The 69,729-nt window shown below is 32.9% G+C and overlaps 7 protein-coding genes and 1 long non-coding RNA gene across 12 annotated transcripts; 5 read left to right on the forward strand and 3 right to left on the reverse strand.

Moving 5' to 3' along the window:
- Positions 1 to 2,514: 2,514 nt before the first annotated feature.
- Positions 2,515 to 5,829, reverse strand: LOC148211205 (uncharacterized). Of its 2 annotated transcripts, none has more exons than XR_015791023.1 (3): positions 5,251 to 5,829; positions 3,937 to 4,073; positions 2,515 to 2,988 (listed from the first exon to the last, which is right to left on the reverse strand). It is a non-coding gene; the product is annotated as an uncharacterized LOC148211205 (long non-coding RNA). The 2 variants fall into 2 exon arrangements; XR_015791022.1 differs by having other exon boundaries at positions 2,515 to 3,015.
- Positions 5,830 to 8,182: 2,353 nt separating this feature from the next.
- Positions 8,183 to 10,733, forward strand: LOC111014721 (small ribosomal subunit protein eS8). Its single transcript, XM_022289526.2, has 6 exons — positions 8,183 to 8,323; positions 9,016 to 9,065; positions 9,157 to 9,229; positions 9,635 to 9,965; positions 10,147 to 10,316; positions 10,437 to 10,733. Exons 2-6 carry the CDS (start codon positions 9,062 to 9,064, stop codon positions 10,516 to 10,518), a joined length of 660 nt encoding a protein of 219 aa, XP_022145218.1. The 5' UTR covers positions 8,183 to 8,323; positions 9,016 to 9,061; the 3' UTR covers positions 10,519 to 10,733.
- Positions 10,734 to 12,020: 1,287 nt separating this feature from the next.
- LOC111014705 (eukaryotic translation initiation factor 1A) lies at positions 12,021 to 14,788 on the forward strand. Its single transcript, XM_022289507.2, has 2 exons — positions 12,021 to 12,179; positions 14,164 to 14,788. The coding sequence occupies exon 2, from the start codon at positions 14,174 to 14,176 to the stop codon at positions 14,609 to 14,611; it is 438 nt and encodes a 145-aa protein (XP_022145199.1). The 5' UTR covers positions 12,021 to 12,179; positions 14,164 to 14,173; the 3' UTR covers positions 14,612 to 14,788.
- A 1,800-nt stretch (positions 14,789 to 16,588) lies between these two features.
- LOC111014631 (Polynucleotidyl transferase, ribonuclease H-like superfamily protein) lies at positions 16,589 to 20,758 on the forward strand. The gene is made up of 8 exons (XM_022289422.2): positions 16,589 to 16,836; positions 16,955 to 17,026; positions 17,100 to 17,223; positions 17,954 to 18,041; positions 18,674 to 18,811; positions 18,889 to 18,976; positions 19,075 to 19,195; positions 20,388 to 20,758. Exons 1-8 carry the CDS (start codon positions 16,752 to 16,754, stop codon positions 20,563 to 20,565), a joined length of 894 nt encoding a protein of 297 aa, XP_022145114.1. The 5' UTR covers positions 16,589 to 16,751; the 3' UTR covers positions 20,566 to 20,758.
- Positions 20,759 to 22,972: 2,214 nt separating this feature from the next.
- Positions 22,973 to 33,497, forward strand: LOC111014633 (glycosyltransferase family protein). The gene is made up of 12 exons (XM_022289424.2): positions 22,973 to 23,210; positions 23,713 to 23,789; positions 25,867 to 25,942; positions 26,038 to 26,110; positions 26,213 to 26,264; positions 27,303 to 27,364; positions 27,973 to 28,036; positions 30,356 to 30,413; positions 30,932 to 31,018; positions 31,358 to 31,451; positions 32,354 to 32,458; positions 33,120 to 33,497. Exons 1-11 carry the CDS (start codon positions 23,128 to 23,130, stop codon positions 32,444 to 32,446), a joined length of 819 nt encoding a protein of 272 aa, XP_022145116.1. The 5' UTR covers positions 22,973 to 23,127; the 3' UTR covers positions 32,447 to 32,458; positions 33,120 to 33,497.
- Positions 33,498 to 36,788: 3,291 nt separating this feature from the next.
- Positions 36,789 to 40,891, reverse strand: CR4 (crinkly4). The gene has a single exon (XM_022289468.2). It carries the CDS (start codon positions 40,001 to 40,003, stop codon positions 37,241 to 37,243), a length of 2,763 nt encoding a protein of 920 aa, XP_022145160.1. The 5' UTR covers positions 40,004 to 40,891; the 3' UTR covers positions 36,789 to 37,240.
- A 10,735-nt stretch (positions 40,892 to 51,626) lies between these two features.
- On the reverse strand, positions 51,627 to 58,056 carry LOC111014638 (uncharacterized). Of its 4 annotated transcripts, none has more exons than XR_015790696.1 (7): positions 57,860 to 58,052; positions 54,712 to 54,945; positions 53,589 to 54,496; positions 53,137 to 53,174; positions 52,846 to 53,056; positions 52,424 to 52,522; positions 51,735 to 51,976 (listed from the first exon to the last, which is right to left on the reverse strand). XR_015790696.1 is itself a non-coding variant. In XM_088123643.1 (6 exons), exons 2-6 carry the CDS (start codon positions 54,824 to 54,826, stop codon positions 51,815 to 51,817), a joined length of 1,434 nt encoding a protein of 477 aa, XP_087979769.1. In that variant the 5' UTR covers positions 54,827 to 54,945; positions 57,860 to 58,056; the 3' UTR covers positions 51,627 to 51,814. The 4 variants fall into 4 exon arrangements, 2 of the variants coding, with proteins under 2 accessions (XP_087979769.1, XP_087979770.1); XR_015790695.1 differs by having other exon boundaries at positions 52,428 to 52,522; positions 57,860 to 58,051; XM_088123643.1 differs by lacking the exon at positions 52,424 to 52,522 and having other exon boundaries at positions 51,627 to 51,976; positions 57,860 to 58,056.
- An 8,953-nt stretch (positions 58,057 to 67,009) lies between these two features.
- Positions 67,010 to 68,494, forward strand: LOC111014628 (Calcium-binding EF-hand family protein). Its single transcript, XM_022289419.2, has one exon. It carries the CDS (start codon positions 67,405 to 67,407, stop codon positions 67,855 to 67,857), a length of 453 nt encoding a protein of 150 aa, XP_022145111.1. The 5' UTR covers positions 67,010 to 67,404; the 3' UTR covers positions 67,858 to 68,494.
- The last annotated feature ends 1,235 nt before the right edge of the window (positions 68,495 to 69,729 follow it).

The following is a 69,729-nucleotide window of genomic DNA, read 5'->3' on the forward strand; positions in this document are numbered from 1 at the left end:
TTATTTTTCCCTCCCCTCCCTCCCCCCACTTCTTCTTCCCTTTTTTCTCCGCCAGATTGGTTGTGTTGCAGGGTTTCCCTAGACCTAGCATCCGCATAAGTCCGCATAAGTCCGTTGGCAGCGACTCCGCCATTGGAATCGTCGTCATCGTCTTCTTCATTTGCTTCCCATTCAACCGATTGCCTTTGCCATTGTTCACGCTTGTTTTTTTGGCGGATGTTAGATTTTTCTGAGAATCTGTACTTGAGGGTTTTGGAAGTGGATGAAATTGATGAACCCAGTTGGGGGAATTAGTGTTTAGAGCAAGGTAGGTCAAAAGAATTGGAAATGGGGCACAGAGAAAGGTGGGATTTGGAATCTGGTACGAAGAAATTCGGTTGGATTTGGATTTGGAATTTCAACGGCTAGATCTGTTCCATACCTAGAGGAGTCGCGGCAACAAGAGAAAAAAGGGGGGGTTGGATGAGGGGAGGGGAAAAATTAATTAAAAAAATAATAATAAAGCTAACTAAACCTAAATCACTATAAAATTAATAAAAATTCCCACCTCATCTAAACGTTTAATCTCAAATGCCACGTCATTTTTTTGGTTAGTCAAACTAATAGTAAAATTGATTGAGGGACTATTCAGAACTATTTCTTAAACTTCGGAAATTGAGATGTTGTTTTTTGAATTTCAGGACCAAATTGAAACTTAACTCAAAATTCAGGAACTACAAGCTTAATAACGGCATCAAAATTTGAGAGATAAATTTTTAACATAATTAAAATGAAAAAAAAAAAGGAAAAATGGCTGTGTTTTTATTAATTCCTCTTAGAATGATTGGAGAATTTTTTTTCCTTTTGACATTAGAAAATGAATGGAAAGTGATTTAGTTTATTTTATTCAAGGAGCAAACTATGAGCCGATATAAAGATATTAAAATACGTGTTAATATTTTCATTTAAATTTTCATATATTTAAGTTTCCAATGTCAAAATAAATTTTCAAAAATAATTTACAACTAACTGTCACATTTATTTGAGGAGAAATCACCTCAGCCTCGAGTACTATCTCGACGTTGAGTGTTTCCTCGACCTCGAGTGTTATCTTGACCTCGAGAATTGTCTTGACCTCGAGAATTACCTCGACTATTACTTCGACTGTTTCTTTAATCAGCTATAACGTTGGGACGTAAGCTGTATTCTCGAAGGTAAAGCTTAGCAATGGTTAGGAATTGATCAGTCTAGCAAAAAACGCTACTTCAGAAGATTATGCTACTCTCCACCTCATGTAAATGATGACGAATTGATCCACCCAACTCGAAAGTGGGTGTCACTTTTGAGGGTGAATTTACCCAGCAAGCACGAGCTCAAGTAAGACCCATTTCGGGCATAGGTTGGAGAAAAATCCAGCTAAAACAAGCCCAATCAAGGTAAAATTTGACAGCTTGTAGGTGCGTAACCACCTTCGTCCCATAATCACACCTTCGCATCATATTTGGGCGGCTTATAGGTGTGTAGACACCGCCACATTGGGTGGTTTTATAGGTGTGTGACTACCTTCACACATTGGGTGGTTTATAGGTGTGTGACTACCTTCGCTTCATATCGGGTGGCTTATAGGTGTGTAGACACCTCCACACCATATTGGATGGTTTATAGGTGTTCGACCACCTTCGCTTCATATTGGCAAAGCTCAAAGGTGTACAACCACCTTTGTTCTATATTAGGTGATTTATAGTCCAAATTTTAAAAAAAAAAAACAGAGTCCAAATTGGAGTAAACCAATTTTTAGTCTTATTCATATATATAATATTTTTCATGATATATGAGATTCCCTTGGATTGGGGATATATATATGAATAGAAATATCTATCTTATTTAGTTATATTTTTAAACTTCAAAACCAAATTTAATAATATTTTCCAAGGACTAGTGCGGAGACGAATTTCACTCACACATCGGCCAGAATCGGAACTCAATCGTTGACAAATTGGCGAGACGTGCAGTGGGAGGAGGATTCTAGCGACTTAGGGGTGCACAACGGCCGGTCGGCTCGATTTTCAAGTCTAAATCGACGCGGACCGATGCATGGTCGATTTGTGGAAATAGAAACCAACCGATCATTTTTGCTGCTTCTCCATCGAGTCGGTCGGTCGATCGGTTTTCGACAAATTAACTATTGGGTTAGAGCTGTTGCGATGGCGAGTGTGACCGGTCAAGACGAGTGACAGTGTGTCGTTGTTGTTGTTGAGAGGTGAGAAAAACTTCGAAAAATTCCATCAATGAGAATAAAGAAGCATTGGAGATTGATGATGAGACAAAAGGAAAGAAGGCAAGGTAAAGAAAAAACGATGTGAAATGGTAATGGAAGTTTAAAAGGAAGAAAGGAAGAAGATGTAAGGGAGAAGAAACATGATATCTGAGGAGTGAGAAGATGAGAGACAGCAAAGTAAGATAGAGTGTATCAATTTTATCTTTAAATACGCGGGTCCCACATAAAGATTAAAAATATTTTTATTTAGATAATGATAGAACTTCTTTACACATGGAACAATTTAAGTCGGAGTAGTATGGAAGTTCTCCCTACCACGGGAGGACTAGAAATTTTCCCATAAATGAGAAAACAAATAAGGAGTGATTTGGGGAACATAGAGGACAGAGGAAAGAGAAGTAATTAAAATGAGATAAAAAAGTTGGTGGTTTCCAGAAACCATGAGCACCCATGGTTTTTCTCAAACCCACGAAATATGCACAATTTCTCAATCTAATGAAAAAGTCGGTCGGTCCGACCGAGTTTCCTTATTTGGAACCACCGATAGATTGGTCTGTAAAACCGATACTGACCGAACTCTTGCTGAACCGACCGAATTGACTTGGTTCGATCGGTTTTGGTCGATCGGGGCGGTTTTTCGAGTATGTTGTGCACCCGTACCTCGCGTAGTGTTGGTCACTTGTGGAAAATTTACCCTTTTGTGGCTCCTGTGTGATTCGATAAGAAATTACCTAATAACAGCATTTATATGTGAGAACCTACGCCAAAACGAACATAGTCTAATGTTAGTTGACATATAATTCAAATTAAGAGGTTATAAATTTGGATTTTTTTGGAAGTCAAGGTTTCACCCGAGGCATTTTGATCTTTACATGGAAACAAAAGAGAGAGAAATTTCAGGATTTTGGGAGCAAAATTTTGGAGAGCACGTGAGAAACGGATGGCAAGAGAAAGAAAGAAGGAAGAAAAGATTAGAGAAAGGGGAATTTTGTGTTTGTGATGCTGAGTTCGTAAAGAGAAGGAAATGGGCAGCGAATTGAGAGAAGGAGATTTAAGATTTCTAAACTTTGTTGACATCACTCAGATAGCAAAAGACCATTATTATACATCTCCTAATTTTTTAGATTTTCTTCATTTTTTTAAAACAATTCATTTTCTCTTTCTTACCATTTGAAAAGTTTATTCCTCTCTCTTTCCAACATAACTCCCAAAAAAATCTATCTCTCTTCTTTTTCTACCAATTTTTCCTTTTCTTCTCTCTCATTCACTCCCCCATTTTTGTTTGATGTTGTTCATGAAAACGTTCAAATCTTGACAAAAAATAGTTTTTAAGTTTTCTTCCAACTTCTGCAGAACTGTGGGTACTACCGAGTCTTCCATTTTGAGCGAAAGAAATTAAACGAAAACTAAAATGATCCAAGATAGCGAGCGAGAGTGAGATATGAGCAAGAACGAGAAGGATAACAAAACGTGAGAGATTTGAGTGAGAGTGGGAGTGATATAACAAGTCATTATATCACTTTGTTTGATCACAAACCTAATTGTCACGCGAAGCTTGAACGAAAGAGGCTGATCTACGCACAAAACTTTCACAAACAGAAAAATAGGCTCCAGCGCTCAAGTAAGTCTAAGAGTTTGATTTATCACTTAGAGTAAGTGGAACATATTAATTAGCGTACCATATAATATATTCGTCGGCTCGGGCAAGGAAGATGGGTCAAGCTACTTCATCGTCTTCCCGAACTTATTTAACGTGGCACTTTCTAACGGCGTGTAGTTCATTGGCATGTTGCAAACGCTAAATCGCCTCCAACACCTTTCATAAAATTTAAAATTATATAATTGGCATGAGAGATGGGCTTCCATGAGAGAGAGTAGCGAGATGGAATCATTTGTTTAGGATAACATGTGGGATCGGAGTTCAAACACACAACCTTTTAATTGTAAATAGGTATCTTAACCAGTTGATCTAGAGTGGGCAAAAACTACCCAAGATAAACTGATAATAAATGAAACTAAAATATGGTTCATCCTATTAAGAGAATTAATTTCTCTTTCATTTTTCTATTTTTTTAATTTAATCATATAATTAATTGCCACACTTTCGTCAGATGTGTCGAGAAAATAATGTTTTGTCGATCGCTATTCATTTTACATGCTACACACCCATAATCTTTTGCTAAAAATTTCATTTTACATGCTCCGTGTGTATATAATCTTTAGCTAAAAATTTAAAGGAGAAACAGAAGAAGCAAAAAAAAAAAAAAACTATAAAATCTGAAGTATTATATATACACTTTAAAATTATGACAAAGTAAGAGATGTTTCTTTGCTCTACCATGCCCTATTAAAAAAAAACAAATAATGTTCTAAAAATCAAAGTTTAGCTAGATTTAGAAGTCTTTTGTGGATAAGAAAAGTATTATATTGACACCTGGATTAACTTAACTATATTTATTCAAGGAAATTTTGATCCAAGAAGACATCTATTGATAAAAGATGTCTAAAACAATGGAAAACGAAATTATGATTTGATATATATTAATTCTAGCTAAAGAAAATTGACTAATTGAATAAAATAAGAGCAGCGTATATTTCATTCAATTTTAACCTCGAACTTCCTATTTCCTCCCCTTAAACCTTAAAAAAAATCCTGATATCTTCTATTACTTTTCTAAGCTAATCATTAAGATAATTTTCAATGGTTCAAACTTCAACGTAATAATATATGATAATATATCATTGAAACAAAAATTACTTAGAGATTCTAAATTTCAACCAATTAACTAATAAAAGAAAAATATTTAAAAATCGTAAGGAATAATCTTGTCCTGATTGACAACTCACTAATTTTTATAAAAGTCCTCTTAGTGGGTGGTATCACGGTTAAAAGAGTTAAATATTTTTACTAAAAAACATATTTTTTTAAGGAAAATTTTGATAAAATTAAAAAAATGAAATAAATGAAGAGTTTGTTTGCGAGTGTTACGTACTTGTGCTCGTGTACAGTCCAAACTTTCCGGGCAGCTCCACCTCCATTTGGCGGTGCCGATTCTCTCTCCACCGCCGTTGGATTTTCAACAAAAGAGATCATCGGAGCCGGCGCCGGCGCCGCAGAATAAAACTGCGCCTTCTCGTTCTCGCAATGGCCTTCAACAAAAAGATCGTCGGCGTTGAATGACTCGCCCGTCGATTCGATGGAAGCCGGAGCAGATAGATTATTATTATTATTATTACAATGAGCCGTATTTTCAAGATCCAGAAGATCGGAATCGTTGAAGAAGGAATAATCGAGCTCCGGAAACTCAAAAGAATCAAACGGCGGCAAATATTGATGATGAAATTGCGGCATGTCTTTGATCGCCGGACTCGGAGTGAAATAAGGGACGAAGAAGTTGGTCCAGTTTTCCATGGCGGTCACTTTTTGTTACAGAGAGTTTTGGGATTTTTGGTGTTCTTCAAATTTAAACAAGATGAAATTTTTGTTGAAAGTTATAGAGTCACTAAGTCAGAAACCGAAACTAGTTTTAATTTGGAATTCTAGAGGGAGTAGGATTTTGCGTTCAACTCTAATATTGGCGGACCTAAATTCTAGTGAATTCAGAAAAATTAATAATATCATTATTTTTTCTTAATATCATGAAAATAGTGTTTTTAATAGCATCTTTTACTAACTCGGAATCCTAATGGAATAAATAAAATTGATCGGAATCAGAATGTTCATTTGATTTTGTTTATTAAAATTGTCTAAAATCCGAATAATACATAACAATAATAACTAGTATATCACTTTCTCCTTTTTAATTACAATAATAATAAATTTTAATTTAATTTATTACTATATTAATTGTACTAAATATTTTTTATTAAACAATTTATTTAATATTAACAAATAATGAATAATTAAAATAAAATTACATCAAATAAAATATTTTTCATTTGAACAACCATAATTTAATATAATATATTATTAAATTTTATTATTCTAATATTTAAAATAATAATTTCTATTTTAAAAAATCTATTGATATTAATTAATATGAATTTATAATATTATATAGTAAATCACATCAATTAATAAAAATTGAAATATAAATGAAGAAAAAAATTATAAAAGTATAAAAACACTTAATTAAAAATCATACGGGTATAGTTAAGAAATGATAAAAATTGTAAATTAATTATAATATATAGGTGGACCCACGGAATAAAAAATGAAAATGTAATTATGAATTGTACGAGTAGTGTAATGAAATTACAAAGTTTGAGGTGGTTCCACCATTGCTTGCTTCGTCACGGAAACCCAAAATTCTAATAGTGTGCCATAAATTTTTCCTCCCAAACCACTCTATTCTCTAAAGTCGGGTTTGAGATTAAAATAAGAGCATTACTCCCATTTGACACATGAATGTTCAATATTTATTTAAAAAATCTATGACATAAAATTTTAATAAAAATGCTAAAAATATTAACATAAATTATGTGTCAAATAGTCATTGAGCTACACGCAGTAGCAAATCTAGGATTTGATGTCGGGGCACAAATGTATATAACATAATGGAGAAATATTAATTTTAAACCTACACGTAGCAATGGTATATCAATTTATACCTTACGGTTAGATAAATATTGTAATTTTCACGTGTATTGGTTTTTTAAAAATATATTTGAAAAACTAAAATAAAGATTATAATAATAATATATTAAAAACGACTCGCTGCAAGAGTTTGAAAAAATAGCTTTATAAAATAAAATTCGGCCGAATATGAGATTTGATCGTAGGGGTATGGACATAAAACTTGTTGGACAGTATACAACGTTGAAAAGGCAGAGAGATGAGAATTGAACCGACCAAGGTGTTGGTCTCGATCTCGCTTGGTGGTGCCCCTCTCGATGATTGTTGACTCAACATTGATTTCCTGCTTGAGTTGGGGGCCCTCTCTCCAGGAGAGTACGTTCACAAAAATGAAACTCAAAGGAATTAACGAGGCCCGCACAAGCGGTGGAGTATGGGCACGGCCAAACATCATCTCAGAAGCCGATCAGCTTACCATTGCCCAACCAAAGTCTAACCCAAGTTCAGCTGGAAAGTCTCTCTGTACCAAATAATACCTCGAATCTTATTTCCTCTTCTTCTTTCGGTGGAGCTTCCTCTCGTTGTTCTTCTTGCAACCTTATCCCTTTCATTCTTCTCTTCCCTTAGGATCGCCTTTGGAAGTCGGACGATTCACATGGCATCATCAAATGATACAAGTCTTGGATAAGAATCTACAACGCACTAGAACACCCTTGTTGACGATATTTTACTCCGACATCATCTAGGGTCCGGGATAAAGGTCTACTTCTTCACATTCACCGTGCAATGCATGTCGTTGTTGATAGACAGAAGAATCATGGTATGCACTTCCATGTACTAGCTAAAGCGTTACGTCTGTTTGGGGGTGGGGGCACGTTTATTGAAAACAATTGTAGATTAAGATTGAACCTTCGGAAGTCGGACAATAGACAACGTTGAAAAGGTATAGAGATAAAAGACATGGCGATATAGAAGGCACGGTAGGTGAAGGAGAAGGCGGTAGATCAAATGGTAGGAACTACCAAGGAGAAGACAATCGAAGCAGTGGAGAAAGCATAAGAAGAAGCATACTAGAAGAGGGAAAAGGAAAAAAAGGTTAAAAGTACTATGACATTAATAAATATTACACTCACCACTGTCACATGGACATTCCGTTATTAACATAGACGAAAGTTTAGCTAGATTTTTTAGAACTATTCCAAATCTCTTGATCAATGATATATGTTAATTAATATTAGATCATGGAGCTATGTTAATTAATATTAGATCATGTAGCTAGCGATTTAAGGAACTTAATTATGGTATATAATATGAGTCTGTTTTCCAAAAAGAAATAAAAAAGCAGTGTCAGTTTTGTAATTTTCCCTAAAGTTTTCAGTTTTAAGGATAAAAACCCTTGTGCCCTCGCAATTATCCTTCTTTGTTTGAGGGGCTAGGGTTTTTCCCTCATCCTTTCGACCGTCTCTCTCACTTGGTTCTCGGCTTGGCAGGTTCGTATACACTGTTTTGTAACTTGCTTCTGCTTTAGGATTTTTACATCTGCTTTTTTATTTCCTTTCTTTTCTCCTTCTGAATCTCATAGACAGAGGGCTCCATGATTTTGGGTTTTTTATTTTGATTGAAACGATCTGAGTTTTACCCACCAAGGGACTTGTCAAGTAATTGAAATCTGTACCATCATGGAGAGTTGCTTTCTAATTTCCAGGATCTGATCCTTTATAGTGCAATGGGGGCCTCTGCAATTAGAGCGTCTCTTATCTTATATGATTTAGATTAGAGAAATTTGTGCTACTGGGAGAGGAAGAAGAGTAAAAAACGCATATGCTATATCAGGCAGTAACGGGAATCTTCCTATTTTGATGATACTTGTGTAGTTTGCCGAAATGTGGCTTGTGGAAAGTGAAAGTCGAGTAATTTCGAGAAGTGTATTTCCCTAGTAAAAGCTAAACGAAGACTACTTATGCTATAGAACTGAAAGTAAATGGGATCTGGAAAATGCTAGGCCCAAGCAGACAGATTCTAGAAGAAGATAGTAGTTGGGAAATCTGCTTTAGTATTCAAACTTGGTCTCCCCATCTTAAATAGATTTTCCTACTTCTTTTGTACTTACACGTTTGCTTTCGGCGGTTAATGTTTCAAGGTTTAAATCGCCATTTGCTGTTTCTCTCCTTTTTTAAAACAGGAACCCCAGAAATTCTCTGCGCACCTAGAGCTCTCGTCTTGCCAAGATGGGTATGTCAGATACGAATTCTCACATGTTCTGAATATCTTCATTTGTAATGTTGGTTTTCCTCTTGTTAATCTGGGAGGATTTTGTGAATAGGTATCTCTCGTGATTCTATGCACAAGAGGCGTGCCACTGGAGGCAAGAAGAAGGCTTGGAGGAAGAAGAGAAAGTAACTATCTCTACTCATATTTAGATGAGTGTAATTTGATTCCTCTGTTTTGCTCCCATTGCCCCAAATTAGTTGCCAATATATCCACGAAAATTTTAATGTTCTTTTCTTTGCTTGGCTTTTATTGCACGGTCTTTTTGTAGTTTTTGCTAAAATATAATTCTTTTTGTGGATAAATGGTGGTCTTATTGGCATGGATATGTCATTCATTTTCTTTTCCGACAAAAAAATCAATATGCTTAATTAATTTTCTCGAGTTATCTCATCTCCTTGGGTAGATTGAATGTTGATTTTTGTTTCAACTATCATCACAATCACCTTTTTCTTAATTCAAGTTGCAACTTTCATTTTGTGGTTTTGTTAAGTCTTCCTGATATAGTATCTTCCCTTCCTTTGTTTATAAAGGTATGAGCTCGGAAGGCAACCAGCCAATACTAAGTTATCCAGCGACAAGTCAATCAGGAGGATCAGAGTTCGTGGGGGTAATGTGAAGTGGCGTGCTTTTAGGCTTGATACTGGAAACTACTCTTGGGGTAGTGAGGCTGTGACGAGAAAGACCCGTATTCTTGATGTGGTGTACAATGCATCTAACAATGAGCTTGTTCGTACTCAAACTTTGGTGAAGAGTGCCATTGTTCAGGTTGATGCAGCTCCATTCAAACAGTGGTATCTTCAGCATTATGGAGTGGATATTGGACGGAAGAAGAAGACCTCAGCATCTGCTAAGAAGGAAGAGGTAGAGCAAGTTTTGTAGTCTTGAGTCCTTTATTGTGTTAATTCAAATTTCAAGGACAAGTTTTTAATGTGTTAAAAAGAAGTGTGATAGATAATGTTAAATGGCATTTGTAATAGGTACAAACAATTTAATATGATAGGATGCATGATCCATAACACGACATGATTTTTATGGTTGATAGGAAGGTGATGCTCCCTCTGAGGAGGCAAAGAAGAGCAACCATGTCCAGCGCAAGCTGGAGAAACGTCAGCAGGAACGTAAACTTGATGCACATATTGAAGAACAATTCAGCAGTGGTCGTTTGATGGCTTGCATCTCATCAAGACCTGGTCAATGTGGCAGAGCAGATGGGTAAGCAATGAGAACCCTTTATGATTCTGCTTATTTTTCTTGTGTTCTTACAACTTGTATGAGCACAATCATTGAAGGATTTTTGGATAGTTTTTCTGAGGTTGAGTGAATGTGTGGCAGATATATCTTGGAGGGCAAAGAGCTTGAATTCTATATGAAGAAACTCCAAAGGAAGAAGGGAAAGGGAGCTGGTGCTGCATAAACTTTGTCGTTAAGATGTTTTCTGCCCGTGTTTCTAGTTCCATCTGCCTTTTCTTCTTATGAAGACGATAAGCTATTGCAACTAAGATGAAAAAGTTATTTAGGAACTTCAATTTTGCTGGTATTAGTTGTTGAATTACAATACTGTAGTCTTTTTCAACATTACCATGAATTTCTGAACTTGCCAGTTATTTAGCAATTACTTGATTCATAATACGATCCACTCCAGGGTAAATTCTCCACCACCCTCCCCAACTTTTGTTATGCATGGATCATGTTGCTTAACTTTCGCAGCCCTCCAAAACTAGTAACCGACTTTTCATTTCACACTAAGCACTGAAAAACTATTATTTCCTGCGACATTTTGCTGTTTCAGGTTTTATTTCACTAAGTCAGATTCAATCTCAAGCTTCTCTTATTTCTGTAAGTTTTGTTTTGAAGCTTTCTGAATGCTTTGAAACTTATGTACTTCTTTTTGGCATGCTGGTTACTAACTTTTTTATTTTGTGTGATTAGTTCTTGTTTTCTGTTTCCTCTGGTCTAGAGGGAGCTGAGGGTAAAATAAAACACAGAGTGGGCCACTTAATTTGTTTGTGGATCATTGAAACATTTTTTTTACTCTGTGCAACCATTGACCTTAGAGAAGGTAATTGGTAATTGGTGATTTATCCATTTATCTGCCTGGATTAGCGGATGTGGTTTTTGTTTTAGTTTAGTAACATGTGGGGTCGAGGATTTGAACTTTCAATCTTTGGTCGAGAATATGCACCAATATAGTAGTAGCTAGTAGTTTATTGTTTTGTTTGAGACGTTTTGGATTAATTTTTTGAAACATCCAGGATGTTAATATTTTGAATGACTTTGTGGTGGTAATCTTTGCATTGAAATATTTAGAAAATACAGTTTAATTTTCAAAAATAAAAAGTAAAAAATGAATACTTACCGAATGGTGTTTTTAGTTTATTCTTTAAGCAGAAAAACAAATTTTAATTTTAATATATTTATTTGTTCATTTAGTGACACTATAAACATAAGTATTAAAAAAAAAAAATGTTTCCCCAACTTCAATCATAATTATTGTACTAAGAAGGAAAACACTTCGAATAATTATTCAAATTACTTGGTGATCTAATTACATGGAAGAAAATATAGTAACACAAAAAAAACAAAATTACATATTGTTTTTAATGATCTAAGTTTTGGTTTACTATCATCTCCAAATTTTATTTTGAAGCTGCTTGGCAGTAGCTTATTAATCTATATTTCTTACGCTGTTTAGGTGACAAAAATATTTGATTAAAATCACATTTAATTTTGATATCAAATAGAACCGTTGTACATAAAAATCTTATAATTTACTACAAATTTAAATATTAATTAAAATCTTCTTATATTTAAGAAAAGAACGAGTTCAGTAACATGTGGACTGAAGTTAGCAGATGTACATGCCACGAATAAAATAATATATTCCTAAAAAATGAAGGGGTATTTTTGTAATTTTCTTGGAAGTCGGGATTTTTAGGGAGAATGTGCCATATGCCTCTCCCCCTCTTTCACGATTCTCTTTGTTCAAGGGGCTAGGGTTTTTCCCTCTTCCTCTCTCCCTCATTTCGACCGTCTATTTCGCTCGATTCTTGGCTTGGCAGGTTCCTGATCATTTCGGTATGTAGCTTGCTTGTGATTTAGGATGTTTTCCACCTGCTTTGCTGGTCTTTTTTCTCTTCTCCTTCTCAATCTCATAGTATATGATGACTGCGTTCTTTTTGTGTTGATTGAAACGATCTGAGTTCTACCCAGCAAGGGGTTTCCAAGTGATTCCAATATTTTTAGACATGGAGGTTAGAAGGATGTTTTCTGATTACCATGATCCGATCATTTTTTAGCAGCATGGTCCTCTGCAATTTGAGCAAATTATAGGAATTTATGCTTTGGGGATAAGGAAAGGAAAAAACGCCTATGATTATTTATAGTACGAAGTAAGAGGCAAAATACCGTACTTTTGTTTCTAAGGTATGAAATCTAGATGCAAGTTAATCATGGACATGGGAGATGATGGCCAAGTTTGAAAACCTAAATTGAAGTGCAAATTGAGACATGGCTCTTTGCAGTCAATGTTAGACAACTTATTTGCTCTATCAGTTGCTTTATAAGATAGAACAAATCCTTGTATCAAGATTATGTTAGCTATAATTGTATATTTTACATAATAAATCATGATGATCACGGATATATGACGTTTACATGTGTTGTGTGGAGTATAATGACAGCCACAGACTCTGGTCTGTGCCTCTTAGCAGTAGTAGGTAGGCTAAGGGAAATGATATTGTCTGAATTGTAGGTCTGATCATTTCTTTTGGTCTACTGTTAGGCTGTCAATTTGATCAGCATTATGAAGGAAAATCTCATCAAAGTAACTAATTAATTTTTTCTTCTTCTAATTGCTGAAGTAATGAATATGAAATATCTATACTAGTAATGGGCTAGTATTTGTGGGATTAGTCATTCAATTATAGCAACATCACACAACACTGGGAAAAAAAGGAGACGAATAGAGATTCCTTGCAAGTTCTCTCAAGGTGTAGAAAACAAAAGGAGACAGAACAGAGAGGAACGTATCAAGAAACAAGGAAAGATAGAGATACTTCGGTTTGCTTTTTGTATTTGATGAAAGGATTAAAGTTGCTAGATTATAAAGAAATGGGGGAGAGAGGTGAATTGTTCAAGAATAGCTTTGTTGAAATTCTAATCAATGCTCTTGGACTGACTCTACCTTCTCAGTATACAACCGAAGAAAGGCAATTTAGGGTTTGAAATCTTGGATTTTTGTGTTGATTATTACTGGATTCTGGTTCATTCACTTTTTCAAAGGTGGGGAAATCCTGTTTCTGAAGCCCTTGTTTATTCATTTATAGTAAGGTTAATATCAGGTTACTGTAGAGTAGATCTAATTTGTTGCGATTTTCTGAGCTGTGTCATGTGGGATTTTTTTTTTTTTTTATGGTCTACTTTCTTCCTCATATATCCGGAAATATGATGTTTAGTAGATAATTCTGGCGGGGAAAAATATATGATTTATTGATGCATTAGGTGTTCTGTCTATGCGATTGACAAAGTTTAATGTTTTCTACTAGTTGGAGATTGTAGGTTTTAGATTCTAGATTTTCATTTTCTATTATTGATTAATTGAAGATTCTGACTATATTTTTTCTATTTGTTATTATGGGAAGGGTATTGGTTTATAACATGGTTTTTTATGTTAGATTTCCTTGTTTAACCATAGGCCTTTGGGGATACCTCATCTCCCCCTTTTTTGTATGTTCCATCTCCTTTGATATATATCCGTTTCATAAAAAACATGGTTTTTTTGGTTCTTAAATGTTTATTTTTATTTTTCTTCTGTATCTCGTCCTTTGTTTCATTAATGGTGGGCACCTGGAGGTTGACTGCAATTTTATGAGTAATAGAATACCAGAAAAAGGGATCACGACTGACATTTCTAACTGCAAGTGATAAATATTTTCCCTATCTATTCTATAAGCTCCGTTTGGATTGTCATGGAATGAACTGATAGGTCGTAATGCCTCTTTATGTTGGTGCCTTGGTGGTATCACAATTCCTCACATAGCATTTCCATATGTAATAACAGAACAGTAAACATGCCGAAGAACAAGGGAAAGGGAGGAAAGAACAGGAAGAGAGGAAAGAACGAAGCAGACGATGAGAAGCGTGAGCTTGTTTTCAAGGAAGATGGTCAGGAGTATGCACAAGTCCTCAGAATGTTGGGGAATGGTCGGTGTGAGGCGATGTGCATAGATGGGACAAAACGCCTTTGCCATATCAGGGGTAAGATGCACAAAAAGGTTTGGATTGCAGCTGGTGATATTATACTGGTTGGTCTTCGTGACTATCAGGATGACAAAGCTGATGTTATCCTCAAGTATATGCCTGATGAAGCTAGGCTGTTGAAGGCATATGGTGAGCTTCCTGAGAGCACGCGTCTCAATGAGGGTATTGCTGGCGGTATTGATGATGAGGATGATGGTGGTGCTGATGACTACCTAGAGTTTGAGGATGAAGATATCGATAAGATTTAGATTTTGAATAACTTTTCCATTTGGAGTTTCAGTTGTGGGATGATTCGTAATGTGGATTTGCTCCACTGTTGTTGTACCTTATACTGTTCTGTTCTGTTCTGTTGGTGGACTGGTATTTATTCCATAAATTCTGATATTGATGATATATATATAAATGCGACTCAATACTTTTCACAAGCTGCAATGCCCCGGTGGTCTGTTTCTCCCTTCTGGTGCTGCTTGTTCAAAGCTGGTTTCGAATCACAATTACATATTTTTGTGGATTTTGTGAATTGTCCCTTCTCTGCAGGGGATTTGGAAGCATTTCTTATCCATTTTTGGGTGGGCGGTACTTTTATGAACAATACGAGAGATTGGTTAGCTTTAACTTTGCTTCAACAGCCTTTCAAGCACATAAAGGACATCCTTTGGCAACGCTTCAAGAGAGCATATATTTGCTCCATTTGGAGAAAGAAATTCTAGGCTTCCTTTAACAAGAAAAATTTTCCTCAACTTGATTGATTCTATTTCTTTTTTGGCTCTAACTTGGTGTAGAAATGTCTCTGCTTTTGACAGCTATAGTTGGATTCTCTTATATCGAATTGGAGAATATTTTTATAACTTTATTGGGTATAGTTTGATCGTATAATTTCATAATACCAATCAAATTGTTTACTGTAAAAAAAAATTGACTTCCATTTTCGGTAGATTATATCCTATAGTTTCTTTTATATTACTTGGTTCGATTTCGTTGCTTGTTCGTTGAACTTGAATGAGTTTTCTAGCAAAAAAAGATTTCAGACTCTCACGTTCATAAGGTTTACAATGAACCTTGTCTTAGGGGAGTGGTCACCATAATTTGAACTTATTCATTTTAAATCGTTTACTCTTTACATTGGACTTTATTGACATCAACTCAGGATGGTTGTAACATTTTTTGGAAACAGCAAAAACAAGTTTCTTGTTTCTTGTTCCGGTTTTTAATTTATTCCAAAATATAAATAAAAATATTGTTTTATCATTCTTGAATCCATGAGTGTTCAACATGCATTCTATTTTTCTTTTTCTTTTGGTTAAAATATTATTTTGGTGGTGTATTTTCAGCTTTGATTATTTTATTTATTTATTTTTTTTAAAAAAATAGTTTTGATTCATTTTGGTTCATCCATAGTTTCAATTTTGGTTTATTTTAGTTAAAATGATCCATGAAGGGACTAGTGAGATGTGCCCCGAACTAGCATGGTTGCATGTTGTTTTTGTCTAAATCCTATCAGCTTTATACCCGATATAAGTTTTATAATTATTTGACACATATAATAATATTTTTCCAACAATTTTTTTAAATGAGACTCTATAGGAGGGTAAAGCTTGCAATACTTTTTAAGTTTAACGGAAAGATTTCAACCTGCTTATCTAAGTTTAAGATGCAGTTTGATGAAATTATATTTAGGGTACAAATTGATACAAATGGTCAAGTTCTTATTTGATTATTTTTTTTAATATGTATGTGAATTTGTGCCCCTCAACATCAAATTATGAATCCACTGCTGATTTTAGTCCCTGTATGTTCAAAATGTTCGTGTTGGTCCATATACTTTAAAATAAATGATCATTTTGGTCCCTATTTTCAAAATTTCAACATAAATTTTATATATAACGAACCTCCATTAATATAAAGTCATAGTTACATTTCAAAAAATATATCAAGTGTTGTCATGTTTAAATTGTGATAGAAAAATTAGACTAAAAATAAAATTAAAAGACTAAAATAATCATTTTTTTAAAATATAATGATCAAAATAAACATTTTAAAACAACGATACTAAATTGAACTAAAGTCGAAAACAGATTGATAAAAAATGAATATCTTAAAAGACATGAATTAGAATAAACAAAAATGAATAATGCATCGAGTAAAATAATATTTTAATATTTTATATTTATTAAAATTGAAGGGAAAAAAACAAAAAATAAGAATCCTTAACCCTGCGTCCAAAGAAGCCAAGTCGTCGTATAAGCGGGAAGACAGAAAAATTTTCAGAACCGAAGCAGCTTTTAATGGCGGGAAGAGAACGACCCAATAGAGCACAATCGAAACGCTGAAGTGAAGAGACGAAAGAGAGGCTTGGTGGTAGACTGAGGTACAGGAAAGAGACGAGCAATGTCTTCGCAAGAGCCACTCCCCAAATGGGCTTCCAAGCCTTGTGTAATGGGCATCGATGAAGCTGGTCGAGGCCCTGTTTTAGGTTTTCTATTTTTCCTATTCGCTTCATTCCATTTCTGTATCTTTAATTTCGCTTCGATCATCATATTTTGGGATGCGAATTTGAGAACCCCTTGAAATCTTACTGCATTTGATCTCAGGGCCAATGGTGTATGGATGCCTGTACTGCGCTAGTTCCTATTTGGAAGAACTTTCGTCTTTGAGTTTTGCAGGTTTAGCTCGTCACCGAAATTTATTCTCTTATTTCGTTTACTTTTCTTCCAACATTTGAAGCTTTGGGTGCAGACTCAAAAACGCTGAAAGAAGAGAAGAGGGAGGAATTGTTTGAAAATTTGAAGGCTAATGAATCAATTGGATGGGCAGTTGATGTCATAGATCCACGGGAGCTATCATCCAAAATGTTAAATAAGTCAGTAATCGGTTGTTTTTAAATTTTTTTCATTTGCCTACGTACTCTAATTTCCACTTTACATAATGAATTCGATGGTATAGAAAATGGAACTTAGCTGAAATCTCGTCATTCTTGACAAATGGTATTAAATGACCTCTTCTCAAGAGCTTAAGTTGATTTTATGTGAACTTTATGTATATTTATATATTCTTAACACTCTCCCTTGCTTATGGACTCAGAATACATGAATCTAGATGTTAGTCCGAGTACAACACATGAATTATTATATGAAAATGAAAGAGTGGGAAGATAATATTTCAATGATTTTAACTCACAACTACCTAGACCCAAAGACTTAGATATTAGTTCCTGTATTGATCCTATATTAAATTACTACTGGATTAAAGAACTTAAATTGATTGGTCAGGGTAAATTTAATATTTTTAGTATCTTTCTTTAACAAATAGAAGACAAGATAAGAAAACCTATTTTCATCTAAAGTTAGGAAAGGGTCAGCAAAGGACTGGAACATCGAACATGGCTACATATGCTTTCCCTCAACCTTCCATTTTTGTTAATTTATGCACATCAAAGGGTGACTTTTGGTTTGAAGGGCTAGTTTTCCCCCGCTTACTTTATTAAGAAATATTACTTGTTTAAGTCGAGTCCGTGAAGTAAGATGCTAACATATTGTATCATATGAATTTTTGGGTTGTAGTTTCTAAAATATGTCTTTATTGGTCAACAGAGTTAAGATCAACCTAAATGAAATATCGCATGACTCTGCAATGGGTCTTGTCAGCAAGGTTCTAGGCATGGGAGTTCTTTTAACTGAGGTAAATCTCTTCCCGGTTACTTGCACTCATTAGTCGGTTATGTGATTGTAATATTGTAATAGCATAGCTATAAGTTCTTCATGGTGAGGAAGTCGAATGAATGGCCTTTGGTAAATTCCATGTATCTTACGATCATGATTTTATTTGTACCATCTGAAGAAGAGAGAGAATGAGGAATCTTGAACTATACATGTTATCATTTCATGTTTTTCTTTTTGCAAAAGATAAACAAAATCAAGCTATCGGTTATTTTCTATTCATTTGAATGCCTTTTTCTTGTTAATTAAAGATCTCCAAAGTTAACAAGAAAATAAATGAACTACTTTTCTTTGTTGATTACAATAGTAGGGTGTTAGACATTCTTCACAAAGAGGAAGATCTTTAAAAAGTGAATTTGGTTGTGTTTTCATGATTTATTCAGGTCATTAGTCAATAATATCAGAGAGGGAAAAAAATCCTCATTAAGCATACCATATCTTTTATTGCCTTCATAGTTTTCTTGTTTATCCATTGATGATCTGAAGTCATCCGCAGATTTGTTCTACTCATTCCTTTTCAGATTTTATGCATTCATTCTTACCTTAGGGTGCCCCATGAACAATGTTAGATTAATCACTTGCATTTATTTTCAGGTTTATGTGGATACTGTTGGAGACCCTGAAAAGTACAGAATAAAATTATCTGAAAGATTTCCCAACGTTAAATTTGTCGTGGCAAAGAAGGCTGATAGTTTATATCCTGTTGTCAGTGGGGCAAGCATAGTCGCAAAGGTAATGCTAAAACTTTCTTTCTAGATCTGGCACTCCAAACTGTTTCCCACACTCAAATTCATCATCTCGACTTGTAGGTCACAAGGGATCGTGCGTTGCGGGAATGGGCATTAGAAGAAACAGCTGAAAACATGCATAGAAATTTTGGTTCTGGATACCCTGGAGGTGAATTTCACCTGCTATATGTTATTTGCAGCATAAAATCTCACGTTTTCACTGCACAAGGTGAAATCAATAATGCTCTTATGATTTAATCTATATAGATCCAACAACTAAATCTTGGTTAGAAGATCACAGACATTCGGTATTTGGGTTCCCCACATTGGTCCGCTTCAGTTGGGGTACATGCAATCCATATTTCAAAGACATTGTTGAAGTATCATGGTTAGTTGTTACTCTGCTCATCCAGCCATTTACATTTTCTTTATGCTCTCCATGGTACATCAAGGACAGGCGTTTTTTGCTATAATCTGCATGCTTCATGGTACCATTTTTTTATGATGGACGAGTCACATAATTTTCATAAATTTCCACACGAATCGAACTGTCAGTATTTTAGTTAAAAAATCAGACTATTATGTTTTTAAGAATTGTTCAAGTGCACTTGTCCAGAATATTATTAGTTGTCACAACGTATCAATCCTTATACTAACTATGTGGTTTTAAGTGCTTTGGTTGAATATGAAATTTGGTAATTCATAATAGACATTTTTTTATTGGTGTAATTCGCTTTACTGGGGTGTGCAGTTCTTTTCCATTCTGGATTTAAACCTGTTTTGTATTCAATGAGTTGTACCTTTATTCTAGTCCATTGTTTGGTTAAGTGCATCTGCTTTAGAGTTTGGACTTCCAAATAGTTTTGGTTCCTTCGCGGTGTCTACTATGTTGAAGCACAGCTATCTTTTTTGTTTTTGTTTTCCTTTTTTGATCTCAGAGCCAGTTTATATGCATATTTTTTACTCATCTTACGAGACAATTTCTTGACACTACAATATTTGGTTGTCATGAAACTCATAAAATTTTAATGTCTTAAGTGGCCACTGTGAAGTTTAAACCCATTTTCCCGAAGCCACATTCACTTTTTTTTCTTTTGCAAGTTTCAATTCCACTAGACCAAACGAGTGTAGTTACCCCATCTTAGCTTTCAGTAAATGAACATATTGCATTATGTGATCCATGTGTTTACCTTTGAGCTCATATATTGAAAAATAGATGCTTCTCATATTTAGAACCATCATGGGTGGTTTATTGGTTCAAAGGGGCTAGAGTTAATTAAGAGGAAATGACTTCAAGCCCCATGATGGCCACCTACTTTAGGAATTAGTAATTCCTAAATGTTTTCTAGTACCAAATGTTGTAGGATTAGGTGGTTGACCCGTGAGATTAGTCGAGGTGCGCATAAGCTGGCCCGGACACTCACGGATATCAAAAAAAGAAAAAACTTCTCATACTTCAACCTCCCTAACACTCACTCACAAACTTCAAATTGATTTTGTTACTAAGATTCTCTTGATTACCTCATCACAATGATGTCATACCATATCTTGTTTTCCTTTTTTTGTGCTTGGATGCACAGGGAATCAGACAAAGTGGATGAAGATGGGGCAAATGCTGGAAGTGGTAAGAAACAATTAAGACTAAGCAATGTTGGTATCACCACATCCAAGAGAAAGAGTGAAGAAATTGAATCAAATGCCAAAGGACGCTGCAAGTTTTTCCAGGCTAGAAAACTCGAACAACTCACTCACTTTTGAATGTTAAATTTGATCACTTTCCATGTCCTAACAACCATAACTTACAAAAACAGATTCAATATTGGATGGAATTTTAAGACAGCAGTTGATAAGCCGATCTAATTTGGCTGTGTACAAACGAAGTTAAAAGAAAACTGGGTATTGTACTAAAAAGAAAAACGGAGATATATAATTGAGGTATTTCCATGTCCAATGGTGAGTTTAGAATTACTTTTTTTTTTGGAAGTACTTGAATTGCTTCTTTTAAAAGCATTTTCAAGTGCTAAATGTTTTCAGCTTAAAAACACTTTTTATGTGACCAAAAATAAAAAATTTTAAAGAAAAGAGACGACTTTGAGAGGTTTTTTGGATGTGTTTGCGAGTGATTTTGACATGAATAAAATCACTTTTGCCATTGCTGTTTCCATTGATCATGTTTAGCAAATTAAGAAATTGATTTTAAGAAGTTTAAAATCACTTTAAACTGATTTTTAATGTATTACTTGGATGGTAATTTTGAAAAATCAATTATACTTAAATTCCTTTTTTCAATGTTACTCAATTTACCAATCACTTCCAAACGTACTCTTTCTCTATATAGTTTATATGCAAACAAGTTAAATGTCACATGCTTTCTTGACTTTCATAGGAAATCAAGATATAGCAAAAAAGATAAAACGCATAGCACAATTAAATATTTAACAATTTTCTTTTGCTAAATTCTTTTGCTAAACATGTAACACTTTCTCAAAGTTGATTCTATGAAATTAATTTTAACTTTTTAAGAAATATAGTTTATATGATTCAATAATGCTATCTATAAACCTTTGCCAAAAAAAAAAAAAAAAAAACTATATTTCATATTTTTATATCATTTTAAAAAGTGCATTACTATATATATGAATATAGATAAAACCAACCTGTGACATTTTTCTTGCGTTTCCTTTCATTGTTATTAAAAAAAGGGACTATGTTATGACTAAAATATGTAAGACTAAAGGTAATTATGCCATTTTTTTATGGTTACAACACAATAAATAATATATATTTATTTATAATAATTCATATTTCCACTCTTTTTAGTCGGAACCTAAGGTTTATGACAGTAAAAAAAAAAAAGAAAACTAAGGTTTATAGTTCTCTAATCAAATGAGTCATGTTTAGCTTGAATAAATAATATTTTATTAAAAAAATATAATTGAGTGAAATTTTGAAGTTAGAGTAACTAATTCTTTAACGTTATGTTAAATAGATTTTAACCTCGAGACTTGAGCCAACTATATAACTAGCATAAAATAAATATATATTTCTGTTGATAGTTTGAAACTTTACAAAAATAACATAATTCAAATTAAAGTCAAACTCAATTGTGAGGTAAAAACAAAAAAAAACAGTCAAACATATGCTGTATTTAAAAAAAAGTTGTGACATTTTTAAACACATCATGATAATTTGGTAGGATTCGAATTGTATTAGTATTATGTTTCCAATTATAATTTGTGTTTTATTTGGTAGATAATATTGTTAGATATTATTTGAATTAGTTTTATGATTATGAATTTTCCTATAGGTGGGTAGGTTTGTAACCAGAGAAATCCATAATCATACTGTGTTATTCTCTAGAGAAATTTTTCGGGAGAGTCTAGGGTGCACTGTTGTACTGTTTCTTGTTGTCATAGACTGCTCCTCCATTTGCTTTAATCGGTGGAGGGGTGATTAATTTGTTCGTGATCTGATGATGGCTTAGATCCTTGGTACTTGTTAGTTTTGGGATTTTTGAAGTTTTCTTATTGCTTTTATGCAGATGAGTTTTTCTTTTTAGTTGTTTTTTTATTGGGTTGATTTTTGTTAATATATGAGTTCGTGGTCTCTCTTGCCAGAAAATTAAGTTCATGGTCTCTCGTGCTAGACAATGAGTTCATGGTCTATCGTGCTAGAAAATGAGCTCGTGGTCTGTTGTACCAGAAAATCGAGTTCGTCGTATCAGAAAATTGAGCTCATGGTCTCTCGTGCCAGAAATTCAAGTTTGTGGTTTCTCATGCCAGAAATTCAAGTTCGTGTCTCTCATGCCAGAAAAATCTCGTGTCAGAAAATAGTTCGCATTTAGGTTTTATTTGATAGATAGTATTATTAGATATTATTTGGATTAGATTTATGATTAGGAATTATATTAATTGTTTTAGAATTAATATTCTTACGATTATGAATTTTCTAATTATAAATAAGGGTAGATTTGTATCTAGATTGAGAAATTCAATTTAATAAAAATCATATTTTGTTATTCACTCATGGCATAAAATTTTGGAGTAACATTTCTTTATAGTTTATAACCTATATAGTTATATCTTCAAAAAAGAAAAAATACTTTAAATAGTTATGTTCAGATCTTTTTTTTTCTTTTGTTCAGAAATGGAAAATTATAAATCGGAATTGTCCCATGCTCCCGTTATATATAAATAATCAGATTTTGGGTGGATGATTAGAAAATCAGCTCATACAGGCGGGAAGGTATAAACGCTGTGCCTTCCCAATCGATTCTCATTTCTGGGTTTTAATTATTGATCATCCATCCCCATAAAAGCGATGTCGATTCATCATCGCTTAAGTTTATCACTCACATTCTTCCACTTTTTACTCCTCTTTTCTTCAAGAATTTCAGCGATCAGGTGAATTTTTCCACTTTCAGTTTCTAATTCCTCGCATTTCAATTCTCCATCACCCCTCTATCGTTGTTTTTCTTATGGATTTGGCATCGTAGTACTGTTCTGTGTCTGATTACGGAGAATAGAATCGAAAGAAAGATCCGAATTTTATTCTTGAGTTGGTGCTGTTCCGATTCTTGAATTTTGAAATCCTGCTAAACAGATATATCTTTCAGTCTCGTTAGTTTTCTTAAAGTACACCACGAGGGGGAAAGTGGATTAAATACATACTCTGTGTTCAGTTCTGCAGTTTAGCGGGAAAGTAATAGCTGGATTCTTCTATATGCTTCCTTCCTCATATGTTCATATCATTCTGTTCTTAGTTCTTTTGCATAATGAACTTGTCATCTTTGTTATTTGTTTTGTTTATTGAACTTAATGTGAACTCCCTGTTACAGCGTCTATTAGTGTGTTTTGTAGGCTTAATGTGTTTTGTTTGTTAACTTGTTCATATGTTTCATTGAAGGAATAATATTGGCTTAGAAATAACTAGCACCTGTAGGAGCACTGTTCAGGGAAGATATTTTCTGACCGATGATAAAGGTAAATATTTCTTTTATTAACTTCTACTTCATTTCATTTATATTTTTACTTTTTTTTTTCTTTAATCTTTTTTACTGTTACATTGTAGATCCTTGAATATATGCTTTCTCTTACTTGATTTCAAATTTTTTGTCTTTAGGGGTTTTTGAAAAATTGGTAAATGAAAAAGTTAGTTTCTCTTGATTTTTTTTCCTTTTTTTGCTGTCTGAGTTTGATTTGTTTGATTCGCACTTCTCTGATCGTGTCATACTGTTAGATCTCTGATAATGTACCTTTGGTAGGAAAATCACAAGAGCTGTATGGATGTGCACAGTGCCTAATAAAACCAAAGTTATTTTTTGTTTTCTTTGGTTAAATTACAAATATAATCTATGAACTTGGATGTTTGGTGGTACTAACATGGCAAATAAAATCTAAAAAAGAATGCTTTTAGTCAGAATTATTGTTCTTTATGAAGAAAGAATGAGGAGAATCAGAAGCATTCATTATTTTTCTGCCCATATATTCAGAAATGTTGGTTCAATCTATATCAATTGTTTGGTTTTAGTTGGGCGTTTCATTGTTGAGTGGTAAAAAATAAAGAGTATACTCTTTATGCCCATGATCTTAGAAGGCAAAATTTATTTGGTTAAAAGCATCTATGACAATCCTGTGGGAGATTCGGCTTGGGTGAAACTAAAGTGTACTTGATATAAATTAAAAAGATTGGGAAGAAACATTGGATTTGAGCCCTTTTGTTATTTCTTCTCGAATATGGCTTCATCAAAAGTTCACTTCTCTAGTACAGTTGGTGGAATGGGGGGTACCCCTTCGTGTGGCTGGTAGGGTCATGGATTTATGCAAATACTGAAAGGTCTAAAGAAAATTCTTTTATTATGGAATAAGGATAAATTTGGCTGCGTCCTCCCAATTGAACAAGCTTTGTAATCCTTTGTAGAAACTCAATGTCTTAGAGGAATCCTCCTCCCTTAGCCATGACCAAAAAGCAGAACATCACTCCATCAAAGAGAAACTCACCTTCCTCGCATTGAAAAAGAAACTCTTTGGTGCCAGAAATGCAAAGGCAAATGGCTTTTAGAAGGTGATGAAAACATCTGATTCTTCCATAAGATTGCAAATTCAAAGAAACATATAAGCTCCATTTGTGAAATTCTATATAAAAGCTCCATTTGTGAAATTCTATCATTGAATGACAAAAGCCTTCTCTCTGACATATATAATGAAGAAGATTTTGTGGGTTTCTTCACTTGGATTTAGTCCAAAAAAGTTTCTAGATGCTTTTACCAAGTAATCTTCGTCAGGATCCTATCTTCTCTAGCACAATCAATTATTAGAAAGCTGATTTCATTGAGATAGAAATTGTAAATGCCATTGATTCTTTTGGTTTAAATAAAGCTCTGGGTCTAGATGGTATTATTGCTGAATTCTATAAATAATCTTGGAACACCCTCAAGGCTGACTGACATATAAGGTGTCCTATGAACAAATTTAGACCTATTAGCTTCATTCCTTGTGTATACAAGATCAGTATCATAGTTCTCTTACAAGACTTTGTGATCGTTCTAATGTTTAAGCTCCATTTCACCCAAGAGAGAGAGAACAGATTGTATATCAACGATCATAGTAGAGTTTCTATTCCCTCAAATTGGCCTCAACTCCCACTGTTATATGTAATTAGTTGGTGATTGTGAATTTGGCTGTCTTTCTTGGCCTCTTTCCCCTTTTTATGCTAACTTTTTACAATGCGGGTGTTTCTAGTTAAAGGTTAATCCTGGGGTAATTGATCATGTTGCATACTTGCATACTACTATTTGCTATACTCTTAGTTACTATAAGCGATAATGCATTTCAAGGCTTCAATGTGCTAAATCTTACCCTTTTTTTTTCTATCATTACCTCTGCCTTCTGGCTATGACTATTCTCATGTTTCCTACTTATTATTGTATCTAGATTTTATAATATTTTATCAAATACTAAATATTCTGTAGATTGCTGCAATTTTGTAAATACTTGCTTTTGTTAGAAATTGCAACTTACATATAAAACCTACAGCATAATGATTGTGCTCGCATTGCAGGCTACGTATGTAATGCTTTATCTATTGATCCACTATCTCATTGCTGCCTTGGGAACGGGGAGAAATTTCCTTGTCAGTGAGTTTTTTTTCCCAATAAATTTTCGAATAGTTTATGATGAGTGTAAGAGCTCTGTCAAGATTAGTGTTTATTTTTCCTTTTTCACTTTGCAGTGGGTGCAATCTTGTTTCGCAATGTTGCAATTCCTATGAATATTGTGTTTCATGCTGTCAGGGTCCTTCAAGGGTATGATGAGTTTCTTCTTGATTATAAATGCTTCTTTCATTATCTCTTTATGTATTCGAGCTGGAATCTAAAAATCTGTGGCTTTGTGGATGCTGCTTGCAGACAAAAAGGGAACAAATACTAAAAATCAAAATTGCCAAGCCGGCTTCTGCAGGTAATATTCTACAGACCAATAATTATTGTCATTTTTTATGCAGTTTATTTTAGTAGTTTCCATTATAGTTTGTACATAACCTTCCATTATGAGTAAGAATGTAGGTTGTATTTAAGCTTATTCCATTTCTTATGGACAAGTTGTTTTAACAAAAAGTAGTATGCAATAAGGCTCTTCAATGGCATGGCATAGAAAGGTCGAGTAGCTTTGGGAAGTTATCTTTTTGCCGCTTCTTTTGTTTTGTCCTCCTTTTGTAAATTTCACATGTCAATGAAATTGTCGAACTAAAGTAACTCTTTAATGTAAAAGATGTATAAAAAATTGGAAAAATAAGATGTCTCCCAAAAATTGGAGCTCAATAGAAATGCTCCAATTTTCTGGATAGGTAACCAGGTAATAATTGCAAAAATATTTAGAAAAGGAGATCTAACTTTTCTAGAAATCTTAATAACAGAAAAAGGAAAAGTAACTTGGGTTTTGTGTTTTCCTAGTATCTTTACTTAGCATATTTATATCTACTTTTACCTCTTTTCTCTCGACAACTTGCACCCATTTTTTTCTGAAGTTATAGAAAGTTCGAGTTCTAGAATTTGTGGGAGAATTGACCACATAGACACTGTTCGGAAATTTTTTCTCTTTCCCATTGTTGAATCTCTGTAGAGTGGCCGGTGAGAACCACATTGGTGCATTGCCCTTTCTCAAGTCATATATCCGGTCTAAGTTTTGCATATTTTTTGATATTAGCTTCAGTTGAAATCTAGTATGTAGTTTAGGTGTTGGAGGAGATTTTGGTTATCCCATGTGTGTAGGTAAAGATTTGTTTAATTAGTGAGCTCCCTCACGATTTTGTGAAGTATTATTTAGTTGGAAAGCAGTAGAAGGATTTTGAAGATAAGTGTTCTGAATAGGCAAAGGTTGGGACTATTGCTCACATCAATGGTTGTCTTTCGGATTGTACTTCTAACTTTTTCCATGATATCCTCTTTTCATTAATTAATGATGCAGCTTAAATATTTGATACTATACTAAATCTTGCAGGTACATATGCCAGCGTCTTTGACTTCTGTGTTGGGAGGTGTCGTCATAATTCTGAGAGTGTTGTAAGTATCCTGCATTGATATTTTCTTCTAAATGCTTAATGTGAAGCCTGTGTCGTTGCATTTTATTTGAGTCGTTTGATGATTGTTTATCAGAGTTTGGAGAATATTTTAAATAAATAAAATCTTTTTGCATGCTAAATATGTCAATAGAGGTAACTTGTCCTTTAATTAAGAATCTTTATCTTATGGCGCTACCATAAGGCACTGTCTGATTCATCGTATCATGAGATACCAAAGAGAGTACCTCTCATGTTTCCTCCCATATTTTATTTTGCTTCCATCGCCTAGGACCAGTTTTGGGTGGGTCTCTTATGATAGGTCTCTTCCTAGTAATTGACCACCCACTCTATGATAGATCTCTATGTAAGGTAGTCTGGATGGAATGCCTTTTTTATTTTTATTTTAATTAAACCCAGCTATACATGTGCAATCATTTTTCTAGTATAAAGTAGTGTTTACAAAAATAGACGTTTTTATAGTTGTAGAACCATAAATGCCTTGTGCCAGTCTAAGAATATCCTTTTAAATGCCTTACAATTTTATCATTTTGATTTATAATCCCTGTAAACTATGATGAACGAATAATCTGTCATCATATTTTTTTTCAGGTGCACGAAAATGCTTATCACAGTGATTACCATCATTGCTTTTCTCTGCCGTCATATTCTTCAGGTTAGTGAAGTTGAATTAGATTTGGGCCTCTTCTCTGACTGCTGTCAGTTACCTTGAAATATTCATTCGCTTTTAGAATTATTTCAATGAGGTCCTTCCATGTGTAACATTTTTTTTTACCATTTTCCATGTGTGTTTCATTTTTCTAGCATTACTGGGTTTTCACATTTTCCATCTGTTGCCATTATTTCATATTTGTTTGCTTTTGATCTACTATTTCACTATAGTTAAAATATCAGCTGTCTTTCTCATTTATGCATTTAGATTCAGTGTATTGTAATTGTTGTAATTGCATTCTTTGGATGTTTATAAGAAATAAGAATAAAATTAAAAGTGTGACATTCAAGAGATGGGATCATTATGTAAAAAATCCATTGTAGCCTATGCGATATGGAAATGGTTCGTGGCTGAAAGATAAAGCAAAGGCGCTTTTGAAGTGTGCAGTTAGAGCTTTTTTTGTGGATTCTTTGGTACAACATACATCCAACACTTGGAGTGCCCTTCACAAGATGTTCTTTCATAGACACAGTACTTTTTCTGTTAATTTGAATTAGAAAGGCTTCATGTAATAGTCATCTCCAGGCGGGGGTTTTCCACTCTTGGCCATTAGGTTGTACATGTTTACATCTTTTTCTAATATATAAACAAAAAACGATTGGTAGGCAACTAGGTAACTTGGAAGAATTGGTACAGATGAAATGTGAACGTTTGATCAAATTTATATCCTAAGATGATCGAAAAATGTTGTAGAATCAACACAGTAATGCTAAAAAAACCTAAGAACAACCAAAATCTTGTAACATTACCCGTTTTTCAGGATTTCATATTCTATCCTCCCTTCTGGAAATCTTCACACTCTAAGTCTCTAACACTTTCAAGATTCTGCAACAATCATCCACATTCTCCTCACTGCAATCCTTTAGGATCTTGAAGTAATCTCCCAAGCTTCATGTTACCATCAGTTTTTTGTTGGCCGATACTGCTAAAATTCTAGGAGACTAACTAATAACATGTTCCAAGATGACAATCCCTCTCCATTTCTTATGAAAACTTTTTGTAAGTTTCTTTGTTGTTGATATATCCATTTGGTTAGATGGTCTAATTCCTTTGTAAACATAGACATACTTACTACATGCTTACATTATAACCTCCACACTCCAATGGTTTAGCAACTTTATCCCGAACACCAAGTGAAAAATCTTCTTCTCGAACCTTTTCCTTGTCAGGAAAAAGGAAAAAAAATATCTTATGTCTCTTAATTTCAAACCATATTTTCCTTAATCATTCTAAATGAAGATCTCTCTCCATTTCCTATCTTGATTAAAGAAAACTTTTCAAAAGTTTCTTTGTTTTTGACAAAGCCAATAGGTTAGAGGGCTCGTTATTATATATACGTGTAAATATATATATGTATCCCCTATTTCCAAAACTTCCACACTCCAATGGTTTAGCAACTTTATCCCAACCACCAGATGAGAAATATTCTTCTCGACCCTTTCCCTTGCCAAAAAAAATCCCATACGTCTCCTAATTTCCAACTCTATTTTCTTTGGTAAAGCAAAGAGGGAGATATAGTTGGTAGGAAGGTTTGCTAAGACCACATTGCATTAAGTTTGCATTCCAACTCTCGATAAACTATCGAGAGTCAGAGCTTTGCTCTCCTATACCTGAGGCACCCACACTCTCCTGAACGCTCGAACCCGAGAGACATAAAAGATTTCTTGTATTAAGCTCACCTAAATGTTCGAATTTGAGATCTCTAAGCCGATATGACCAAGAGATGCAAGCCCTTGCCAATGGAGCCGCTCCTTTTGGGGCTTTTTTTTCCATCTATAAATTGTATCTCAACATTTCCTCCACCTATTGGTTCCCACCCAATACTCTTATGTTTTTTTTTTCCTTGAATAATCATGAAAATCCTATAAAAAATTTATCTTTAGTTTAAACGTTTAAAATTAAATTGTTGCTAGTAACAAAATTTTAGGTTAGATCAAAATCAGTGTCAGTTTAGGCATTTAAATTATTTCTCAACATGAAGTTATTACTCTGGATACAGAATGATGTGTGCAGAGAGTTGTGATATATGATGAAGTATCTTATGTTCTGAACTTCTGATACTTTATCCTAACTCCCGAGGTATTCATTAGATTTCTAAGAAATTAATAATTTACTCCACTTTCTTTAATCCTTCTGTTATGTTTGTGATTCATTTTCAAAATCTGGATTATTCTTTATGATATAATTTTCTAAGCATTTACGTTCATGTGGTTTTTTATTTCTTATACAAATCAATTAATTATTCTTAAATGGGCTTCATAGGAGTCAACAGTACACAACTAGAATTCAGACTCAATGGCATCAACGTCGTTGTTGGAAGGTATCTTTTAGGCGTAGTTATTTTTATTTGTTTATTGATTAAATTACAAGTTTAGTTTTTGAACTTTCAGAATTGTCTAATAAGTCTCTGAACTTTAAAGAGTGTCAAATAGATCCTTAAACTTTCAATTTTGCATCTAAGAAGTTTTATGAAATTGAAAAGTATCTACTAGGTTCTTGAAATTTCAATTTTGTGTTTACTAAGTCTTCTAACCTATTAGCCATTTTTTAAAATTCACGTATCTATGAGACACAAAATTGAAAGGTCACGGTTCTATTAGACTCAAAATTCAATTTTTCATCCAATAGGTCTGTGATATGAAAAAATATTGAATAGGTTAGGGATCTATTAGTGACAAAATTGATAGTATAGGAACTTGTTAGACATTCAATAGATCCTATCCGATGACCTATTAGACACAAATATGAAAGTTTAACGATTGAACTTGTAATTTAACCCTGCTTATTTTATACATTGTTTGACCTCTTTCTTATTCTTTCAAACACAATGGATGATAGGCAAGGAGAGTCATGTGATTCAGTTTGCAAGTCAAATGGACAATCGTGCGTCCCAAACAAAATTGCAGTCCTGAATCAATGTGACATGTGAGTAGCTGTTTTTTTAGTATAATATTTTTCATAGACATCTCAAAATGATTGTTTGATTTATCCTTTTGTGGTTGGAAAATTTTTTAGCTCAGTTTAATTTGACTTTTGATACTCACCCCTTCCCTTGGAGGTTTCTTGATTGTACTCCCTTTCCATTTATTATTGGGCCATTAAATTTTGTCTTAATGCATGTGATTTTTTATTGAAAATTGGAAATAGTTTACTCCCAATTAATGATTAATTTGGTTCTTTTCAGTGGTGTGGTTTATTACTCCCCTGAATTATGTATTTTCTTATAATCATCATATTCATGGCGTTTTCTTTCTTTTGGGATAGCATGCAAAAATATTTAAGCTGTAAAGGAGGTTGCTTAGCAAGTGTTGGGTCTGACCAACCTGCTGAAGTTGCTTATAGTGCTCCCAAAGAACTGGTATGTTGTCCTGTTCTCTTTTTGAATAGATTATCAGAAGTAATTACCACTATTAGACCAGACCATAAATATGGGATAGTTTAGAGAAAACACCACTTTGAGCTGCTAATTGACTTTTCATTTTATTTTCAAATTGCACCCAAATACACTCTGGACACTGATTCTTTGTTGTCATGATGGAATTGGAAGACTATTAGACGAGTAATCAGAATGAAACGAGTGGATTAGAAGAGATTATTGGACGTATAATCAGTAAGAACAAAATGACTGGGACCTGGAACAAAACTCTTCTACTGTGATACTGCAATATTGGGATTGAAACCAAATTACCATTGATGTTGTTTATCAATGTCTAAAATAAGAAATCAATTTTCAACAAAAGGGGAGAGAAGTGAGAAAAGGAAGTGGAGATAATACGAGACACTAAATGAGTAAATAAGTTGAGCATTGTAATCGGGTCGTGAATTACAGGATAATCTTGTTCTTTTTTTCCTCCTCTTTCTGGTTGTCTGAGTACTCATGCATTCATGGAAGTGGATCAAACAAAATGAGAATAACAGTATGATGTTACAACATGTACATTTTCTTTTGACAAGGAAGCAAAGCTTTCGCTGAAACTGTGAAAAGTTACAAGCAAAGTTATAAAAAACTCCCGGTAAGAGAATAAATACAATAAAAACAGACTCGTAGAGATTGTCAACGATATTCCATAGTCAAGGAAATGCATTAAAGCAGTTCTTCTTCAGCTTATTCTTCTTCATGGTCATTCTCACTAGAGGTTATAATATGCATCATTTTATATTTGGTTCCTTGCAGTTATTTAGAAGTTAGAGACAATTAGCCATCAACACTTAATGATATGATAACTGATATAAATCTGATTTTTACTGTATGAATATCAGAATCCAGGAGCGTGCTTATATAGTAGCACACAGTCAATGCTTTCTTGCGATGGCTCTCACCAGCATACCAGGAGGCTTTGCCCTTGCGCGTAGGAGATTTTATAGGTATGTTCGAGTCAAGTTCTATCGACTCTAGGTGTTGGAAGAATTTTAACAATCTGTGTTACTGGTTTGAGGTATTGGGATTGAAGTTTATGTTTTATAAAATTCTAAGCTTTTTGATAGGTTGAAGACGTGTCGAAATGAATTTTAAAAAAATGTAGAATAAGTCGACATAAAATTAAAAATTGAAGGACCTACCCAATACTTTTTAAAGTTCACGGACCTATTAAACATAACCCTAAAAGTTTAAGAATCAAACTTGTAATTTAACCACCCAAATAAAAACAAAACCAACTCTGAATACACTTCATAGTTCATACACTTGAAAAGTCACAAAAACCTCTACAATATGAAATAATTATCAAAGATTCCACATCTGGAATCAAAATGAACATTAGAACCAACCTAATTGTTAGATACTTATATATGATATACGCCTATCAATCTTTAGCAAATTGTTTTTTATTTGCTACCTGTCTCTATTGTTGTTTTATTCCTTCTTAAAAGTTTTGATTTAGATCAATATTGAAATTGATTATGATCCTCTAGAATGTTATAGTTTTGGCATCACGGTTGAAGATGGGTAATCCTTATGTGGGGAAATTTCAAAGATGGGTTGTGAAAGTTTGGATTATCCTTGACTATCAAAAGTTCATATTTGCAGGGAATGCCATAATTTTCATGCTTTCAATTGCAGATGGAAGTAAGTTTTCATGTCAATAGTTTATTTTTAATTTATATTTGAGTCTGTACCATTCCCCATCATCTTTTTTCTCCATTTCTTTCTTTCTTTCTTTCTTTTCTGCTTGTGATTTGGAGAGGAAAAAAAGGTTGTTTGGTGTAATGGAACTTCAACGTTATTTGTAAGATTAAATGCAGCAGGTTAAAAGGAGAGAGATTAATATACAACAAAAGAAAGATTATTTCTTTATGGACATTTCTTCATGTTTTGCTACTCCATAAAGAGAGGACAAGAAAAGAAAAAACAAGGAAATCAAATACAAATTTATTGTTTCTATTTTATTTTATTATGCCTTTTGGAGATGAACAAGAGTTTGTAACACTATGTTAGTCCTTTTTTTTTTTTTAACTTTTTATTGGTTTAAAATTGTATGTCTTTGATAGTACTACATATTTGTTGGATTGAAAAACTTGACACATTAAATCATTCTAATTATACTCATTTTCATTATATTCTATTACAATATTTCAAGTTTTTTTTTTAAAAATTAAAACAGTTTTAAAGAAAAAATAAGTCTATGCAATCCCCACCCCCCGTCTCCGCCCGAACCTCACGGGGGCGGGTGTGGAGATGGGGATTGCCCCCGGCTCCTCCTCGCCTCGGCTTGTTGTCATTCTGCTCCGTTGTCTCTAAATTGATTATTGACTTCCTCATAATCATATCATATTAGTTCTCTCCTCTTATTTTAATTGGGTATATTTTTGAACCTACAATATATTTTCAATTGTGTGCGTATAAATGATATTCGCTATGATAATTAATATTGGGTAATATTGTTGAGCAACAATAAGCAATTTGATATTAGTATGAAAAGTATATATCGAGTATATATTTCAGTGCAAGAACAATAACCATTAAGAAACATATGTTCACTAGTAGGTTTAGTGACAATACATTTCATAAATGTCTCCATTATCTACCTTAAATGAAATATAAGGAAAATAAATAAATATGAATAATCGATATCTATATCTATAGTATATATAAAAGGAGTTATGGGGAGAAATTTTTTCTTCCTATTTTGTCCTCATAGATATTTTGAGGGCAATTTTATCTTTTAAATATAAAATTTTCTCTCTCACCCCCCATTTTTCTCCCTCCTCACTTTCCCATTTTTTTTTCATTTCAAATATTTAATCTCCATTGTTACAAATTTTACATTTCTCAAGTTAATTTTCTCTTTCTAATAAACTATCACTCTTAAAGATTAGAATATAAAGAGTTAGAATATGAAGCGTTTTGTCTATTTATTTCTATGTTAAAAAGTTATAACTTATTTTGAATTATAATTAATAAGGAATTTCAAAAGTTTCGTAACTTTTTATTTTCTACAACTATATAAAGAGTTTTTTCTTACTCTTTCTCCCAACATTTTCTTCATCAAAACTTGAGTTTCTTTTCTCTTTCGGTATGTAAATTTTCTCCTTTAGTCAATGTCTTGTATTTTCTTATATTTAGTTAGATTGTTTGATCGAATATTCAACTTTTTTAGTTATTTTTTTTCCAAACGACTCAATCAACTGGAAAAAGAAAAGTGAAAATGAGTGATAAGATCGAAACACCTTGGATGGATCCACTTTGGGATGACACTTGGTAACCGCGAGGACCCTCTCAATGACCTCCTCCTTGGTAAGGTGATCATTGTGTGATGAAAATAGCCGGAGCAATCCATCGGAACATGGCTGCGGTTGGCATTCCCGGCGAGCTAGGGCAAGGAATTGGACCGGAACTCAAACATGGCAAAGAATGGCTGCCCTGAACGCATCTCTATCTCTCACTTTTTTTTGTCATTTTATTTTTCAATGACTCGAATAAGAAATTGAAACAAAGTTGTATTTACTTTTATGTATTGTTATGTTTAGGAAAAAAAAAGATGAAAAATCCATGAATATGTATTTTTTAAAAAAAAAATTTAAGTAATTGAAGAATAATACTTTTAGTCACACTAACCATATCAGTGGGTGATGAGAATTATTGAGACGTTGTTTTATGAGATAAACATTGAAAATACGAAAAAACTTGGTGAGGTAAACATTTAGAAATAAAAAAATCAAATTATATTATAAATTTTAACTATTTAATTAAATTTTATATTTTTAAACATTGAAATAAAAACTATTGAAATTTCACGTGCACCGCATATAGAGTTGAGGAAATCTAGGGATGAAAATCAAATAATTAAACCTGAAAATCTTGATAAAAATGGAATTTATGAAATATAGGAAACTAATTAGTAGGCAGAGCTAGTTTTGAGTTTTGTGGTTGGTTTACACATTTTTGCAACTTGTTTTATTGTTTATTGGATATGATATTTCTATGATTAACTTATTCTTGTTTAAGATTTAATCGGATGAAATTGAGAACTAAAAGTATAAGGTTAATACAGGAGTAAAAACATATATACTTTTTTCAAACTTAGTAGAAATGGAAATTTAAAGTACCAGGATCAAATAATCAAAAAAATGATATTTAGAATATTTAATTATCTTAAAGTAATTACTAGAGCATATTCGAAATTTTTAGTACAAACAGTAAGATTTTAAAATTTATAGACCAAATGTATCTTTTATCCAAATTTGAAGGATTTTTATTTAAGTTTAAATATTAAAACATATTTAATGAGTAATCTGCAAAGACATATATTCTTGACCAAAAGTTCGTAGATTCGAATTTCTTCACCCACATATTATTGTACTAAAAACACATTTTTGAAATGGTACCATAAATTTGTATTTAAGAGTTTTATATAAAATTTGTGTTAAAATTTAGATTGGTCTCTTTTTAATCAAAACAAAAGTATAAAAATAAAAATAGTATTTAAACTTTTTTATTTAAAATTTTCAAATGGAATAGAACTTTTTCATGTTGTAAAAAAACATCCCAAGTGGTTGGATAGAGACGTGTAGGGAGATGCCTGTCTTAAATATTTTATTGAATTTTTACGTTTTTATCCTTTGTATACGTTATTATGTGTATATATAATTTTTTTTCGGAAGAAATGTATATATATAATTTACAAATCTTACAATGGTTAAATTATAATTTCTTTTGTAAGAGTATTAAATTATAGATTTACCCCTAAATAGATTTAAACATTTTCAATTATACTTTTATTAAATCTCTACTATTAATGCAACGAAAAATATTGGGGTAGTATTATCTATTCCATTCTCATGCTTAATTAACATGTCACACCAATATTTTGTTTGAAATATTAATACTATGAATTAGATAGAAATATAGTCTAAGTTTCTAGATGTGATTATAACTTACAATATATGGATTAAATTTATAATGATTCACCATGCTACAATTTACAAGGGAAATTTGAACCTTTTTTTTTAATCTCTCTACTTGGCTTAGCAATTAGCAAGTCAATTTAAACATTGAGCTCGTAAATTCAAATAAGCTAAAACATTTATATTTTCGCAAAACCGAATAAAAAAATTACCCATAAACAACTCATAATTCACACAAAATTCTAACTAAAAAAAAAAACTCAAAATCAAGCCCCAAATAACACTTAAATCCAACCACGAACCAACTCGAACCTAACCACAAAATCGAACCGATAAAATAAACATAAAATGATGCTCAAAGAAAAAAGAAAATAGTTTATTCACAAACTGGAACATAGAGAGACTTAAAAGTCAACGTAAACGCAGTTCAACGATTTTTGATCTCGAATCTCCTACCCAAGTTGTACTAGAAAAACATAGAAGACCCAAGAAGGTAAGTTGTTAAAAGAATCAAATAAAAAAGAAAAAAAGGCAGTTAGTAGAGAAATGCAATGGAGAAGAGAAGATACAAGTTTTGTAAAGAATGAAAAAGCAACAGGAATTTTGAATCATAGAGAACAGCTTAGAGCTCAGATGAGACCAAGAATTTAATGTTGAATTGAATCTCATTCTTTCTCTCCCTCATTCTTTCTCCTTTTCACAAGAGAGAGGAGAGGAGAGAGAAGAAGAGAGAGAGAGAGTTCACAATCCTCCAATAAAAACCAAGGTTTTGGAAACTTTTCCCTTTTGGGTGTGCTTTGCTTTTTAGAAATTATGCTCCAAGAACAGCTTTTGCTGAGGGGAAGCAGGTCCAATCTCTTCCTCTAAACTCTTCAAACCATCCCCCACACCTCCACAATTCCCTACATTTCTTGCTTCCAAGTTCTTCCCATCAACATCTGCTTCTGAGACTGATGATTTCCGCCGTTGGGACGACGTCACACTTGGGAATGTGATCCACGACGGGGCTCTGAACTCGAACCTTTGATCCTCAGCTTCTGCTATATCCGTTTCCGACGCGGAACGGTTTGATGATCTTTGAGATGACTTCTTGTGCAGTCTACTGCTCCCTAAGACGACCTCGGTTGGTAAGATTGGCTGTTCGTTACACGGGCTTCCCATTAACTGGGCAAGCGCACGCTCTAGCGCGGTCGTCACTTTGTCCATTGATGGCCTCTCCTTCGCTCTCATTCTCACACATTTACACGCTACGTTTGCAATCCTCTTCAGGGCCTCGATATCGGAAGGCGGTTTCAATATCGGATCTAGAATTGCAGAGATGTCTCCTGATTTGATCAGAGGCACTGCCCATTCTACTATGTTCCCTTCTTCATATTGCATATCGATGGCTTTCCTACCACTGAGAATTTCTAGTAGCAAAACACCAAAGCTATAGACATCAGACTTGGTTGTGAGGTAATGGAGTCTATAGTATTCGGGATCGAGATAGCCTAGAGTCCCAGCTGGTAGCTCTGCTAATGGAGAGCTACTATCGGTCGGTCCCAACAATGACAAGCCGAAATCAGCGACTCGAGCATTATGCTCTTCATCGATGAGAATGTTCGACGACTTGATGTCTCGATGAATGACGGGAGGACAAGCATAGCCGTGCAAGTATTCGATTCCCCTAGCTGCTTGGACTGCAATTGTGACCCTTCTTATCCAATCTAATTGCTCTTTCAAGGCATTGTTCTTGCCATGGAGGTGCTGATGCAAGGAACCATAAGCCATAAATTCATAAACTAGAAGCCTCTCTCCACCTTCTTCACAATAACCAAGCAGATTAAGCAGATGGGCATGGTTTAATCTTGAGAGCAAGTCAAGTTCAGTGTGAAACTCTTTTGAATTCTTCTGCATGTTGGGAGACATTATAGCCCTTTTGACCGCAACGACTGTCCCGTCCTTCAAAACACCTCGAAAAACACAGGAGAAACTTCCCTTTCCCACAATGGACTCTTCGTTAAACCCGCACGTCGCTCTCTCAAGTTCTTCATAGGTGAACATCTGAGCCCTCCTTATTTTCAGCTCGTCTAAGTCAGGGCGTATTTTGTAGTTCTCCTTCTGGAAGGAAGAGGCATTCCCTTTACTTTTCTTGGACTTCAACTCCTTTCCCGAGCAATGGCAGTTCCGTAACTTGTACCGAACGTATAAGATTGCAGTTAAAGACACAATAGCTACCAAAAACACACCAAAAGCAATCTCAGCTACAAGAACTGGGAGCTGCATTGACCAGAACTTCTCAGTTTTCTTCCCCATCATACTATTTTTATACATGGATGAACAGTTTGAGATGCATTCACCAGAAAAGCAAATTGAACAGTTATATTCACATTGTCTGTCAGATTTTAAGGTGCACTCAAATTTTTGGTACATCTCAGGAGGGCAAGCAGTGCTGCAGGGCATGCACACATGAAAGCCTGGCGACTTGCACCGAGCGCTGTCTTGGCTAATTTCGTAGAAACCGGGAGCACAAGGAGTTGCTTTACAGATTCCAGGCGAGACAGCTAAAGGTAGAGAAGTAGGAAATCCGAGGCCCCAGCAAACAGGCAAGAGAGATTTTTCAGCTAGAATTCCACAAGTGAAGTAATCTCCAGCTGCAATGTCATAAACTTTAATCCTCTCCGGTGGCGGAGTACTTGGTTTGACCGTAAAACCCCAACAAATCACACCACGGTCCAAGCTCTTGATTCCACAAGCATGGAATTTGCCCCCAACAACAGAGTCTAAAGGATCAACTGGAACCAAGTCCACATTTCCTTCACCTGAATATGCAACTGAGATCTCTTCTTCAATGTCTAAGCTCCTTCCCCAACAGAAGGCTCTCGCCTTCGCGCCCTCTAAAATCCCACAAACATGATATCCACCAGATGCAATCTTTTGAAACCTCTTATCTTTAGGTACCAAGGTGATTACCCGGCTGCTCGTCTCATCACCCCAACAGAAAACAGTTCTATTAAGAGAAAACAGCCCACAGTTGAACTCAGAACCTGCCGAGATCGATTCGATCGGGCCATCAAATGCAAAGGTTCTGGTCATGTTGTAACCCCAACAATCAACAAAAGATGTGTTCCTACGCCGTCCAGTCAGAGGCGTTCGGAGTCCACAGAGGTGGTAATCACCGGCACTGATTTCCAAGTATTGAGCTCCTTTGCTCATGGGCTGAGGAACACCCATTTGAACATACCCACTGCTTCCCCAACAATAAGGTTGGTTGGAATCCAAAAGAAGCCCACAAACAAAGCCATCACCAGCAGTGAGACCAATGAATGGGAAATGAGAAGGGGTTCCATAAGTTATGGCTGAATTTGAACCAAAGCAACTCACAAGATGAGACCCATCTGACTTTAAACCACAGAAAACAGGCCCTTTCTCACCATAAGAAACAGCAACAGAAGACATTGAACCTAAACCAGACACCAACAAACACATATCTGCAAAAACAACCAATTCTACAAACAATCCAGCTTTCCAAACATACATCTTCTTCAACAACAAAAGTACCAAATCCACCAACAAGAACAACCCCATTACAGACCAAACCAATCACTCAAGAATTCAACAACAATCTCATCTCCAAGTGTTCCATGAACAAACAGAAAAGCATCACAAATTACATAAACAAGAAGAAAATCAGAGCAAGCAAAGTTCAGCTAGACAGAGAGATTAAAGAAACTCCTACAGCACATAATTCAAAAATCAACATCCGAGAAACCCATTAATTCACTCATTTCTTCTTCAAATCCCAAGAAATTTAAAATGCAGTCAGTTCCTCATCCTTTTCGAGAAAACATACCCATTAAACCTCAGATTCGAGCAGGAGAAGACAACCCAATTCATATTCAGAAGCCACAAAACTACCCATTAAACCTCCGTCCTCTTCTCGCACCTCTTGCTTCCGATTAGAAAAAAGGGAATCATGGGAATCGCTGCTGGGAAGAAGAAATAACAGAGAAATGGAAAGAAGAAGGAAGAAGATGGATGAGAGGGAAAGAGAAAGAGAAGAGAGACTTAAATGCCGAAACTACAACTTCTGACATTGGGAAAAGCGTAGGTGAAAGCAATAAATGAGAAGTTAATGCGGTTTTGATCTTTTCATGCCTGGATTACTGCACTCCACCACCCAATCCCCAAACATTTCTTTTCCCACTTTTAATTTTTTTCCTTCCCTCGAACAGTTTGGTTCAATCTTTGGCCGCACATACGAATTACAGGCAATGAAGCATTGTCTTCTTCCTCTTCAATTCAAATTTCTTTAAAAAAAACTGGGTGCCGAGCTTCCTCCGTCCGCTCCCATGGCTTCCGCTTCCGCGAACTGCAAATCACGGAAATGGGAGAGAATATGGAAGAAACAAAAGGGTGGTGCCTGCTTTTTTCTCTGATATATTAAATTGCGTACTTTTTGTCAAAATCAAAACGGCAGTTGGGATTATCAGAATAAAGCATTTTTCACCATTTTTGTTTATGCTTTTGTTTATTTGTCTGCGGTGCTGCAGTGGAGTTCTATTCTGCTCAATTGCTAATTTTATTTTAATTTTCTTTTATCTGTTGCTTTTATTATTCGATTACCCAATTTTGAATTCTACCGTTAGAATTTTACTGTTGATTGCAATTACCTCAATAATAGCCGTATTTTAGGTTTAAATTGTGTGCTTCTTCCATTTTAGTATCAAAGTCAACTCGATAATTCGTATATATCTTTGAGTTTCCACCCACTCTAAACTATAATGAAAAAAATAAAGAAACTAATATTAAATTAGAAGTAAATTTTAGAATGTTTCCCACAAAATTTTTAATTTTCAAAGGTGTATCTATCTAATTCTTAAAAAATTTCTAAATTTAGTAATGGCTAAGTGAGAATCAAACTATCAATTTTTGCGATCGGTATAGGTACTTTATTACTGAGACTGAGCTATTTTATTACTGAGACTGAGCTATGCTCAAATTGACATATATAAAAACTTAATAGATATAATTATGAAAGATTATGCTTTGTTTGATAACGATTTCGATTTTAGCCTTCTATTTTCAAGAATTATGCTTTCCTCCGTGCAACTTCTTTGGTATGTTTTTATCCTTCCTCAATGCACATTTGAATTCTTAACCAAATTAATTTTAAAAATAAAAAACAAGTTTTTTGAAAGCCTTTTTTCTTTTTTTCTCGATTTCAACCCACTCTATTCCAGTTTCCACGATTAGGTTCTTTTGAAAAACCTCCTTCATGTTATGTTTCATTTTCTTGTGCTCCACAAAAAATACTCACAAAAGGCTTTAAAAAGAATTAAGAGATGTTTTGTTTTATATTAAAGTTAAAATATTTAGGAAAGAAATCATTTAAATAAAATATAAATTATCAATTTGAAAATGGTAACTTAATATATTATCTCTACCATAATAAATTTTAATCTCCAAACTTTAAAAAGTTGTAACCACATCATCCAACTTTCTATAATATAGATTTCTTTAGGTTCCCTGCATTAACATTGTTACTCAAATGCTGACATGACACAATTAATTGAATTAATAAAAAAATAATTTAACACAATGTGGCAAAAGAGTATAATAAGGAAGTAAACAACAGCAAATAATTATGTTATGATGCATGAGCCAAAAGTTCTAATATATATTTCACTTGTTAGTCAACCCATCACCTTTTTTTTTTCTTGCTCACACTTATTTTATTCACTTACTTGTGTTCTTATGCTATATGGGGTAAGATCATTGACTTTGTTACTAGAATCAATGTGTCACATCAACACTTAACATAGATCGTTTAAATATATAATGAGGTCTTTTTTTTTTAATTAGGAACTAAAAAAATAAGCATAGAAATTTGAAAACTAAATTTATAATTTAACAAAAATTTAATAATAGATAAAGATAGTCAAACACGTGTGAATTATAGGGCAATTAAAGAATTATGTGAAAGATCGAGTATGGTCAAGCTTGGAAAAGCGACCATACTTGCTTTTGTTGCATTTGTTGGGGTCTCCTCTTAACTTGTTTGGCTACTTGAGAAGCTCTTCCATGTGATCACTTTCTTTGATATTAGCCAATATGACAAAAATTTGCACATTGGTGGGATGAACTTCTCATAAGGTCGGCCACGGCTAGTTCCTTGGTCGGAATGTCTTTGGTTTGGCTGAGCTTGGCATGAGCAGTAGTTTTATCTCTGGGTTTAGAAGGTGGAGTGGACTATTCAGTAAAGTCATAATTGAAGTCTTGTGACTTCAGCAGCTCTTTCGTATCGATGAATTTCTTCCCTATTTGAAACTTCGTTGAAGGTAGTGGCAAACTTCTTGTCTAGAGAGAAGATCAGTCTTTTATCTTTGAGGCTGAAAATGAAGGAAGTGGGTTGTTGGTCTCTTTGAGTGATGTCAAATCGAGAATTGTGTGATGAAGGTTGTCCTGAGCTAGTTATAGCTCGATATAGACCTTGGTAGCAATTTTCAATACCATAATCGTGCTAAGTTAGCTAGCGGGATTTGGAAGACTCGACATTTGAGGGCATCACTCGTAGCTTAGAAATCCATATTAAGCCTTCATATACCCCAACATCATCTATTGGGTCGCCTGAACAACCATAAGTTTTGAAGGTTGGTGTCTTAAATTTGCTTGGTATAGGAGCGTCGAGAATTTCCTAGACGAACAGAGACTCTCCAAGTTCATCATCCTTCGGTGCATGGGTAGATTTTCCCTCGTATTGCCTCTTCAGAGGCTCCACTTCAGCCTCGAAATTGCTCTTCATCTGCCGAATTCAGAATGCATGATCCGACCTTGAGGGTCCCCTTCTTGGGCTATTGCCTTTGCACCATTAGTGAATGTTTTCCTAAGGTTTTTCGAACGAGGGGTCCGACCTTTAGTATAGGAGCGTTGGAATGCTTAACTCGATCATTGAGGACGTAACATAGGTCCCTACTATCTAGACTTCTGGTGGATCATTGTTGTACCCTCGAGGGAGAATCAGTCTCAAGGTCTTCATCGTGGTGCGACTACACCTTTGGTGGGTTGTCATTTTGTGCATGGCAGAGGCTGCGACCATTTTGTCGCCTTGGCCCATTCACCTTTTCATCCATGAGGGTTGGGACCACATGGTCCCTCTTGCCCCAACCTTGTGGGTCCGAAGGTACAGATACCTCGATTTGTTTCAGGCTATGGCTCCACGGCTTGCATCTGGGCATACATCTCGTTCATCTGAAGTTGCATAACAGCAAGTACATTAGGGGTCTACTAGGCAACTGATATCTCACCCAGGTCGTTTTATCACTCCAATTACACGAATGTTTTGATATGTTTGGACCGAAGGAAGGTCGGTCCTAGTGTTCGCAATTCGGTGGGTCCGAGCTCCGATGAGGATAGGCGGATTAGGTGCATTCCTCGAAGTTCCCACAGTGTGAGGATCTCGGGGACAAGATGATCTTCCTGACCTAGAGGATTCACCCGTTGTCTTGGGTTGCTGGACCCTTATGAATCAATGCAAGTCAAAGCTTGGGTAGGAAACAACTTTGTTTGTCTGTTTCCCATAAACAGTGCAAAATGTTTATGCATAATTCAACCACGGTTTTAGAGCATAGATCAACTTCTTACTGACTTGGACATCAAAGTGTTTACTTCCCTTCTGTTGTTTTCTTCATCAAGCTCGTTCTCCAAACTTGGTCATACTTGATCTATACAAATTCTCAAGTCTATCAGAATTCTACATAAACAGAATCATTATTATTATAACAATCAACCTAACAAAATAAAAAACGTTAAGAAAAAAAGGGTAGGATAAGAAGAGTAGATATTAACAAGTTTATCACACAACTTCAATGAGAGCAATTGACTTGTGCACTAATAATAAAATGACCTTTTAGAAATGTTGGAATTCTTGGTAGAATAAATTTGCCAAAAGCTCTCCTTTAATCCCCAACTTGATACCTTCTTTTTACGAAGAATCATCAACACTAAGAAATACAACACTTTTAAAAGGACCAAAAATTTTCTCATACACCAAAACTCTCCATTCAAAATTTTTTTCTTTCTAATTTAACTCTCTAACCCATTTAAATGATAACTGTAAGAGAAAAAGTAAAAGTAAAGTCAAAGATGTAATGATCAACTATATACCATATAAAAATAATATAGGTTTTTTTGCCATATTGATTTTTTAAGAACATAACCATGGTAAGGTGGCTCATTGATTTGAAGGGATTAGGGTTAAGAGGAAACGAGTTCAAATTTCATTATAGTCACCTACCTTAAAAATTAGTAATTTCTATGTTTTCCCGACACAAAATGTTGTAGCATCAGACGGTTGACCCGTTATTGTTCAAATAATAAGTTTGAGGTTTGAACATACAACTTGTGAAGGAGATTATAGATGGAGTTGTGTTGTACCCATATATACCAATATAGTTTAAACTTATCAAATCTATCCCCTTTTAAACTTAAATGTACAAGAGAAACAATTAGTACCAACTTGATTTGTCATAAATTTTAAAACTTTCCCATTAGTCACTAATGGATTTAATAAATCATAAAAAAAAAACTTTTCAGAATCAGAAGCAAAATGACTTCTTCCTTTTAAATTGAATATATTTAACAAAAATGTCTCCTTTCAATAAAATGTAAATAAAAAAAAGAGCGTTGAGCCCCACAAAATATGTTAAATAAAATCCAAATTTGTTGATTCCTCAGAACACTACGGACACCAAACTTACCAAACTTAGCAAGCCATTTAATCTTCACGCTTCTCTAAAAATTAACATTTTCCTAATATTTTTTTATCTAAAATAGAAAGTCAAAATACACTTTTGGTTTTTGAGATTTGAGTCAGATGTCTATTTAGTTCTTGAAGTTTCAAAAAAAATACTTTTAGTTCTTGAAATTTAAGTTAGGTATCTATTTGGTTATCGAGATTTCAAAAGAGACATTTTTGATCCCTAAAGTTTGACTGGCATGCTGATGTGGCTTCAAGGACCATTTAAAATCATTTTCCAAACTTTAGGAACCAAAAATGTCGTTTTTGAAACCTCAAGAACCAAATAGATACCTAACTTAAATTTCAAGGACCAAAAATGTCTTTTTTGAAATTTCAAAGACTAAATAGATATCTGACTCAAACCTTAGGACCAAAAGTGTATTTTGCCCTAAAAAAAAACATTTTCCTAATATTCAAATAATACTCATATCTCAGGGAAAAAAAGCATCACTTATATCTTAAACCATTTTTCTAATATATATATATATATGTCCGAAGTTTAATATTCTAGGTAGGTCTATTATGATTTTTTTTTTTTTTGAAAGCGGTCTATTATGAAATTTAAATGGTGCAACTATTGGACTATTATAAAATTGAAGTGTTTGAAATTTTAATATCTTTTAAGTAGGTCTATCATGAAATTTAAACTTATTCCTCTAAAGTCTCCTAATTTTTTCATGTCTAAAATGTCATTGAATTAATCCGTAGTTAATTTTATTTTGAGCGTTAAGATATAACTTAATTATATCTTATAATCAACATATATTTTAGATATGTTAAATCACACTAATGAACCCAAAGGCTTAAGTTGATGGGTTCGAGAAATTTATCATATATAGTAGATATCTCAACTCTTCCTCACTTGTAGACTTCATCAAAATTTGTACAAATCCAAACAAGTGGAATCAAAATTAAATAGTGAGTAAATTATGATATACGGGTTCGAATACAAAATCTGTTACTAATACAATATCAAGCTACAGAATAAATTACCAAATTAGATTCTTTTTCTACCTGTATTGATCAATGATCTAAGGTCTATAAATAGAACAATACAATAAGGATGAGCTACAAAATGAAACTATCAATACAACTAACCAAGTAACCAATTATAAATTCTAGTATTATATATATTTGTAGAATTTATGATAAGGAAAATTTAGTAAAAAGTGAGTTTGTTAAGTATGAATTTATGTAGCTTTTATAATTTACAAACCGGCTCTGTTGGATCTGAATCGTGACGGATTCTGCCACGTGTCATGCTTAGAAAAGCGGGTTGAATTAACGAGCGCGCGAAATATAGGAATTAACTCCAAAACGATTAGGTCGGCGGTTACGGTAGGACCTGTGAGGCCGAACCGACCTTAAGCGAAGCCCGTAACAATGTCTCTTCCGAACCCGACAACACGCCGCATTTTTAGGGTGTGTCAGAGTTCCTGTCGGGCCCAGTTCCTATAAATGGAAACCCTTGCCTTAAATGCAAAGTACGCAATCCTAGATAAAATCGACAAGTTAACTCATACTAGAACTAACTTACTCATCGGAGTGCTAAAACCTTGTTTTGCAGGTCTCGTGAGTGGTCAGAGAAGGTGTTGAACAACGGCCAATAGCTCATCTTGTACGTTCCGATCTATTACCTATCTGAGCTAAACGATTTCGAGTTCAAACAGACTCATAATTTGAAATAAACAAATCTACGTATCAAATGTAGTCTCAATAAGCATATAATCTTGTAGACAAGACATATATAACTTTTCCTAAGATTGATCAAGATTTGATACACCACTCCAATATTTGTTTGACTTAAAAAAATTGTATAAGCTTAATAAAGAACAAAATCCTTCTTAAAACTGTTATCTAAATAAAACAAGTAGTTTAGATATAAACAAATTAAAAATAATACTATCAATAATATAGTTTAACTGGTTAGGCATTAGCCCAAGTAAAATGAAGCGATGTGGTATCATGTGATGAAAGTGAAATGGATTTTTAGAGCTCATTTGGTAACATTCATGTGTTTTTTGTTTCTCATTTCTAATTTTCTTAAAAAATATAAGCATTTTACAACTAACTTTGTTTCTTGTTTCTCTTTTTCTGGTCGGAATATTCTCACAATTGTATAGAAATTTTGGAAACTATCAAAACAAGTTTCTCCTTGTTTCCATTTCTAATTTGTTCAAAAAACATAAATAAAAATGTTGTTTTATCATAGGTTGGAACCATGCAATATATTTTTCTTCATTAAAAATAATTAAATCGAAACAATAAATAAGAACGTTATCAAACGGGCCCCTAATATCCCAAGGTGTGGAGACCAATTTGTTATTGAGTTCATTAAAATATTGGATCAAACTTTTGCATTATTTATTACTATTATTATTATTTATTTTTTTGATTAAGAAAACCTTTGCATTATTAATATTTGAGATCTGTGAATTCCTTTTTTTTATATATATAAATATTTATTTATTTTGCAGGAGTTTTTGGGTATGTTCTAAGTGCAATTGCTTCGTGGATTTGTGTGAGGTCGGTCTATTTTTAGATTATTAATTTGAAGGTTGACTTTTGTAGCTCCTAATATATATTTCTTTTTTCCAAGGGATTTAATATAATATTAGTCCCAAGAACATTTATGATTTTAAGTTATTTGATGAAGATTTTTAATCCTTCCATTTTCACTTATATCCTTATTAAGAAAGAAAAAAATAAATTCTATATGTTGGTTTTGTGCCAATTTTAGTAAAAAAAATGAAGTCAAATCATTTATTTCAAACCCATCTACAATTTTCCTACCTTAACTTTGGTTTCAATCTATTTATTTATTATAATCATTTTTTAAAAGAAAGAACTTTAATTTCAATTTATCCTTTACTTATAAATATTGGAACAAAACTAACACAACAGGGACCCAATCCTGAGAAAAATGCTCAAAGAATCAGAGATATATTTATATTTTAATGAATTAGTAAATTAGTAATGCATCAATTTTTAATATGAGACCACGAATTAATGATCCGTTGATATTAATTAAATGAGTGGTAACTATAAATCACTAATAAACATAAAATGTTTGATACATTCATTTTATGTACATGAATTACTAATAACTATACACCTTAAAATTGAACCAAAATTCATGTTTTTGGATGAATATAACTTGTCGCATCCATGTCACTGGAACAAAATGTTATCTATAAATAATTTTGTGGCATTAATTTTCTACTCAACTTTGACCAAGGACAAAAAAAAAATATATATCTTCCAAATTTTAATAAAACAATAGGGAGAGAACAATAATGAAATTTGTTATAAAAAAATGAAATTTAATAAAATGTATCATTATATTTTAAAGGCATTGAAAGGAGAAGCATTTGATACCTTTCCAAGAATTGTGATTCTCATTCTATTATTGAGTGATAGAAGATAAGACATTAGGGCTGGCTGGGCCTTACCCTCAAGTTTTTTTTTTTTTTTTTTTTAATATGCTTTTAGCCTTTTTTTATTTTTATTTTTATTTTGCTAATATTATGTAACCACAAAGTTTGAAGCTGTCTATTGATAGTTTGGACCAAGAAAATGACAAGCTGCTTCAATTTCAACAATGAATCTGGTAGCAACAACTAATATTAAGGTATTTAATAAGTATTTTGCTTTTAACAAAAAATAAATTTGTTTAATATTAATTAAGCAGTGAATAATGCATCATTGTGCTACAAATAGTAAAGTCATTAAAACAAAACCAATTACCAAATATGCAATTCTTACCGCACAAACTTAATGGATAAATGGGTTAATAATAAATTTGGTTCTTGAAATTTGACGGTGGCATTGAATTACAAGTTTAGTCATGGAGCAAATTATGTTTAATAAATTTCTAAATTTTATTTAATCTATTAATTAAAAATGTATTTATATCTATAAATCTTGAATAGTAGTTCAACAATTAGTGGGATAAAATCTTTCAATTATCCAAAATTTCATTTAATTTAAATTTATAGGTATTGTTTGCTATAGATTATAGATTTTTATGAATGAGATCATACTATATTGTGAAAAGAAAATTATTTTTTTTTAAAAAAAAAGGGAATTTGTCTTAATAATGTTGACCAAACAATCAATTATCCAATATTTTATGTATTCATTTAAAAAATTCAATGTTTTGCCAACCATAGAAAAATGGAAGTTGAAAGGCATTGAGCCCCACAAATATTTTTATATTGAATAAAAAAATACTATCTAGGTTGTTGAAAGTTTTTTTTTTTTTTTTTTTGAAAAGATTGTTGAAAGTTATGTTATCTATGTAATATAATCTTAATTAATAATTGAAAGAGTAAAAAAGGAACATATGAATTGAAAGCATCATGGATATTTCAAATTAATTTAATGTTTGAGCAAAATATTTGTTTTTTTTTTAACTTTTTCATTTTATAATATATAACCGTGACATAAAATACCTAAAAAATGTATCTAGCTATTTATACATTAATTATTGGTCATATTTTTATGTTTTTTTAAGAAGTAGAATTAAATTTAGGATTGAAGATTTGAATCAAATTGTAGGTTTACAGTGTCTTTGAACTAGCTGAGCTTAGGTTGGGTATATGTTTAGATAATTTTTTTAAATTATAAGTCATATTTTAATGTTTCTAGGTGGGAATATAATCTCAAAAATCTTGATTGATGTTGTCAAGAATGAAAATATATTTTAAATATAAACTATTTCGTCATAGAAGTGTTTTAAGAAAAAAAAAATATTTTTTTGCAAGATGATTAAATTCTCTAGGCATGCCTCATTCAATGAAAACTAAAATATCAAAATACATATCATACTTTTAAAGACAACGTACAATGTACCAATTACCATATCAAATATCAATGGTTCGATTTTCCACCCGTCATTATTCAACTGAAAAAAAGACATTTTGTTATAACCATTGAAAATTAATATTGGTATCATTAGTCTAACAAATCATTTAACTTAAAAGAATATTTTGTTCTAACAACTTCTCACTCTGAAGATTTCCAAGATTATATTCCAAATAAAACATACAAATATGATCCATAATTGAAAATTTTATGTAAAAACATATTATTGCAGTTGGTTGCTGTTGTGTTATTATTATATAGGTAAGTTGGTAGAAGAGTATGATGTGTGTGTGTGTAAATAATATTTGTAGTGGCATTATATTTTTCTATATGAAAAAATATTGCAACTTTCTCTTCTAAATATCAAATTGAATGACCAGCAGGTGTTGGAGTTTCATAATTAATTTGAGGTGTTTTAGGGTTAATTAAGAAGTTTAAAATCTACCCCAGATGATTACAAATTTCCCACCATCCTCTTCTTAGTAGGTGGATTGGGCATCTCTGACATTGAATCGGACAAGGGGACGTGGCTGCATTCGTTAGGTAGCGTTTTTGTTTCTTGTGTTTCAATTTTTGAGAAACAGTATTTCATAATTGATTATGTGTCTCGTTTCTCATTTTTTAGAAATTTTTTGTAGAAATATATATAGAAACAATAAAATCAAGTTTCTCGTTTCTTATCATCTTTTTCTGTTTTCAATTTTTTTTTTCAAAATATAAATTAAAACATTAATTTATTATTCTTGAGTTGTAAAATCTATGATAGATATTAAAAAAATAAATGTAACATAAAAATATTTAATATTTAATTAAAAAAATAGTTTCATACTCATGTGACAGTATTATTTTAACTATTGCATGGTGGATTAATAGCAAGCAGAATCAGACCACGATGACAATAACAAAAACGTAATAGACACAAAACTGAAAGTGCACCAACCTATTAGAATTTTTTTTAATATACAGGGATTGAATACGACACATCACAAATTTAGAATCCAATCAAAAAGTTATTAAAGTATAGAGGCCAAAATTATAATCTTGTCGAAATGAGTAACATTCATTCAACCAATTAAGATATTTTTATCTTTTCAAAAGTTTAGTGATTTGAACCGCGAAAAATAAGTGGAGGAGGACTGAAAGCTACGTTGAATGCCATCTCGCACGGACGTCTCACTTTTAAGGAGTTGAAATGTTAATGAGACAGCCCAATTTAGTGACATTGTGAATTGATAGTTCAACTTTTGAGAATTCAGAGTCCTATGTTGGCCACTTTCATTGTGGATTTGGTCCTTCCACACTATGGTTTTTTCCTAGTATAGCTTTTTAAAGTTAAGAATTGTCTTGTTCTCTCTCTATTTTTTTTTTTTTTTTTTTTTTTTGCTTAATATACTAAATAGAAACCATAGATTTGACAGAAACCAAAGTAAATTAATTAATGGAATTTTAACTAGGACCCATATTTATTTATTTACGTCAAAACTAGGATCAGTTTCATTTTATGCAATTCAAAAAAAGAAAAAAAGACCAAAAAGAAGCAGAAACTAAATCAACTCCGGCCTATAATTCATCTTTATTAAAGTGAATATGATATAATGTTTAGAAATGGGTGGTCAACTGGAGTATAACTTAACTGGTTAAGGAATCCATGTCTAATCAAAAGGTCGTAAGTTAGAATTCTCGCTCCTATATATATTATATTCTAAAAAAAGAAGTGTCACGGAAGAATCTGGTTATACCAATTCATTCAATATGAAACTAATCAGATCAGCCTTACACAGAATTGATTTCTTCCATAAAATGATAAAAGAGTTCTTGCCCATCCAACTAAAGAAGAAACCCAGATCAAACCTTGTACTTTCCTGCGAAAAAATGTCGACTTCTAACGTTGCAACCTGCACAAGTTAGAGTCATTAGTAACACAAAATGTCATGGCTGTATGAGACAGAAAAGAGAAAAACTAAGACAAAATAGAGCCATGACGCCAACAAAATTCATCACAGAAAAGAGAAGCGAAAGACAACATAAATTTAAAATCATCAATCAGACGTCAACAAACTGGCAATATGGGCACAACTCGACTGGTTGGGACAAAAAGAAAAGTTCAATGTTGGAGGTTTCACCCCATCCCACCCTTCTTGAACTAAGATTCCTTTTTAAGTTCTAAATAACAAAATATGTGATAAGAAAGGTGCTACGGATCTATCTCTTTAGGTAGAGAATGAACTATGGGAGAGACCATATTCTAACAGAAAACCATATCTCAGGGAAACAATTGTGTGGTATTTCTCAAAACGAACACAGTATTTCTATGGACAAATATATGGTAAAGATATCCATACGTACTATCGATCTGATTCTTCCTTAGATAACAGATGCGGAACTTGAAACTGAGCCTTCCATGTTCCACCATGTCCCAATGCACTTTATGAACTCACAGTCTAATAAAAAGAAATACACTCATAAATATTTGCATCAAATGATAAGAATTTAATCATACAAACGGGGAAAAGATTCTAAATAGAAATAACCAGATTTAAGTATTTCCATAACAGTACGTATTTCCTAACTCATATCTTCTACTCTAGCACTTCAAGCGCGTCAAAAAATTGAAGCATTCAGAAATTAGACAAGAGGCAAAGAGAGTTTGCAGGAATTAGGAAGGATCATAGAGCATAACTGTGATAACTAAAATATAAAGATTGGCATAAATCAACCCATAAAGCACTATACACCTTAGGAATGTATGAATTGAGTACAAGACCTTTAAAATGAGCCGCCTGGATCTTCTAGGAAGCGCCTGTTTAGCATTATCCTTTCCACTTCTTAAAACTCTTCTATCAGGTTCATTATAACGATGTTTTGTTTCATTTTTAATGACTTTCCTCTTTCTCTTATGTGCTCCATTAGATTTGAGAATATCAGATACAGGCAACATCTTCTCCAGTGAGTCAGAGTCGGGGAATTGAGAGCATCTGAGAAAAAAAAAGGGGAATTATGGTATCAAACCACAAGTTAAAATAGTTTAAAGGCCTCTCATTAGATAAGTGTTTACTCTGAGGTCTCCATTGCAACACTTAAGTCGTTCCTATCCTGCAAGAAAAGAGATCATATCACAAACAATGACTGATTGAACTTAGAAAAAGCAGGTGTACTTTCTGCTGGTTGAAGAAGAAGATTGCATTGGAAAAAAGCTCCAATATACACATACAGGAAATATTCCATACAAGAATCATGTACAAAAAGGAAGATAGAAAATAAGACATCGTCCCAAATGAAAAAGTCAAACGAGATCACAGAATGCCTCTCCAACTGGCTATCAAGGAATTAATTATTAAAAAATTTAACCAAAAACTCCATCTAGAGCTAAAAGCCAACCAAATCCAATGCTTCATCCATATTTATAATCATACACAAATTGAAGATTGTTGAAAAGAAGAAACATAGCAACCATGATGTGCTAATCCTAATTGCAGCAGGGAAATTGGCAACGAAACAACACCTTACCGACTTCTCTGCAAATGTTCGCAAGCTGTAATCAGTAACATTCTTTGAATCTCTCTGTGAAAAGCCTCCATAAGGTGTACACGAAATATCTTTAGGGCGTTCTTCAATATCTGATGATTGCACGTCCATGGAACCAGCTGCTGAGCTTCCAGGATATCCCACAGAGAGGTTTAAAATAGTGCAGCTGTTCTGTAGGGTTGAAGTTTCACAAATTTCACTTTCAAGTATAGAATTCCGATGTTCTAATGTAGCAGCGCTAGATAAACCGCCAGAAACAGAATCACAATTTGCCTTCTTCTGTAAAGCGTCATTGATATTCTTTTCACAATTATCGACTGCAGCACAAAATTGAGACCCAGCAAGTTTCTGGTTTTGCACATCAAAATCAATTCCAGAAGACATGATTGTCTGATTTTCATCTAAATGCTCAGAAGCATCTGCATTAATGGCATGAGACATCACTGCAGAAGAGATTACAGACCCATCAGCCGCATCTAGTTGGTCAATCTCCGTGCATTTATTTATCATCAGGTCTAAACTGGAGGAATGTTCTTTCCGTAAATAGTCATCCTTGATTAGACCAGCTGGACTATTCCACTGAAAAGAACTCGCAATTCCTTTATGACCTTTAAACCAACAGAGGTTCTGATGCAGACATTCTTCTCTGTAGACGCTCTCACAGATGTAAACCTCATTTTTTAATCTTTCAGTCCAGTCCAACGGGCTAGAATTTAAATCCACGTAAAGGTTAATCCCCTCATCAGACCAAACATAGAACTCAATAGCAGATGAGAAGACTTCTGGAGAAGTTTTAGGAGAACCAGCAGAAGCATTTCCATGTTCAGCTAGACACGCATCATTCACTACACACCTACTTTTGATCTCAGCCACGTGTTCAGTCATATCACCTGAAACCAATAATTCTGATCAGGGCTTACTTTTTGGGACACCTTTTCACTAACCTTGTATTAGTCATGCCAAAATTGATTTCAAGGATTTCCCCTCATGGTTACGTGTTTTGACTACCAAAGATTACATTGTAAAACAAATGTAATACAAATGTTAAATGTTTAAATAGTTCTTCACAAACACAGAAAATAATCTATTGACTAACGATTTACACCTCTATTATCTGATTTGACCACCCGTTCTGTTTTGCATTTGACTCCTTGAAGTGGAAAGTGTTGCACCGCAAGATCACACCAGCAAGAGACTTTGAACAAAAAAAAGATCTTCATGCATTTCTTAAGTAGACATCAAGATGAATTGTTGGGATATAGAACATGCAAAAGGACGGATAACATAACAAGGAGGGTAGACCACTACACCCATTGAAGCATCAGCGGCTGACTTAGATCTGCTCCAACAGGTCTAATGAGTTAAAACTTACAAGGGATCAATGTAATCACATGTAATTAGCGATGCATGTTGTGCAGAGAAATTGATTCCTCCTATAACGTGCCATCGGCAAGCACAACTCCAGAAAGTAGATGAATCTCAAAGGAACTTTTTATTTCATCAATTCATCTGAGCTACCAAACTTCTAAAAGCCCCACAGTATTGACCCTTTATATAAGTCATTTAAGTTGTACATAGAAACAAATCACATTAATGCACATGGTTTTTTCTTTGTTTTGAAGCACTGAAAATCTTCATTACAGAAAACTACGAGTAACAATTCATAATTAAGTTTCCATCGAGATGTTTAGATTTCTTCTTTACATTACATTGTCGAATACTAGGGAAAATGTCAGAATATCATTGTAGTATATTCATAAACTTGAGATGTTCAAGAATTTTTCAGAGGTGCAGAATGGTAGCCTGAAAGAGACCTTAACATGTCTTCCTAAGAAAGAAACGCTAGCACTCCATCCTGCCAGGCTAGCAGGATGGAGTTTCATCAGATATGTTTGGTGAACGATGTTTATAACCTTGCCAAAGTGCAAGCTGACAGATTGAATGAGAACTCCCAACATGATCTCAAATAATCACTTTGCATTCATAAATAATAAAAAAAATTGTGGATAATGGATTCAGTCCTTATTACAAATAAGATAGTATCGACAAGTTAGTCTATGATTTCCTTCGTCAATATCGATAAACCATTTTGGAGGTGTAGTCTGAGAGTGTGGTCTTTACCTACTTGGCTGTTACATACCCCTTGGAGGCAGCCCTTTTCTCAATAGTGGAAATAATCAAGAACAGGTTAGAGAAAAAAAACATGCAAACTTCCCCAGAGGATGTAGATTAACTTTAAAACAATCTTGTCTTGCTAGTACGTCCATCTACTTTATGTCCATTTTCAAAATGCAAAGTAATCAAGGAGTTGGAGAAAAGCGTGAAGATCCTCATATAGGTTGAGGAAGGGTGTGAAGGGGGACGTCATTGTGTAAGTTACACCGAAGTTTAAGGGGAATTAAGGATACGGAATCTAGAATCAATCACATTGCCTTGGCTTCCAAGTGGTTCTGAAGGTTCGCACTAGAAGAGATTTTATTGCCACTCAATTATATAAGAAAATTTTGTAAAAGACAAGGAGGTTGGTTTACTGCAGCTAATTGAAACCTTGTAAAAAAACAATTCTTGGAATTTTCTGGTGCATTGAAAATCCAAAGCAGCTCCTTTTCTTTTTTTTTAAGGTAGGCAATGGAGGAAAAATTAGTTCCTAGAAAAACCATTCAAGGACAAATGTAAATTTAATATTCCGAAGCTTATTTCAGATTGTGAAATCTCAAATCCTTTTGGTTCAGGATTGCTGGAATGAAGAGACTGTGATTTGGAATTTCTACTTCAGCAGAGCCCTTAATGATAGGGAGTAACAAGAATTGATAAACGGTGAACTTGTTGCAAATGAGACAAATGATGGAATTAACAGCGCAGATTGGTAAAAGGAAAAAGTGCAGAAGAGTAAATTCCATCTTTTGTGGAATCTCAATTTGCTTTACTCATGTTGGCGGAAGCTTTAAAGAGTGGCATTGCAGTGCTTTCAGAACAAAAAAACTAAATACAACCATTGACCAATAATATAATTACTAGATGGAATGACCATCATGATTCAAAAATCAACAAGGATCAAGGCTCTTGGTACTTAAGTAACAGTCACACACCAGATGCACACAACAAAAAGAAGTCAACCATACCAAGTACAGGACTTAGAATATTAGGATAAGTTATTTCACCGAGTCGTGCTTCAATATACGTCAGCAGCTAATGAGGACAGCAACATGCTCTTCATAGAGGCTTTGAGCACTATTCATGGTTGAGTCTTCGTTACTTCCAGCCACATGAAGCCATTCCAGATTGTGAACAGCTAGATGGAACTGGAAGGAAATCTAAGCCTAATATCTAAAAGACTGAAACTAAAATATATGTTAAACTTTCTAATCTAATGTAAAATGTGATAAAAATAAGGTAAAATGATCCAGTTACAGCCTCAGGTGATAATTAAGAAAATGAAGGACTTCTATTCCAGTTTGGTTAACTTAAATTTACTGTCTTTACTATTCATAATGCACAGTCCCTGCTCAAGATCTGAATACCAAGTAATCTCACGGCACCAAAAATTCTAAACTGCAGGTTACTGGCTTCTAAAAAATATCCAAATCTTAGGTACATTGCAACAAGTGAAACCAACTTCACTTCCAATCTCCATCACACAACTTATGAACATGCATCCAAAGAAGCTCAACGAATCCACACGAAGTTAAAGACCCCAGATGTGAATTTAGAAGTTAAGAACATTTGGTACCTTCAGCTAATAACGACGTCAAAAGAAAAGTCGTCGTTCTCAACCAAGTAGACAAACAAATGAACAATCTAAAATAAGCTCGTCAACTGAACAGCGCTCACAATCAAAAAAAAAAAAAAAACGTAGCGGGACGACTTTCCCAAATCGAAAGTCAACCCACTTCCACTTCTACTCAGCAAGACGTGGTGAACAAAACAAATTCCGAAAAGCCAATTAAACTCGTTAATCATTATGTCTTCAACGACCATGAATCTGTTTGGCTACTGAGAAAACGGAGAAGCGTAAAATTATGAACAGATTGAGCCTTTCAGTCAAAACAAAATCTACATTCCATTGAGGTACATTCAATCTAATCAATGTTACTATCACGCGCGAAGTAAAAATCTTCAAGATGAGACACAAGTACTCAAAATGCTTGATATACGTCTCTACAGCAGCAAACAGAGAGATTACTAATTGGAAACCAAAAAAAAAAAAACAAAAATCGTAGAAGCTGAGAAATGAGAAAGAAGATTTAGAGTACCTGATTGGAAATTGTTGGAGAAAGCGTGGAGATGGTGAAGGATTCGTTGGAGCGTTTACATTGCGAAGACTGGATTAAGTACTGGTTTAAGTTTAACAACTTCTAAAACTGTTTTCCAGAATATGATCTTAAACAGCCCTGGTTTCTATTTTGAGTTTTCTTGGAAAAAGTGAAGAAAACAAATCAAACATTAAGGTTCATTTCATTGGCTGCTGAAAAGTAGGTTTTTTTTTTTTTTTTCTTTTCTTGCAAAGATGAATAATTTCAATTATAAGTAAAAAAAAAGAAAGGAAATGTAAGGAGGGACGAGAGATTTTTTCTTTCCTTGATTAAATTTTTAGTATTTATTATTCTAAGGCTAATTACAAAAATAGTATAATACTAATACTAATACTTTTTTATTTAGTGAATGATTTTCATGTCTTCCAAATTATTATTATTATTATTATTATTATTATTATTATTATTATTATTATTATTTTGTAGTTTAAATAGTTTAAACATCAAAATTATTATTATTATTATTAGCTAAAAGTTGCAATGCTTCAGCAACACGTACCAGCATCCCTAAAACATTACGAGAGATTTTTTTTTACAACATGTGGGGGTGGGGGATTAAATTCACGACTTTTTTATTGGAGATATATGTCAATTACCACTAAGGAGGTATGCTCGCTTTGGCATATTACGAGGGTTTTTGTACTAAAACATAATAGAGGTTTTTAGCGGCACGTTTTAAATCGGCATTGTTGAAAAAGCAAATTAGGGACATCGCCGTGAAAGCGACATATTTGGAGGCATTGGTAAATATTCGTCATTGAAAATTTGTTTTCTTGTAGTGTTATCCTAGCATGAACTCCTCGTTTTTAGTGATGTATGGCAAAATCTTTCGATTCTACATGACCAAGATCTCAACATTCACTCGTTCGTACACCAATATATGCGAGCAGTAGCTTTGGTAATTATTTGATGTTATTTACATATATATAAATACTTAAAACCTATTCTCTATAAACATCCATCTCGAAAACTTTGTCATCAAGTACTTCATTTGATGTCGAAGTCACCAAACTCTATACCAACCTACAACATAACTTCTTCATTTGAAAGTTGAAACTCCATGAGCAAAAGCCTTCCTCCAAGGTTAGGAGTGTCAACAGGCTTATTTCTTCTCTCCAAATTTGATCTATGTTAAATTTTGCGGAAATAGAAATGAGGATTTCTTACAGAGAAATGTGGAATTTTTACTAATTTACCGACTTGCATTTTAACCTTGTGCAATAAACTTCTTCTACCGAAGACTAGTGGTAGATGGTCCCACGTAGGCGCCTATGAAGAGTTTCGTGGAAGGAAAATGAACGGGACTTGGCTTTTGGGCTTTTCCAACATAGCTTTGGTGCTCTTCTAAGAGGAGTACTTGGCAGCGTAGTAGTTGGTTTTGGAGGATGTGATGTTGTATACCATCATAATATAGTTTCGAGGGTCATCCACTGCGAAAAGACCTTCTTGAGTGGATAGTGGAAGTTTCCAGATCGGAAGAACTAGAATGGAAAATTGATTTCCAATATTGAAGATAAGCTCTAGCACCAACTTAATTTTCTTTAATATATATATATATATATTTTGAAAACTTGGTAACACATGAAATAGAAGACAACCAAAATAAACTCATAGTACAAAACAAAGAAACAAGATTGTTGGGATCAAGGGGACCAAGATGCCCAAGCTGTGGTTTGTCTGTACACCCAATAGGAACAGCCAAGAGTCAATTGAAAGTAGACTTGACTTGGCTTTATACAATTATATAATTGTAGCTAGATAAAAGTATATATTATTAATTTACAATGGGTAGTTTGGTTGATCTTGTTGAAAAATTAAGAAAATTATTTTGATAATTATTTTAAATTTCAAAGATAATTCGAGTCACATTTATATTTTAAATGATTAGTCTAAGCATAGTTGAATGCTTTCGATCAAAATGTTAAAAGGATAAAATTTTCACCCCACATAGATTTGAACTAAAAAAACGCTTTGCATTTTACATGGGTTTTAAAATATTTTATTATTATTTCTATTTTTTGTTTCTGATTTTTTTTAAATTGTGTTTTTGGTTTCTTTACTCATTTTCAACTTTTTTCAAAACATAAATAAAATAGTGTTTTAAAATGCATAATAAATATTAAATATTAAATATAACATGAAAATTTTTAATTTTTAACTTTTTAAAAATAATTTCATAGAAAACTTTTTTTTACTTTCTTTTAATTGAGAAATTTTAGAAAACAAGGAACAAAAAATAGTTACTAAACACGTTTCTATTTTTTTTAGTAAAAAATAAAAACAAAAAAAGAAAACAGTTATCAAAAACGCAATTCTATTTATTAAAAAAATAAGAAATGAAAAACATAACTGGCCAATTCTCTTTAACTTATCTTAGGTTATAAAAATATATATTAAAAATTAAAGATTTTAAAGTCTTCTGTCTAATTTCCCCTTCCAAATTTTAAAAAATTAATTTATAACAATTATAATTTCTACACTTCAAAATTTCAATTACCAAATTTAATTATAATATTAAATTATACGATTTTGCTTGGGTTTATAATATGGTCTCTACCACTCAAGTTCTCTTCTTCTTATGTTTTCTCCATGCCCTGTAAAGTTAAGTTCAGAACTATTGTTTTTTATTTTAGTACAATAATTGGGATGGGAGATTCAAACTCATTAGCTCTGGATTAAAAATAAGTGTCAATCCCACTGAGCTAAGCTCGTGTTAACGGCGAACTACTTAATTTTTTTGACTATTATTTTTATATTTTTGTGCCATTTATTATTTAGTGTACGATGACAAAATGAAATAATGGAATGAGAGAGTTTAATATTTGGAAGCGAAATGAAGGGCGTGATTGAGGAATAATCAAATAAATGTATGTGGATGTTAAACAAAAGCCACCCCAGCTCATCATCTCCTGGATTTATCTTTTTTGAAAATGAAATCTAACGGTCACCCAGCTGTGACTTTAGCGCATCTGACAGCAATTATTGTTCTCTCTTTTCCCTCTTCTTTGGAATATATATATATATATATATATTATTGGCTTATTGCTTATATTCTATGTCTTTGTCAAACCCAATTATTGTGCATAAAATTAAACCTTTCCACTGTGGAGGGAAATTTTGAATTGAAGTCAAATAAAGAGAGTGACTTTGGACAACTTTTCTTTGGCTCTTCCCCAAGTGTAATCCTATTTTTGTTCCTAAATTCTATGCTTATGTTTGTAAGTTTTTTTTTTTTTTACTTTATAAGAAAATTTGGTTTAGTGGTGTTGTTATTATTAATTTTTATATAAATCATGTATTGATATAATCTTCGAATATCTAACATAGGGTGGTATTGAACTTTAAGAACATTGGAGTTAGGAAGATGAAACCTCTAATCTAGAATAAAAATAGAGAGTTCTAGTTATCTAGAGCATTTGTTCTTTTGTGGTAGGATTCTGTCAAATGGATAGTGTGCTTTGATGGAGAAAATGTTAGAAGAGAAACTCAATGAATATTTTCTTGAGGGGAAGATTGATATGTTGGAATTTTTAACGATATGTGGCCACACATGTATTAATTTAATGTGTTTGTTGCTATTTAATTAGTCTCAGATAAGTGATCTAATTATGTGTAAGTTTTGGTTTAATGGAGTAATTATAAAATGGTTATGGGCAAAATGTATAGATACCATGAAATAATTTTCAATTTGATAAGGGGTCAAATTGAAAATATGAAAGATCAAACTCGTCAATCGGCATTCAAATATGGATCAAGGTACGCTTCCTAAGTGTTAATTCTCTTGAATTGAAATGGGAAATCGATCTATGACTTTTACGTTTTGGGTTTCACTCAACATGATACGGTATGTAGTTGATGTCAACTGTCCCACAATGTTGGTCTAACTCTATTCAACATGCACTTTTAAATAATAGGAATGGACCTAGATAAGAGAAAATTACCCTTGTGTTATACAGGGTGAACGGATGAATAACTATTTGACAAAAGACTCAGTAATTCTTTGTTCGAAAGGAAGATTGTTGGAGAATTCATTGTGAACATAGCATTGTTGGCAACGAAAGGAATAGTATATACTTCTTATAAACATTGTTAAGTACTTTGATCTCAATGTGAGATCTTTGATAACACATATAACAATCTGATTTAAAATAATAGGTAAGATCAACATAAACTAAAAGAATTTAAGAATTTGTAAAGATAGACACAATTTTTTCAAAACTGCTTATCAATGATTGATAGACATTGATGGACATCTACCAGTGATAGACGTGCTATATTTGTTATCGAATATAATTTTCTTATTTTTGTCATTTTCCAATTTCAACGAAATTGTTGAATTGGAAGTGTGAATAACAATTTAAGAAAGTGTCAAGATAACCTCTAAATGGACAACAATTTGACCTCTTATAAAAAATTGTTTGTTTGCCTCTACCAGGATGGTGGTGGTGGAGCTCATGTTACTTGCTAACACTTCCAACACTCACTTCCATTAAGTTTTTATAATAAGCTTCTAAGGTACCAGCTATTTCCCACATAATTTATATCTACAAAAAAAAAAAAAAAAAAAAAAGTGCCCATCCCTCAAATTGTGTAACTTTTCCTTTTTCTTCCTTTTCTTATATTTTAAGAATATAGAAGTCGAAAAGTGATGAATTTTTTTTTTATACTCATTAATTGAGTAGAAAAGACTGTCAGCCAGAATATAGCTCAACTAGTTAAGACATATATCTCCATTAAGAATTCAAATCTTATCCTCAATATTGTTGAACTTAAAAAAAAATAGAAAGGGTCATTTAGAATGAATAAATTGAAAGTTTAGATCTTATTTTTATCAACAAACCATCATATTTATTTTCTCTTTTTTCTCAAAATTTTCAAATAAGTTGTTTTTAATTCCATTTATTTATTTTATCAATTATTTAATAACCATCTAAACCTATTTTAAAATTTACACTTAACTTATAACATGTGACTTTGTATATGTCTTTGCAACATCTACTCAGAACAAGGTTCAAAATGTCGATGTCGATGGAAATTTCGAGGTCTCGATTTTACGGACATGTCGGTGGATATGTCGATGTCGATAGATATTTCGGGAAAAATTACGAAAATAGTGGATATTGATGGAAATTTTTTAAATTAGTAAATAATACTTTAATTGTAGCTTAATTAATCTATAACTAATCACTTCTAACCATCATATCTAACTATATAAGTAATATACTTATAAAATAATCGATTATATGTTTCTTTAAGATTTTGTTAGATTCTTATATATCAATTACCGTTGAGCTATGCTCGCTTATTTACATATTGGAATGATATATTTTTTTAAAATTATGTCAATGATTTCGATAATATATAATAAATAAATAAATAATGCCTTGTTTTGGATGGTTACTTCCTTCTTAGTGAGTTGCATATTGCTAAACATTAATATATAGTTACTATGATTATTCTTTTCGGATTAGCGATAATAAATGTCTTTTTTTTCACTTTTGTTGTTGTCTATACTTGAAAAGAAAAATATTATACATTAATAAATGACTACTTCAAAGTTTGAAGATTTCTATTATATTGTCAACTCAACTAATTTTTAGTAAATTAACTATTTGCTCAAAATAATTTATAAATTGTTTCAGGAGAATTTGGATGGGTGGCTGTTCTCTAAAATATTTATTAAAAAATAATTAGAAATATAATATATATTTTTAAAAAGATCGTTGCTGATATACCATTTAAAAAAAACCTCACTAATCACGAAGTTATTAATTATAATCAATATGTTGATATTTTATGTCATCCTTTTTTATTTACATAATTAATAAACAACTTAGGTATTAATTAACTATATATTAAAAAACACATTTGGTCCCTCTACTTTCACTAAATAATAATTTAGTCCCTGAACTTCAGTTTGTAACGATTTAGTTAATGTACTTTCTCTAAAGTAACAATTTAGTCTCTGAACTTTAATCTGCAACGATTTAGTTCCTGTAGTTTAAAATTTGTAACAATTAAGTCCCTATCGTAAAACATTTTATTAAAATTAAGTGTCGTATTTTATCATATAACAATTTAATCTTTCTAATTCATAAACATATTTAGTTCATTTTTAGTTTATCAATCTATACATACAAGAAACTTAACAAAAAAATTTCGCGATGAGGACTAAATCATTACCAATTCTAAATTACAATGACTAAATTGTTACCAATTCTAAATTACAATGACTAAATTGTTACATATTAAAGTTCAATGATTAAATTGTTACCAATTTGAACCTACAGGGACCAAATCGATCATGAGTTCAAATCTCTCCCCCTCACTTCTCCTAAAAGAAATATTCTCATTAAATCGTAACAATATTTTTCACGATACCGATTAAAACATTACAAATTTTAAAGTATATAGATTAAATTATGTTATATATTAAAGTTGACTAAATTGTTACACAATTAAAAGCACAAAAATTAAATTGTTTCAAAACTAAATAATCAGGGTTATAAAATTGAAAGTATTAGGAATTATTATTTAAAGCTATTTTAAATAATTAAAGCGAGATAAGGACCCAAATGGAGAGGCGAACGGCAACGGGAAGTTTGGAAGGTAGTAGTTGAGTGATATGCGTGAAACGCGGCCACGTGTCGCCACCCCATTGATCTGCCGGCCCCTACATCATTTTTTTTTTTTTTGCAAAGGTATTCTTATAATCTTATTCATGTCCCCCAACGGTCATTTACGTTTTACCCCTTTTTTTTCCTTTTTTTTTTAAATTAATTGTCTTTTACTTTACACCCTCTCCTCAACGGCCAAATTTCTATTATTTATTAAAGGTAAAGTTGTCTTTTGCTTTTTTTCCTTCCCTTTTTTTTTTTTTTGAGTTGAACGCAACCGAGTAAAAGTAGAGTATGAATTTGAAGGTTTAAATATCGTTCGTCCAAGTTGATTTTAATTTTTCTACTTTTCTCTATTTTAGTTTTTGTATTTAAAGTTACATTTCTAGAAATTTTGCGAGTGAAGTATCATGTAAAATCATGATCGAAGAAAATGAGATATGAAAATGAAATTGAAAAGACCAAAATAGTCAATTTTAAAAAATACAAGGACCAAAATAGACGATTTGAATGTACAGCGACTAAAATAAATAATAGTTGAAAGTACGTGATCTAACAGAAACATTTTACAACTACAGGACCAAAATAAACCAAAATTAAATTACATGAAAGTAGTATTTAGACAAAGTTGGGAAGAGGGAGGTAAATAATGCATGCTCTTTTAATGTCTTTTTCATTGAATATATAATTTAGTATCCCATGTGGTGTCTTTGTTTTTTATTTTGTCTTTAAAATTTTATAATTTATAATTTTACTTTTTATTTTTATTTTTATGTATCAGATTTTCTTAATTGAGTTTTTATTGCCGCTAAACTTAAAAAACGAAAGTGTAATATGTGAGCTTAATTTTATAAAAAAAAAAATATGGAAGTTGTTCGTCATTAGTACATGTATATCGCTGAGCTATCATTATATGTCTAATAGGTCATTACTAAGCTATCATTACGTGTCTAATAGGTCCTTGAACTTTAGAAATTGTTACTAAGGTTTTTTTAGCTTCAATTTTACATTTAATAGATCACTTGCCTTATGAGATATTTTTATAGTTTATTTTACATTTAATAGATCACTTGCCTTATGAGATATTTTTATAGTTTAAATTAAATATCTATTAGATACAACATTTCCTATTTAAAGACTTATTAGACATGCTTTTAAGTTTAGAAATTTATTAGACAAAGAATTAAAATCTTATGGACTTATTCAATATTTTTATGAAGTTAGGAGTCTAGTAGGACACAATATTTGCTTATAATTTATCCTAGTATATGTTAATAGGTTCAATTACTATAATGACGAGTAATTTCGGGTCGGGTAATTTATCATGGATCATGCTATATAGAGTATAGGTAGGATTTTGTTTCTCATTAGGAGAATAATAAGTTTTGTTTCAAAGATTGCATTATTCACAAGTACTTTTAAATATAATATTTATAAAATTTCATATTTACCAGACTCGCTTTACAAATATGATGGGAACAAGGAACTATAAAATATTTGATACTTCAAAAAAGTATCCCTCTTTATTAACGTAACAAGCAAAGAATATTCCAAAGATTATAATGAAATATATGTATTATAGCAAGAAAAGTGTCTTATGTCAAAAAAAAAAAAAAAGTGTGGCAGCTTAATTGATAAGCATCAATTACCTCTCTTCTCGAGATGAAAGTTTAACTTCAAGAGAACTATAAAAATATCATAAAAAGAATATATATTTATCCATGCAGGGTGTTAGGTTTAAAATTTTACAAAATGATATAAATCGTAAATTATACCATCACACGAGATCAACTAAAAGTCATTTTCTGACATTTTTGAAAAAAATATAAGTGATGATATTTTTATAAATACATATTATATTTATTTTATATAGTGTAAGAGATTAGTTGTGATATAGAAAGCAATAATGAGAGAATTAAAGAAGTTATGAAAAGTATATAAAGATAATTATGGAAGAAGGTGAAATTTATAAGAGAAAATGGATAAAAATAGTTAACCGAGTCAAAACATTAATAACTTTTTTTTTTCAATATTTTACTAATTATTCAACCATTAAACTTAAAATACTTGTAACAGAATGATAACTCAATTAGTTAAGATATTTATCTTTTTTTAAAAAATCCCACTGAATCTTGAACTAAAAAAATCCTTAAAATACTCCTACCAAATTCACCCAGATTGTTTATAAATGGGAAGTACAATTATTATTATTATTATTATTTTCTTTTTTTTTTTACTTCGAAGTACAATTATATTTAGAAAACTAGGTTTGGAATAAATAAACCTCATTATTAAAGTGAAAAATCAAGTAAGTTTCTAAATTAATCGACAAAGCCACCCACCAAACCAAACGATAATAATGAGTACGCGTTTTTGGCAAAAAAGCGTAAAAAAAGAAAAAAGAAAAAAAGAAATTGTATTTTCCTTTTTTTAGAAAGAAAAAGAAAAATCCCCCAATTACGCGTGAAGGAATCGCAATTTGCAACCCCTTGAAAAAGGGCTCCGCCATTGAAACCGTTGGTTCATCTTCCTCCCTCACCTCTCTGTGTAAACCCGATTTTCTCTCCCGAATTTTCTCGGCAACCAAACAGGCTCCACCACATACATTTCCGTTTCCCCCATTTTTTCCTTCGGATGCCAGCCATTTTCCCCAGGATTTTCCGGTTTTCACAATCTCCCCTGCCGCATTAATTCCTCCTCTGTTCGGTTTCCGAGAAAGAAAGAAAAAGAAAAAAACAGAGAGAAGAAACAATAATCCTCCATTCCCTTCCCCTTCCTCTCTCCCCTTCCTCTCTACGCATCATCATCATCCAGTCGCCGGCCGATCTCCACCACCGACTCTTCACGCATCTCGAATTCGATCGATCGATGGACCCGACGGAACTGAGAAGAGTGTTCCAGATGTTCGATCGCAACGGCGACGGGCGGATCACGAAGAAGGAATTAAGCGATTCGTTGGAGAATTTGGGGATCTTTATCCCGGACAAAGATCTGACTCAAATGATCGAGAAAATCGACGTGAACTGTGACGGATGCGTGGACATTGACGAGTTCGGGGAGCTGTACCAGTCGATTATGGACGAGCGCGACGAGGAGGAAGACATGAGAGAAGCCTTCAACGTGTTCGACCAGAACGGAGACGGATTCATCACCGTCGAGGAATTGAGGTCAGTATTAGCTTCCTTGGGGCTTAAGCAAGGTAGAACTGTAGAGGATTGCAAGAAGATGATCATGAAGGTGGATGTGGATGGAGATGGAATGGTGAATTACAAAGAGTTCAAGCAAATGATGAAGGGAGGTGGGTTTAGTGCATTAGGTTGATCTTTTCTCGCTTAATCACACACACACTTCACACTTCACACATTCGCACAGACAGAGGTGAGAGGAAGGAGATCAAGAAACTGAAAATTCCAAAAAGAAAAAAAACCAAAAAAAAGGTAAGAGAGAGGATTGTTTTTCCATTAGAGTCTGTACATAAAACCTTGGAGATTGAAGATGATGATGAAGAAGAAGGAGAAGAAGGAGAAGAAGGAAGGAGAAAGATGGGTCATTACTACACAGGTTGCATGGATTATTTGTGCACTCAATCACACGTGTCGATGTGGCATTGGTTGGAATTGGAGCCAATGAGCTTTTCACACGTATTGGAATTTATATATTATACAAATGTATTTTTCATTTTTTTTTAATTGAAATTATGATCATGATGATGTAGGTGAAAAATTGAATGAATAGTCCATGTAATTTTGAAATTTGTCGTTGTTGGGGAAGAAGGAAGAAGAAAGGCATAGTGAAACATTTGTGGGTTCTCGGGTCGGGTCACCAACAGATTATTATTGTGCTTCTTCTTTTCTTTTTTTCTCTCTCTTTTTTTCTTTTTTTTTTTTTTAATTGCATTCCAACTCAGTAAGATTGTTTTTGTGTTTCTTTCCCTCTTTTAATGAATTTGTTTTGTTCATGTCTTCCTTTCCATATTGCTCTCTTTTTTGGGACAATTAGAGGTTATGTTTGATTGTAATTTAGTTCTTAAAAAAATAATTTTGTGGGAAGTTTTGGAAGATAATAATTAACAGAAATTGAATTTTTTTTTTCTTTTAGTAAAATCTGCATCTATCTCAATTAGTTGTTGAGGTATTATTTCATATCAAAAGTCATTAGGTACGAAGTTCCAATTCCATATTTTATTATAATAAAGAAGAAATTGGAACTTCTTAAATCAAAACTTTTTAAATGACAAAAATTAAATTGGATCTAAATACAAATTGGAGGAGTAAAATGATTATTTATTTTTAGGATAATTAGTTTATCTACTGGAAGATGTAAATGTTAGAGAAAATTATTAATTTTTTAATTTTTGTTATGTACAGTGATTGATTCTTCTACAAATATGTAATATGAATCGATAATATTTAAATTAAATATAAATTCAAAGTAAATGCCTTTGCAACAAAATTTCAAAGTAAATGTTGGTTTTATTCTTTACCATAGTTATTCGGTTTCGAGTTGTTTTTAAAATGACTCCAAATTAGTGTTTGTCACAAACTTTTTTTTTTTCCATTTTTTTAGGGAAACAAAGTACTAAATTTCTAGCAACATTGAAAGATGTCAATTGATATTTTCATAATATTGCAAAAAGATCGATAAAATATAAAAAATATCAATATCACTAATATGAGTATTAATAATTTTTAGATTAGAAAATAGGTGGCCATCATAGTTTGAACTCATTTCCTCTAAATCATTTATTATTTATAATGGTTCTTATTGACCAAGTCAGATGATTCGCTAAATCCTCTTATCTAACAAGATTGCTTCTTAAATTACCAAAGATTTGGTCAAGTTAACATTGAATGTGGAATGAGAACTTTGTGGACATTTAGGGTAGTTTTTGCTCAAGTTTCAAATGGAGTTTATCAACTTTGGGAGTTTTGTATTTATTTATTTATTATTTTATTTTAATTTCTTTTACATATATTTAGTTCAAGGATTTGGTGGATGCGTTTAGATCAATATCTTAGCCAATAAAGCTAATAAGAGAATAAGTCAATTAAACAAAAATAAAAATGAGAGTGAATTGAGTAAAAAAAATTTGATAAAGTAGGTGGACAATACAATTTAAACACCTGGATTGGATTTTCTCTATTGTGCTCCTCACCAATGTATGTTATGTTGTGTCAAATTATCACACATTTA

Source organism: Momordica charantia (genome assembly GCF_013281855.1).
Source record: "Momordica charantia cultivar OHB3-1 chromosome 5 unlocalized genomic scaffold, Mcharantia_2.0 BLBB01000005.1, whole genome shotgun sequence".
Taxonomy (NCBI): Eukaryota; Viridiplantae; Streptophyta; class Magnoliopsida; order Cucurbitales; family Cucurbitaceae; genus Momordica; species Momordica charantia.

Excerpts from the sequence above, each read along its gene's own strand:
- LOC111014721 (XM_022289526.2), top strand. Across the intron at positions 9,966-10,146 it reads CATCTGCTAAGAAGGAAGAG|GAAGGTGATGCTCCCTCTGA; the intron begins GTAGAGCAAGTT and ends TATGGTTGATAG. Across the intron at positions 10,317-10,436 it reads CAATGTGGCAGAGCAGATGG|ATATATCTTGGAGGGCAAAG; the intron begins GTAAGCAATGAG and ends AATGTGTGGCAG.
- LOC111014705 (XM_022289507.2), top strand. The coding sequence starts at position 14,174 with ATGCCGAAGAACAAGGGAAAGGGAGGAAAGAACAGGAAGAGAGGAAAG.
- LOC111014631 (XM_022289422.2), top strand. The coding sequence starts at position 16,752 with ATGTCTTCGCAAGAGCCACTCCCCAAATGGGCTTCCAAGCCTTGTGTA. Across the intron at positions 16,837-16,954 it reads TGGTCGAGGCCCTGTTTTAG|GGCCAATGGTGTATGGATGC; the intron begins GTTTTCTATTTT and ends ATTTGATCTCAG. Across the intron at positions 18,812-18,888 it reads GGGCAAGCATAGTCGCAAAG|GTCACAAGGGATCGTGCGTT; the intron begins GTAATGCTAAAA and ends CTCGACTTGTAG.
- LOC111014633 (XM_022289424.2), top strand. The coding sequence starts at position 23,128 with ATGTCGATTCATCATCGCTTAAGTTTATCACTCACATTCTTCCACTTT. Across the intron at positions 23,211-23,712 it reads TCAAGAATTTCAGCGATCAG|GAATAATATTGGCTTAGAAA; the intron begins GTGAATTTTTCC and ends GTTTCATTGAAG. Across the intron at positions 25,943-26,037 it reads GGGGAGAAATTTCCTTGTCA|TGGGTGCAATCTTGTTTCGC; the intron begins GTGAGTTTTTTT and ends TTCACTTTGCAG.
- CR4 (XM_022289468.2), bottom strand. The coding sequence starts at position 40,003 with ATGGGGTTGTTCTTGTTGGTGGATTTGGTACTTTTGTTGTTGAAGAAG.
- LOC111014638 (XM_088123643.1), bottom strand. The coding sequence starts at position 54,826 with ATGAAGATCTTTTTTTTGTTCAAAGTCTCTTGCTGGTGTGATCTTGCG. Across the intron at positions 53,175-53,588 it reads GAACATTTGCAGAGAAGTCG|GATAGGAACGACTTAAGTGT; the intron begins GTAAGGTGTTGT and ends CTTTTCTTGCAG. Across the intron at positions 51,977-52,845 it reads CCAGGCGGCTCATTTTAAAG|GTTGCAACGTTAGAAGTCGA; the intron begins GTCTTGTACTCA and ends TAACTTGTGCAG.
- LOC111014628 (XM_022289419.2), top strand. The coding sequence starts at position 67,405 with ATGGACCCGACGGAACTGAGAAGAGTGTTCCAGATGTTCGATCGCAAC.